Source organism: Salvelinus sp. IW2-2015, linkage group LG19 (assembly GCF_002910315.2).
Source record: "Salvelinus sp. IW2-2015 linkage group LG19, ASM291031v2, whole genome shotgun sequence".
NCBI classification, from domain to species: domain Eukaryota; kingdom Metazoa; phylum Chordata; class Actinopteri; order Salmoniformes; family Salmonidae; genus Salvelinus; species Salvelinus sp. IW2-2015.
Window position 1 is genome coordinate 32,415,293 of NC_036859.1, and position 70,113 is coordinate 32,485,405.

General features: G+C 43.3%; 5 protein-coding genes and 1 non-coding gene across 11 annotated transcripts in view; 2 read left to right on the forward strand and 4 right to left on the reverse strand.

Annotated features, from left to right (window-relative positions):
- Positions 1–13,955: 13,955 nt before the first annotated feature.
- LOC111978883 (zinc finger protein Gfi-1) lies at positions 13,956–20,718 on the forward strand. The gene is made up of 7 exons (XM_024009125.2): positions 13,956–14,899; positions 16,222–16,415; positions 16,657–16,848; positions 17,066–17,472; positions 17,587–17,724; positions 17,891–18,056; positions 18,356–20,718. Exons 1-7 carry the CDS (start codon positions 14,814–14,816, stop codon positions 18,532–18,534), a joined length of 1,362 nt encoding a protein of 453 aa, XP_023864893.1. The 5' UTR covers positions 13,956–14,813; the 3' UTR covers positions 18,535–20,718.
- A 380-nt stretch (positions 20,719–21,098) lies between these two features.
- On the reverse strand, positions 21,099–30,228 carry LOC111978884 (putative RNA polymerase II subunit B1 CTD phosphatase rpap2). 4 transcript variants are annotated; one of them, XR_011481602.1, is made up of 9 exons: positions 30,124–30,228; positions 29,550–29,664; positions 29,191–29,287; positions 29,025–29,090; positions 28,835–28,922; positions 28,647–28,674; positions 26,960–28,413; positions 26,752–26,832; positions 21,099–21,894 (listed from the first exon to the last, which is right to left on the reverse strand). XR_011481602.1 is itself a non-coding variant. In XM_070448978.1 (9 exons), the coding sequence occupies exons 7-9, from the start codon at positions 27,683–27,685 to the stop codon at positions 21,858–21,860; spliced, it is 390 nt and encodes a 129-aa protein (XP_070305079.1). In that variant the 5' UTR covers positions 27,686–28,413; positions 28,647–28,674; positions 28,835–28,922; positions 29,025–29,090; positions 29,191–29,287; positions 29,550–29,664; positions 30,124–30,227; the 3' UTR covers positions 21,099–21,857. The 4 variants fall into 4 exon arrangements, 1 of the variants encoding a protein (XP_070305079.1); XM_070448978.1 differs by having other exon boundaries at positions 27,414–28,413; positions 30,124–30,227; XR_011481604.1 differs by having other exon boundaries at positions 26,752–28,413; positions 28,835–28,911.
- Positions 30,174–39,164, forward strand: glmna (glomulin, FKBP associated protein a). 2 transcript variants are annotated; one of them, XM_024009121.2, is made up of 19 exons: positions 30,174–30,278; positions 30,679–30,769; positions 32,189–32,314; positions 32,722–32,835; positions 33,152–33,260; positions 33,573–33,813; positions 34,132–34,231; positions 34,723–34,904; positions 35,080–35,133; positions 35,284–35,314; positions 35,415–35,504; positions 35,646–35,687; positions 35,803–35,876; positions 35,977–36,061; positions 36,216–36,325; positions 36,487–36,550; positions 36,718–36,856; positions 38,445–38,530; positions 38,664–39,164. In XM_024009121.2, the coding sequence occupies exons 2-19, from the start codon at positions 30,731–30,733 to the stop codon at positions 38,751–38,753; spliced, it is 1,776 nt and encodes a 591-aa protein (XP_023864889.1). In that variant the 5' UTR covers positions 30,174–30,278; positions 30,679–30,730; the 3' UTR covers positions 38,754–39,164. The 2 variants fall into 2 exon arrangements, with proteins under 2 accessions (XP_023864889.1, XP_023864890.1); XM_024009122.2 differs by having other exon boundaries at positions 38,448–38,530.
- Positions 39,165–39,184: 20 nt separating this feature from the next.
- Positions 39,185–47,140, reverse strand: cdc7 (cell division cycle 7 homolog (S. cerevisiae)). Of its 2 annotated transcripts, none has more exons than XM_024009123.2 (11): positions 46,959–47,140; positions 45,466–45,561; positions 45,276–45,362; positions 45,011–45,146; positions 44,492–44,585; positions 44,252–44,394; positions 43,684–43,978; positions 43,305–43,406; positions 42,730–43,003; positions 42,416–42,565; positions 39,185–39,720 (listed from the first exon to the last, which is right to left on the reverse strand). In XM_024009123.2, exons 2-11 carry the CDS (start codon positions 45,554–45,556, stop codon positions 39,356–39,358), a joined length of 1,737 nt encoding a protein of 578 aa, XP_023864891.1. In that variant the 5' UTR covers positions 45,557–45,561; positions 46,959–47,140; the 3' UTR covers positions 39,185–39,355. The 2 variants fall into 2 exon arrangements, with proteins under 2 accessions (XP_023864891.1, XP_070305078.1); XM_070448977.1 differs by lacking the exon at positions 46,959–47,140 and adding an exon at positions 46,536–46,554.
- A 6,372-nt stretch (positions 47,141–53,512) lies between these two features.
- Positions 53,513–70,113, reverse strand: part of LOC111979074 (helicase for meiosis 1) — a 24,536-nt gene continuing 7,935 nt past the window's right edge. Inside the window, exons 15-39 of the mRNA XM_070448980.1 lie at positions 66,668–66,813; positions 64,590–64,684; positions 63,363–63,496; positions 62,925–62,972; positions 62,724–62,804; positions 62,411–62,502; positions 62,133–62,239; positions 61,996–62,043; positions 61,753–61,850; positions 61,495–61,629; positions 61,021–61,106; positions 60,708–60,791; positions 60,341–60,498; positions 57,795–57,898; positions 57,404–57,610; positions 57,214–57,276; positions 56,968–57,092; positions 56,633–56,715; positions 56,411–56,517; positions 56,193–56,282; positions 55,395–55,988; positions 55,213–55,285; positions 54,886–54,991; positions 53,942–54,081; positions 53,513–53,816 (exon numbers count right to left, since the gene is read on the reverse strand). Coding sequence (XP_070305081.1) covers positions 53,750–53,816; positions 53,942–54,081; positions 54,886–54,991; positions 55,213–55,285; positions 55,395–55,988; positions 56,193–56,282; positions 56,411–56,517; positions 56,633–56,715; positions 56,968–57,092; positions 57,214–57,276; positions 57,404–57,610; positions 57,795–57,898; positions 60,341–60,498; positions 60,708–60,791; positions 61,021–61,106; positions 61,495–61,629; positions 61,753–61,850; positions 61,996–62,043; positions 62,133–62,239; positions 62,411–62,502; positions 62,724–62,804; positions 62,925–62,972; positions 63,363–63,496; positions 64,590–64,684; positions 66,668–66,813 — 3,071 coding nt within the window. The 3' untranslated portion in view covers positions 53,513–53,749. The remainder of the gene's footprint in view (positions 53,817–53,941; positions 54,082–54,885; positions 54,992–55,212; positions 55,286–55,394; positions 55,989–56,192; positions 56,283–56,410; positions 56,518–56,632; positions 56,716–56,967; positions 57,093–57,213; positions 57,277–57,403; positions 57,611–57,794; positions 57,899–60,340; positions 60,499–60,707; positions 60,792–61,020; positions 61,107–61,494; positions 61,630–61,752; positions 61,851–61,995; positions 62,044–62,132; positions 62,240–62,410; positions 62,503–62,723; positions 62,805–62,924; positions 62,973–63,362; positions 63,497–64,589; positions 64,685–66,667; positions 66,814–70,113) is intronic.
- trnat-ugu (transfer RNA threonine (anticodon UGU)) lies at positions 61,243–61,318 on the reverse strand. The gene has a single exon. It is a non-coding gene; the product is annotated as a tRNA-Thr (tRNA).

A 70,113-nucleotide genomic window follows, 5' to 3' on the forward strand; every position in this document is an offset into this window, starting at 1 on the left:
TGCCTGAGTGCCATCCAGTACAGTCAGTCATCTTGTAGTGCCTGTATAGGCCTAGGTGGTTGAGTGAGAAGCCACCCATGGTTGAACTGGTGCCTGCAGCAGAACAAAAATCTTGCATAGGATGACTGTGGATGCAGAACGTCAATTCAGTGGAGTACGGTATCTGCTCTGTCTGGAGAGGCGATGGCAGGGACGGCCACGGTATCTGCTCTGCTGTCCTGGAGGCGCGATGGCAGGGACAGCCACGGTATCTGCTCTGCTGTCCTGGAGCGATGGCAGGGACGCCACGGTATCTGCTCTGCTGTCCTGGAGCGGCGATGGCAGGGACAGTCACGGTATCTGCTCTGCTGTCCTGGAGAGCGATGAGAGGGACAGTCACGGTATCTGCTCTGCTGTCTTGGAGAGGCGATGGCAGGGACAGTCACGGTATCTGCTCTGCTGTCCTGGAGAGCGCTGGCAGGGACAGCCGGTATCGCTCTGCTGTCTGGAGAGCGATGGCAGGGACAGTCACGGTATCAGCTCTGCTGTCCTGGAGAGCGATGGCAGGGACAGCCACACCCAGTTAAGTTAGCAAGGGTAAATTCTAACTGTATAAGAAATTAGTTAAGGTTTGCCAATTGGTTACCTATTGGAATGCAGTTTTAAAAATGGCCACATTGCAATACCCATACTAAGTATACCACTTAGAATCCATGTTCAATACATTGCTTCACACTAAATGGTATGCTAGTGTGAATATATTGGACAGAGTCTCCCTTGACATTGAAGCAGCCACGCCCAGTCTGCTGATCCAGCTCTCCCTGGTAGGACCGGTGGTGATGAGTAGAGACCATTGACCTATATGTGGTAACCTCCCCAATGAGCACTCTGCTTTGATTAATCAGCCTAGTATCATGCAGCAGTCAAGCCTTGGGAAGGTCCTCAGTCACAGGGTCAACTATAGGACAGGATGCTTGAAATGTTTATGTTAAAAATCACTATTGTGTGTGTACCTCACTCACAAGGTAAAATATTGATGACTCTTTGATAATTCAAAACAAATGTTATTACCATAATATTGAAGTTGTCTATCTCATTGTTTATTAAATATGTTAAAATCACATTACCCGTCCGCCTAAAAATGAAACTTTTCCACCTCCTTGTCATGTTTGTGAAACGGTCTTTGAGATAAGATCCAAAAGGTCTACAGTTCATTTGAAGAACATTCAAAACGTTTTAGAATGTTACGGGCATTCTGATTAGCCAAATGATGTTCTCTTTGCACAATTTTGCAAACTTTACAGTGTTTCTCATTTGTAATTATATATATAGACAGAGAGATAACAGTACAGTAGAACATCAATGACGGATAAACTATTAAATAACGTTTCCCAGAGTTTGATATGTCCGTTCAAGTACATAACAAACAACTGCCTAGCCGGTCGACTCAAACCCCGGTCTCACGATATAGAAGATAAAACATTTAGATTTCTTCATCGCACTATGAGTTTGTTAAAATGTAGCCCTATCTGTAGATCACCCAACCCCTAAAAAGGAACCAATGTCTTCTCCTTTTCTGGATAAAATGACCGATAAGATCTTTCACTCTCACTCTCAGTGAGAACATCACTGCTTCATTCAGTCACATTGGGTCTAGTGAACAGTCACTGCCATTCCAAGCTCTGTTCTGCAGAACTGGTTTCGCAAGAGAGAGCAACTGTGAAAGGAGCGCGGACTACCCCATTTGGGCCCCCGGGGACCAACCTTTTTTGGGCGGTGAAAACAGATACTTCATGCATTTCAACAAATTGTGTGTTGAAAAAATGTTTTAGAATGCTATTCTACACATTTTGTCATGAGGCTATGAGAAAATTACAGTTTTAAAGCTAATTTCCTGCAATTCTATACTTTTGGCAATAGGTCAGAGAGAAAGAATGTGCTGTTTTATAGCTGATCTCAAATCAAATCAAATCAAAATATTTATATAGCCCTTCTTACATCAGCTGATATCTCAAAGTGCTGTACAGAAACCCAGCCTAAAACCCCAAACAGCAGCAACTGAGGTGTAGAAGCACGGTGGCTAGGAAAAACTCCCTAGAAAGGCCAAAACCTAGGAAGAAACCTAGAGAGGAACCAGGCTATGAGGGTGGCCAGTCCTCTTCTGGCTGTGCGGTTGGAGATTATAACAGAACATGGCCAAGATGTTCAAATGTTCATAAATTACCAGCATGGTCAAATAATAATAATCACAGTAGTTGTCGAGGGTGCAGCGAGTCAGCACCTCAGGAGTAAATGTCAGTTGGCTTTTCATAGCCGATCATTAAGAGTATCTCTACCGCTCCTGCAGTCTCTAGAGAGTTGAAACAGCAGGTCTGGGACAGGTAGCACGTCCGGTGAACAGGTCAGGTTCCATAGCCGCAGGCAGAACAGTTGAAACTGGAGCAGCAGCACGGCCAGGTGGACTGGGGACAGCAAGGAGTCATCATGTCAGGTCGTCCTGAGGCATGGTCCTAGGGCTCAGGCCTCCGAGAGAGAGAAAGAAAGAGAGAAAGAGAGAATTAGAAGAGAGCATACTTAAATTCACACAGGACACCGGATAAGACAGGAGAAGTACTCCAGATATAAAACTGACCCTAGCCCCCGACACATAAACTACTGCAGCATAAATACTGGAGGCTGAGACAGGAGGGTTCACATTTCCTGCTATTCTACACATTTTTCCATGAGGCTGAGAGATAATGTGTTTTAAAGCTAATTTTCTTGCAATTCTAAAGATTTTGCTATCCTATGGTATCTGGGGTCCCAACCTCAAAATATTTTGGTTGGTAGCCCCTTGAATGTCGGCCCTGAGTGCCCACTCCAGTACAGTCCAGTCATCTTGTAGTGCCTGTAATAGGCCTAGGTGGTTGAGGTGAGAAGCCACCCATGGTTGACTGGTGCTGCAGCAGAACAGACAAATCTTGCATAGGATGACTGTGGATGCAGAACGTCAATTCAGTGGAGTCCAAGTTTTTTCCATTCAACACAAAAGTTGTTTTAAGCCCTAATTACAATAAAGGCCTACATAAAACCACATTTGTGTCAGTACCTACTATGGGCTGTCTGGCTCGGAAAAGGCAAATTTGTCCTAAATTTACTCATTACGATAGATTACCCTACAAGGAATAAGTAAATTACATGCCAAATATATAGCGGAAATAGTGGAGATGGCGCTAAGATCTAGCAACTCCTGTTTGAAAAAGTGTTTTGTTCTCAGTCAGCTATGTGACACTCTGACCAGACTTCTCACACCTTATTTAGAGAAGAAAATCTCTTTGTCAAAACTAGGTCTGCAAAGCTACTGGTAATTTACCAAAGATAACTGAATCTTCTGTAATTTTGGTAATTAGCAGGTAATCTATGGCAATCTATGGTAACTTTGGTAATTTATACTTGAACAACCTTTAAATRTATTCATGTAGAGTATTTTTATATCTGTGTCGACTTTCTGGTGGATAGGGAAAGGGAAAGTGGGATACCTAGTCAGTTGTCCAACTGAATGTATTCAACTGATGTCACAACTTCTGCCGAAGTCGGTCCCTCTTCTTGTTCGGGCGGCGTTCGGCGGTCGACATCACCGGCCTTCTAGCCATCGCCGATCCACTTTTCATTTTCCATTTGTTTTGTCTTTGTTTTACACACCTGGTTTCAATTCCCCAATTACATGTTCATTATTTAACCCTCTGTTTTCCCCATGGTTTTTGTGCGTGATTGTTTTATGTATGTTCGGTCCGTTATTGTGGGCTCGGTATTACGACATGTTATTGGAATATTTTAGTAAAGTTACTTGTGTTACTCATCTCTGCTGTCCTGCGCCTGACTCCTCTGCACCAGCTACACCCAGACCACTCAAAAAAATTGAGTCAGCAGGAGCAGTCAACCCCTCTTTGGCGGCCGAGGAGCGTGTCCAGCACCATGCGACCATGTTGCAACGTCTCGGCACCGCCATGGATTGCGTGCTGCAGACGACGGACCGATGGGAGACAGGAGGAGTTCTTCCAGCGCCTCCACCGGCACCACTACAACAGGCACCACTGTTCACCCCTCCTTCACCCGGTCCCAGTGGGATTCGGCTCGCGCTCCCGAGGGAGTATGATGGGACGGCTGCCGGATGYCAGGGGTTCCTACTGCAGCTGGAACTCTACATGGCGACCGTCCACCCGGCTCCTTCGGGACGTGAGAGCGTGTCCGCCCTTGTCTCCTGTCTCTCAGGGAAAGCCCTGGAATGGGCCAACGCCGTATGGGGGGAAGGAGAAGCGGTGTTGGATCATTAGGTGAACGTCTGTTCCACCTGAGGCAGGGGACGAGGAGCGCACAGGAGTTCGCCTTGGTCTTCCGGACCCTGGCCGCCAGTGCGGGAGGGAACAACAGGGCCCTGATCGATCACTACCGGTGCAGTCTGCATGAGGACRTCCGTCGGGAGTTGGCCTGCAGGGACAYCACTTCCAGYATAAGGCACTCGTAGATTCCTGTTCCTGTGGATATGCCCTTCCCTGTGCACGCCCTAGATAAATGACCATTAGAGTCAGGGTTAATTAGGGAGGCCACCGCACCACTGGGCATGGTTACGCAGGAGGGTCACAAGGAGAGAATTAGTCTTTTCCTTATTGATTCTCCTGTGTTTCCCGTGGTGCTGGGCCTACCCTGGTTGGACTGTCATAACCCCACTATTTCGTGGCAACAGAGGGCTCTCAAGGGGTGGTCACAAGAGTGCTCGGGGAGGTGTTTAGGGGTTTCCGTCGGTGCTACTACGGTGGAAAGTCCAGAACAGGTCTCCACCGTGCGCATCCCCTCTGAATATGCCGATTTGGCTCTCGCCTTCTGTGAGAAGAAGGCGACTCAATTACCACCCCATCGACGGGGGGATTGTGCGATAAATCTCCTGGTAGACGCAGCACTTMCCAGGAGTCACGTGTATCCCCTGTCACAGGAGGAGACGGCGGCTATGGAAACATATGTCTCCGAATCCCTGGGGCAGGGGTACATTCRGCCCTCCACTTCACCTGCCTCCTCGAGTTTATTTTTTGTGAAGAAGAAGGATGGAGGTCTGCGCCTGTGCATTGACTATCGAGCTATCAACCAAATCACTGTGAGGTACAGCTACCCGCTGCCTCTCATAGCCAGTGCAATAGAGTCAATGCACAGGGCACGCCTCTTCACAAAATTGGATCTCAGGAGCGCTTACAACCTGGTGCGTATCCGGGAGGGGGACGAGTGGAAGACGGCATTTAGTACCACCTCAGGGCACTATGAGTACCTTGTCATGCCGTACGGGTCGATGAATGCTCCATCAGTCTTCCAGGCCTTTGTAGACAAGATTTTCCGGGACCTGCACGGGCAGGGTGTAGTGGTGTATATCGACGACATTCTGATATACTCCGCTACACGCGCCGAGCATGTGTCCCTGGTGCGCAGGGTGCTTGGTCGACGGTTGCGAGCATGACCTGTACGTCAAGGCTGAGAAATGTCTGTTCTTCCAACAGTCCGTATCCTTCCTAGGGTACCGCATTTCCACTTCAGGGGTGGAGATGGAGAGTGACCGCATTTCAGCCATGCTAATATGGCCGCACTCCCACCACGGTAAAGGAAGTGCAGCGGTTCTAGGGCTTGCCAACTTCTACCGGAGGTTTATCCGGGGCTTTGGTCAGGTAGCGGCCTCCATTACCTCACTGCTGAAGGGGAGACCGGTGCGACTGCAGTGGTCGGCTGAGGCGGACAGGCTTTTGGTCACCTGAGGCTCTGTTTACCTCGGCTCCCGTGCTGGCTCATCCGGATCCCTCTTTGGCGTTCATAGTGGAGGTGGACGCGTCCGAGGCTGGGATAGGAGCCGTGCTCTCTCAGTGCTCGGGCACGCCACCAAAGCTCCGCCCCTGTGCWTTCTTTTYGAAGAAGCTCAGCCCGGCGGAGYGAAACTATGATGTGGGGGACCGGGAGCTGTTGGCTGTTGTCAARGCTCTGAAGGCGTGGAGACATTGGCTTGAGGGGGCTAAACACCCTTTTCTCATCTGGACTGACCACCGCAATCTGGAGTACATCCGGGCGGCGAGGAGACTGAACCCTCGCCAGGCAAGGTGGGCCATGTTCTTTACCCGTTTTGTTTTCACCCTGTCCGACAGACCAGGTTCCCAGAGYGCTAAGGTAGACGCACTGTCCCGGATGTATGACACAGAGGTCCATAGATCACACTCCCATACTTCTGGCCTCTTGCCTGGTGGCACCGGTGGTGTGGGAGCTGGACGCGGACATCGAGAGGGCGTTACGTACAGAGCCCACTCCCCTCCAGTGTCCAGCTGGGYGTCTGTACGTTCCGTCTGCTGTTCGYGACCGTTTGATTTATTGGGCCCACACGTCACCCTCCTCTGGTCATCCTGGCATCGGCCGGACWGTGCGCTGTCTTAGTGGGAAGTACTGGTGGTCCACCTTGGCCAAGGACATGAGGGTTTATGTTTCCTCCTGATCTGTGTGCGCCCAGTGCAAGGCCCCCAGGCACCTGCTCAGAGGGAAGTTACAGCCCTTACCCGTTCCACAACGGCCGTGGTCGCACCTATCGGGTGAACTTCCTCACCGATCTTCCTCCCTCACAGGGTAACACCACGATCCTGGTCGTTGTGGATCGGTTCTCTAAGTCCTGCCGTCTCCTTCCTTTGCCCGGTCTCCCTACGGCCCTACAGACTGCCGAGGCCCTGTTAACACACGTCTTCCGGCACTACGGGGTGCCTGAGGATATAGTGTCTGATCGAGGTCCCCAGTTCACGTCAAGGGTCTGGAGGGCGTTCATGGAATGTCTGGGGGTCTCGGTCAGCCTTACCTCKGGTTTTCACCCCGAGAGTAACGGGCAGGTGGAGAGAGTAAACCAGGATGTGGGTAGGTTTCTGCGGTCTTATTGCCAGGACCGGCCGGGGGAGTGGGTGGCATTCATCCCCTGGGCAGAGATGGCCCAAAACTCGCTCCGCCTCTCCTCCACTAACCTCTCCCCCTTCCAGTGCGTACTGGGGTATCAGCCGGTTCTGGCACCTTGGCATCAGAGCCAGATCGAGGCTCCTGCGGTGGATGAGTGATTTAAGCGCTCGGAGGAGACCTGGGACGCCGCTCATGTGCACCTGCAACGGGCCGTGAGGCGTCAGAAGACGAGCGCCGACCGCCACCACAGTGAGGCCCCGGTGCGACTGGGTCTGGCTCTCGACCCGAAACCTGCCCCTCCGCCTGCCCTGCTGAAAGCTGGGCCGCGGTTTGTGGGGCCATTCAAAGTCCTGAGGAGACTGAACGAGGTTTGCTACAGGTTACAGTTCGCTTCCCCCCGATTACCGTATTAACCCCTCGTTCCATGTGTCTCTCCTCAGGCTGGTGGTGGCTGGTCCACTCCAGGAGTCTGAGGTGCGGGAGGTTCCTCCGCCCCCTCTGGACATCGAGGGAGCCCGGCGTATGCTGTTAGAGCCATACTGGACTCGAGGCGTCGGGCGAGGGGCCTTAGTACCTCGTGGAGTGGGAGGGTCCGGTCCGGAAAGAGATGCTGGTGCCGGTGGAGGACGTTTTGGACCCTTCGTTGCTGCGGGGTTCCACCGTCTACATCCGGATCGCCCTGCGCCTCGTCCTCCGGTCGTCCCCGAGGTCAGTGTCGATGCGCGGGTCAAGGGGGGGGGGGGGTACTGTCACGACTTCCGCCGAAGTCGGTCCCTCTCCTTGTTCGGGCGGCGTTCGGCGATCGACGTCACGCGCTCTAGCCATCGCCGATCCACTTTTCATTTTCCGTTTTGTTTTGTCTGGTTTCAATTCCCAATTACAGTTCATTATTTAACGCCCCATGGTTTTTGTGCGTGATTGTTTAATGTATGTTCGGTCCGTTATTGTGGGCTCGGTATTACGACATGTTATTGGAATATTTAGTAAAGTTACTTGTGTTACTCATCTCTGCTGTCCTGCGCCTTGATCCCTGCACCAGCTACACCCAGACCACTACAACTGAAATGTGTCTTCCGCATTTAACCCAACCAGTCTGAATCAGGGAGGTGCGGCGCCTGGGGAACAGTCTAACAGGTTAGACTATATGGTTCAGCAGAAAATAGCCTAATTAATGAAAAAATTATCTAATCAACAATGMCATTATTTTCAATTAACTCTGAAACTCTTCCTACTATWAAMWWWTTTTCACAGCTGCCACCAGTTTGGCAGCAAAACATTTGCATCAAAGACATATTGACAAAGTAAAATAAATACAAGTGTGTAAAACATTTTTTAAGGATATTTCATGCTGAAACGCTTATATTAAACATTAGTGGTATTCACTAAGTTGATGGTTTATGCAGTGCCTTAAAGTATTCACACACCTTGACTTTTTCCACATTTTGTTGTGTTACAGCCTGAATTTAAATTGAGATTTTGTGTCACTGGCCTACACACAATACCCCATAATGTCAAAGTGGAAAWATGTTTGTAGAAATTTTTACAAATGAATTAAAAATGAAAAGCTGAAATGACTTGAGTYAATAAGTATTCAACCCTTTTGTTATGGCAAGACTAAATAAGTCATTGTAAATAAGAATTTGTTCTTAACTGACTTGCCTAGTTTAAATAAAGCTTACATTTAAAAAATGTAAAAGTTCAGGAGTAAATATTTGCTTAATTAGTCACACAATAAGTTGCATGGACTCACTGTGTGCATGATTTTTCAATGACTACCTCATCTCTGTACCCCACACATAAGGTCCCTCAGTCGAGTAGTGAGTTTCAAACACAGATTCAACCATAAGACTAGGGCAGTTTTCCAATGCCTCACAAAGAAGGGCACCTATTGGTAGATGGGTAAAAAAAAACGACATTGAATAACCGTTTGAGCATGGTRAAGTTATTAATTACACTTTGGATGGTGTATCAATACACCCAGTCACTACAAAGATACAGGCGTCCTTCCTAACTCAGTTGCCGGAAAGGAAGGAAACCGCTCAGGGGTTTCACAATGAAGCCAATGGTGACTAAAACAGATAAAGACCTTAATGGCTGTGAGGATGGATCAACAACATTAGAGTTACTCCACAATGCTAACTTAAACGACAGTGAAAAAGGTGAAAAGAAGGAAGCCTGTACAAAATACAAAATATTTCAAAACATGCATCCTGTTTGCAATAAGGCACTAAAGTAAAACTACAAAAAATGTGGCAAATAAATCAACTTAATTTCCTGAATACAAAGCGTTATGTTTGGGGCAAATCCTACACAACACATCAGTGAGTACCGCTCTTCATATTTTCTGCATCGTGTTATGGGTATGCTTGTCATCGGCAAGGACTAGGGAGTTTTTTAGGATAAAATAAACGGAATAGAGCTAAGCACAGGCAAAATCCAAGAGGAAAACCTAGTTCAGTCTGCTTTCAAAACAGACACTGGGAAACAAATTCACCTTTCAGAAGGACAATAAGCTAAAACACAACGCCAAATATATACTAGAGTTACTTTCCAAGACTACATTGAATGTTCCTTAGTGGCCTAGTTACAGTTTTGTCTTAAATCGGCTWRAAAATCTATGGAAAGACTTGAAGATCGCTGTCTAGCAATTATCAACAACCAACTTGACAGATCTTGAAGAATTTTTAAAAGAATATTGTACAAATATTGTACAATTCAGGTGTGCAAAGCTCTTAGAGACTTGCCCAGAAAGACTCACAGCAGTAATCGCTGCCAAAGGTGATTCTACAAAGTATTGACTCAGGGGTGTGAATACTTATGTAAATTAGACATTTCTGTATTTCATTTTCAATAAATTTGCWAACATTTCTAAAAACTTTGTCATTATGGGGTCTGTGTCTATTAAATACAATCCCTTTTTAATTCAGGTTGTAACAAAACCAAGTGTGGAATAAGTCAAGGGGTATGAATACTTTCTGAAGGCACTGTATKTCGGATAACATTTTCCAGCTTTGTCATTTTATTTAGATAGTTACAGATGCCTGTGATAATCCGAAATAGCCAAAAAGGCCACTAGATGTTATTTCATAAAATTCCAAAACAACTTTGAAAGTTATCAAAATCTGGTAGTTTACTGGTAAACTGAGACATTTTCCAATATTATACCCTCCTTTTGCAATCCTAGTCAAAACACCGATTAAAGTACATCAGTGGGGTCATTACTATTTGTGTGTGTGTGTGTGTGTGTGTGTGCATGCATGCGTGCGTGCGTGCGTGCGTGCGTGCGTGCGTGCGTGCGTGTGTGCGTGTGTGCGTGCGTGCATATGGGTTGAAGTAGAAAAAGGGGTCTATTTTGTCCAAACAAGTCAAACATCTTATCAATATCAACAATGAGCTCTGAAGCAGTCCTGTTATGAATATTTAACAAGGGAGATTAAAACTACCAATGTACTGAGAAGACAGTAACCAGTGGCTACCAGGAAGACTTCAATGTTACTATGAATCATAGCTCTTTAACACAGAGCTGTAAATCAATAACCTATCAATAAGCTCTTTGCACTGACCGCTGTCAAGTGTATCAGAAAATCACACAACACGGAGAGCGAGGTTGTGAACCCTGACCTCTCAGCAACAAACTCCAACATGCTCCTGAAGAGGGGCACAATAACCAGGAAGCTCTGAGTAGATTTGCACACGTCTGTTTCCATGAGATTCCTAGTATTTGCCCACTTTGGATGATTTACAACCAGAAATTGGCCTGGCGGCTTGCTAACAAGGGGTCTTGTTGATCAGATTGATGAGGTGCTCCTGTTCTGAGGAGGTGATTTGTAACCTGTTTATAGCATCCAGCAAGTCTAGGAGAGAGTGTTTTCAAGAACTTCATTATTGACAAAATCATGCCAAAATATAGCCAAATAGGCCAGTAGCTGTATATCGTTTAGCTTTCTGTGCAGTCTAAGGAAAATGTACATTCAAGTTGCTGTTTGGTCCACTTTCTTGACTTTCGTAATTCATAATCTTATATAACATACAATACAGGGGGACCCAAACAAAAGAAGCATGCATGACTGATTGATGGAGAAACTGTAAAGATACACACTGATTTGAAGAAGAAATCTTATGATCATACACTCTTAGAAAAAAAGGTGCTACCTGGAACATAAAAAGGCTATTTGGCTGTCCCCATAGGAGAAACCTTTGAGGAACCATTTYTGGTTCCAGGTAGAACGCAATCCACAGAGGGTTCAACATGGAAACCAAAAGGGGTTCTCCTATGGGTACAGCCGAAGAAGTGTAGGACAGTTGGAAAAGAAATGAGACACAGTGTGGACAGAAGGGGACTATAGGGTTTTCTTCCTCATAACCACTGATTTACTAGTTCAGATGACAAGATTTGAAGGGAGAACAAGATGCTATCCCTCTGAGAGAAGAACTGTCTTGTGGTTTTGTTTCGACTGCGACACAGTAAATCATGCATTGTGTTCTCGATTGCAGCCCTATCTGGAGGGAGCAGTTGGCAGCTGGGGGTTCGGTCAGATTTGGCTTGTTGTTCCCATTGGGCTGTGGTTGAATAGGGGAGGCAGTGGTGAAGTTAAAGTAAGGTTTGTGTGTTTGTGTGTGTGTGTGGTGTGGTGTGTGTGTGTGTTGGTGTGTGTGTGTGTGTGTGTGGTGTTGTTGGTGGTGGTGTGTTTGGGTTGTTGTGTGGTGTGTGTTTCCTTAGCGCTTCACGTTTGTGTGGTTTGCGTGAGTGGGCCAGAGGAACTTGTGAGGTGATTAGATAGCGGTGTGGTTTTTATAGAGATGTCTCAACACTGATGGAGGCTCCACAACAGACTCCACTCTTACTGGATTCCAACCCCCATGATCTGCCTCTGACTGCTTGATGTACATAGGGGAGACTATTTTGATACACTGTGTAGCTTAATATTCTATGGTAAATTTGACAAGAATCCAAACATGCTTGAGTCACATGAGCTACATAATGGACTGTGGAGGCTCACAGTCCACTGAGCTGTTGATAATGTCTGAGAAAACCTGCTCGGCTTTATAAAAGCCACAGATACATAAGATTAGTCTATCAGTGGTATGCTTATTTTGGTACCTTTATTTAACGAGGCAAGTCCGTTAAGAACAAATTCTTATTTACAATGACGGCCTACMCTAACCTGGACCAGACTGGGCCAATTGTGCGCAGCCTTATAGGACTCCTAATCAAGGTCGGTTGTGATACAGCCTGGAATCTAACCTGGGTCTGTAGTGACGCCTCTAGCACTGAGATGCAGTTCCTTAGACTGCTGCGCCACTCAAGAGCTTATCAGACCTTACTTTAAAGTCATTTGCCTTGTTGCAAAAGGTGACCCATCACTTTAGAGTGGAATGCAGTCAAGAAGATTCAGTTTAAACTTTCAGGGCTGGTTTCCCAGACCTAGTTTAAGCCTAGTCCTGGATTTAATAGCACTTTCAATGGAGAATCTCCATTTAGCACAATTTTTTAAGTCCAGGAGTAGCAGACTTAATCGGGGTCTGGAAAGCAACCCTCAAATAACTAACATATTGCACAGCCATGTTTTTTGAACTGCTGAGTTGTCTTCTGAAAGATTCACAGGGACTTTGTGGTGTTTAAGCGACAGCATTGCACAGGTAAAATACTATATATACTTTCCAGGAACAGCAGTCACATACTTTCTCTCTGCGCACATATGGTTTCAAGAACATTAGCTTGAGCTGCAGATATAGACTGGTGGTTCAGAGACAGCAAGTCAAAGCCCACGTTTATTTCTATAGCATGTTTGAGAAAGTTGAAAGAAAAAAACCACAAGCTGTTATCACAGCGACTCTTTGCAGCTATTTCAATCACATATTTGGCTGAGAGACTGTAGCGTTTACCACCAGGGTCTCTGGATGGTGAGAAAAGGAGAGAGAGAAAAAAAGCATGACTGACGAGATGATGACCTGCCGCAGCATTGATAGCGCCTGCTCTGCACTGTGTTTGGTTTCCTGTTCTGGCTCTGAGTTTACACTCTCCAATTCCTTCAGCTCTGCTCAGATAGATATCACTCTGCAATACTGCACAAGGTCAGTCTGCTTTGCCTTTACCTAAATGCAGTGTGATTGTGATTGACTGCTCAAAAGGATGCAAAGATATTTGCACCCCTTTTCATTTTTTTAATAGCTTATACGGTCRTTATTATAGACAAGACAGAGTGTTGGGCTTGATGCACTTGATGCTCTTAGTCTGCTTGATGCTCTTAGTGCCTCAGACACCATATTAAGTCTGTACAGTACTGTGCATGTCAAGCTATTTGTCTAATCAGTCTCATTCTCAAGACCCTAAAGGGCACATAAAGGTGCATCCTCCACTGAGGTCCCATGGAAATGGGATTTTTCCCTCCAGATATCTTGATGCAGATCAAAACTTCAGGGAACAAAAACTCAAAAGATTATACAGATTTCACAGACCCAGGTTCAAATAGTATTTGATTTGTTATCTTTCAAATCCTCTGAGTGTTTGATTGAGTCTGTCTGATGGAGTCCCAGATGGGAGAGGTTTGCACTTGGGTCTATTGCATTGGTTCAATTTTACCAGGCAAGCTCAATCAAGCCAACTCAATTATTTGAACCCAGATCTGATATCAAATCCATAAAGAGAAACAATGAAGGCCACTATGCCCTGCCCTGTGTGTAAGAGTAGGCATGTGTGCATCAAGTGACAGTACGTCTGGCTTTCAGGTTGGAGGCCTTCTATTCCAGTGAACTCCATCCAGTGACAGTCTGTCTGGTTTTAAGGGTGGAGGCCCTCTATTCCAGTGAATGGAAGATAGCCTAGTGGTTAAAGCGTTGGGCCAGTCACCAAAAAGATACTGGATCGAATCTTCGAGCTGACAAGGTAAAAATCTGTTGTTCTGCCCCTGAACAAGGSAGTTAACCCACGGTTCACCGGCTGTCATTGTAAATAATAATTTGTTATTTACTGACTTGCCTAGTTAAATAAAGGTTACATTTAAACAATAAATGAAAAACCCCATCCAGTGACAGTCTGTCTGACTTTCAGGGTGGAGGCCCTCTATTCCAGTGAACTCCATCCAGTGACAGTCCATCTGACTTTCAGGGTGGAGGCCCTCTATTCCAGTGAACTCCATCCAGTGACAGTCCRTCTGGCTTTAAGGGTGGAGGCCCTCTATTCCAGTGAACTCCATCCAGTGACAGTCCGTCTGGCTTTAAGGGTGGAGGCCCTCTATTCCAGTGAACTCCATCCAGTGACAGTCCGTCTGGCTTTAAGGGTGGAGGCCCTCTATTCCAGYGAACTTCCACCTGCAGGAAAGTGAAAACCAGGAGAGAAGACAACAATGGGCTATTCATGTCAGTCAAGATGCCTGGTCAGTTCAATACACAAATAGTTCAGATAATGAATGGTTACGAGATCCATTTAAAGGAATGTTTAGGATCTTTCTGAAATTACACAGCTTCTGTGTGGGCATTGGCACTGTCACGACTAAGGATAAGTCTAGCTAGCCCATAACCCATAGGTCTAATATTGGAAACATCATTACAAACTCACAGCCCTACCTTGAGCTGTAAATAGACAGAGTAAAATTGGGATATGAAAAAGCTGCTTTGGAACATGAGTTGTCTGTGGGATTTTTTTTGTTATGATTCATTGGGTGTTGTGTTATTAATGTTTGAGGAGGTATAACTTTGTTATAACATCAAATCAAATTGGTTGAAGTCATTTCATATGACTTGATTGTCAAACAAGGTAGAACAATTGAAATAGGCGTACAAATGATAAGAATAGCCCTTTATGTCATTAGCGATCAGGCCTAATCACTGTCTATTTACTGAAAGTTGTGCAAAAAAAATCTGAAGTTCAGGAAGTTGTCAGCTGTTTAAAGGTCATGACAGCCGCACAGCCGCTGTGTTCAGATGAGAGAGGAGGGACGCTGCAAGTTGCGCCTATTACGCATGTGGACACCGTGTACGGGTAGGTCTCAATGCATTAGACTGAAATAACAAAAATTKTAACTGAAACAGTTTTGTTTCTTGACAATTTTAATAATGTAGACTAAATGTTAATGCTTCTATGTGTGGTTGATAGAGTGTCAAATGTTTTAAGGTAAAGAATTAAATACTTTTTTGGGGGGGGAAATACTTCAGATGTCAAGTGATTTATCAATTACTTACAGTTGCAATGTGTTGGAGGTGTTAGTTGTTAATCAAAAGGCTCTGTAAAAAAATAATAAGCACGGGTAAGCAACTTTGGCTATGAGTATCGAGCATGTGTTCCAACTTTGCTTATCTCAAGTTGTACTTGCAGGTTCAACTAACAACGTTCTTTCCCACACCATCCAGAAATCGATATCACTTTGCTTTCAGACAACTTCGAACACCAACCTTGAACACGAAAATCCTCGCAATGATTTAATTTGAAGCTTAGTGATTTCTGGAATAGGCTAAATGACAGCATCTCAGTTCACTCCAACTTTTTTAAATCAAAGGCGAGCCTACCCCTGGGCACAGACGTCTATTCGACGTCTATTCAACGTTGGTTCAACGTAATTTCATTGAAATGACCTGGAAACAAGGTTGATTAAACCAGTGTGCCCAGTGGGTACTGATACAATAATAGAGCCTTGACATGCTTTTGCATTACGCATTTGGATAAGATAYATTTGGAAGAAGTTATTGGGTCTATACGGGTGAATTAGCCAGCATGTTAACTGACGGCGGGTCAGTAAGGGATACCTCAGGTCCGCACTTGGAGACGGTTGCATGGAGAGGGCTAGTCACCTTGCCGTGCATGCGTCATTAATGGGATATCATTGCCGGTGGGTGAGCTCTGAGAAGGTACCGCAGGATCCGTTTACATTGACATGGGCCTAGTTGCATAAGCCATTAATGAAGGGAGGGTTACGACTTTAAATCGACAAATATTCTAAAGACTCCACATCATAATCAAAGAAATTCCAATAAGATTATGTCCATTTAAACCCAATGCACACACGTTAAAACCAATCACTGTAACAAATTATATTCTGTCATCTGATTCTGAACAAACTCAAAYATTACCTGTCATGAAAGGAAACAACTACTATGGCCTCTTAATGACCTTTTTGAAATATGATAAGTTGTGGTATTCAATCACACACTCCGTAGACCGTGGAGGGCAGTAGTTCCTCTGGCCACCTGTCTCACAACACCTGGTGAACGCGCAGGTGCCTTTGGGCAATGCGCATGCTTCATCTCCTGCCAAAAAATCCCTATGCTGGATGAACCTGTCAACCAATGGTATTCAAATCTTTCCAGAGATAAAATAGGTCCGTGTGGACGAAGAGGATTTCATCACAAGTGMCCAGGGATCTTGACAGTCACACAGCAGAGAATAACCATGCCGAGGTCATTTTTGGTGAAGAGTAAACGAGCACATAGCTACCACCAACCACGATACCTGGATGAYGACTACATTAGAATGGATACTATTTTAGCCCATATATGCGCAGGTATGTCTATATGTGATACTGGTCTCAATGTATGTCATGCCTAGGCCTGGACTTAATTGTAATACATTATGCACGTTACACACAAGTCTGTTTGGATATGGATACGATTCAAATTTCTCTAAATACGCGTGGAATGTTTTATGTTTACTTTTTAGAATTCACAAATAAAATATAAAACTGTGACGAATATTATGAGCTTGAATTAAGTGCCAGTCCTTGCTCTCTTTCTCTATGGCTATAGAAAGCAAATTGCAGGWTGAGTTTGAGGGGAACTGTGACGCGCAGGTTGCTCCTAACCTCTCCCCCGAATCCCGTCTGGTGCACACGGCTGACCACTCCCCCATCTACCCGCTGAGCTGCGAGGGCAGCGTGTGCGACCGCTTCTCGGACTATGACGACTACTGGCGCCCTCCATCTCCATCTGCATCACCAGGTTTGTGTTTATAGTTTGTTGTGATGTCATCATTACGCATATGCGCACTGCATCTCCAAACATGGTTATTTGAGGCTGTCCCTYTGCTTTTCATATTTTAGCACTTTTATCCTTCAATATAGGCTACCAGAATATTAAAGGGTGTATTATTTACTATTACCTATTTTTGTAAATAGTATTTGGAAACGTGACGACTCATAGTCCAAATGTTTTCCAGATTCGGAACAATGTTTCACTCCGTCAGCAGACGACGCTCACCCTTTCGCCATTCCATTTCGCCCTTACCCATGGATTACCTACTCTGGCTCCGAGCTCAGGCACCTTGTGCAGCGAACATATCAACACAATCTCCCCACAACCCTGGAGCCCGACATACAGATGGGCCTCTATGGATCCRAGGATGGTGCCACCAACTCCCTCATTTACGCACAGAGGGGCCCACACACTGGATTTTACAGGGACTTTGGGTCTACGGTGTTCCCTACCTATAGAATGCGGGACGCCGACCAGTTATATTCGGACCTCAAGCTGAAGACCAAGGCCTCTGAAATCAAGTCTGAATCCGATCTCATCTGTTCCCGTCTAGAACCAAGTGGATCGTACAAGTGCATCAAGTGTTGCAAGGTGGGCCACACTCCTCTATCACAACGTATGGCAACGATAAACAATTGTTCGGTTTCAATTGGGTGATTGTCACTTATTAACACATAATAACATCTCTTTCATCCTTTCCTAAAGGTATTCTCGACGCCGCAYGGGTTAGAGGTTCACGTTCGTCGGTCGCATAGCGGAACTCGCCCCTTTGCCTGTGGATTGTGTGGGAAAACGTTTGGGCACGCAGTGAGCCTCGAACAACACAAGGGCGTTCACTCACAGGTAAGGCCCAAATGCCTATGTCACTTAATATTTGGACCTTTAGGCCTACTTTCTCCTATGCCTATTGGGATTCAATACCACGTGTTATGCATGCGTAAACGACAAACGCAATGGATTAAATAAAAAGGTGCATGTCACATGCACTCACATCTTACCTGGTTCACAGGAGAGGAGCTTCAACTGTAAAATATGTGACAAAAGCTTCAAGCGCTCATCCACGCTGTCCACGCACTTGCTTATCCACTCCGACACGCGGCCCTACCCTTGTCAGTACTGCGGGAAGAGATTCCATCAGAAGTCCGACATGAAGAAACACACCTTTATCCACACAGGTGAGAGATCCCGCATCCACCACAAAAGATAAGTTAATGATTTTAAAATATTATATAAAATATTTTACAAACGCCTGTTATTTRAAAGTGTCAACCAAACAAAAATAAACTTTTCCCTCTGGGTCAGTTCAATTAAATTACGTTAAACCAACGTGGAATAGACCTTGAATTGACGTCGGTGCCCAGTGGGTATGCATATTATGCTTCTAAAAGTCAGACAATTAGGCACGAGAACAATCACAGCAGATATGGAGAGCTCAAAATGACACTTTCATAATGCAACTTGTTTACATTATCAGGTGAGAAGCCGCACAAGTGCCAGGTATGCGGGAAGGCCTTCAGTCAGAGCTCCAACCTCATCACGCACAGCCGCAAGCACACAGGCTTCAAACCGTTCGGCTGCGACCTCTGCGGCAAAGGATTCCAAAGGAAAGTGGATCTGAGGAGGCACAAGGAAACACAACATGGATTGAAATGAAAAACTGTCAACACCGAAAAACTGTGCTGGAGAATTGTATTATTTTAATACATGTAGCGTAAATATGTCCCTTTCAAAATACGTTTATGTTATTCTATCATTGCTTGGCTATATGCCTAATTGTTTTCATTCTTGAATTCTTGTTTTGAAAATTAAACATGTATTTATTAAATAGGCCTATAGATTTTCATTAGCTACAGGCCAAATTCTGAATATCATTTCACACAACACAAAAATACAGGATTTAAAAGTTTTGGTTGTGATCCACAAGGATTGTATTTGCGCATAATTCGTTTTAGCCTAGCCTATTTGTTTTCTTCTCGAGAAGAAACCGGCTAGTTAACTTCTATATGCTATAGCTTAGTAGTCTATTTATCGGAACATTTTAATATTAATGCCTGTTTAATTAATTAACGCCTTTAATTATCCAACACGGTCGCTTTATAATCTGCTGTGTATACAGAATCCATGGTGAGGAAAGGAGAATTTATGCTCCTTTGTCTGAATATGCATTTTAAATGTTCCCTTGTCTTTTGTAAAAAACAATGATAGGCTAATAAGTGAAGACATCTAAACCAAACATGTTCAAATATATATATATATAATAATAGTCCTTCATCCAAAATTGTTGTCAGTGAATTTAATTGTTGTCAGTGAAGTGAGTGAATTGATACAGTAGGTTGAATTCGGAATGGGAAGAGTAATCGGGCAAACTTCAGTTTCCTGTAACCTCTTCAGACATCTCTCCAAAATGTTTCATAATCACGCACAAACACACATTTTATCACARAAGGCAGCACACCCATTTGTGYACACTGAGTCAAAACCCTATTTTCAGTTCTCATTTGGTAGACAGCAGGTTAGATAAACTGGGACACCATTATTACAGTCCTACTTGTACCCAAAAAACAATTCAATTCAATGTTGTGTGACTAGGAAACATCTGAGAATTTCAGAAATGTATCATGTGTTGTATATGTTGGATAGATAAAAAGTGTAATTTTTTTCTGAATTCATTCAAATAACAGTACTAATAACAGTAAAAATAACAGTACTAATAACAATACTACAAGAAAAAATGAACAAGGTATAGTACTAGAAGAACCAGAACCGTGCCTAACCTAAGTACAGGTGTTCCCTAATGTAAACTGGATCTTTCCTCCATTGGAAAAGCCTAGAAGAMTGTCCTACTTTAGCTAGCTRTGTTTAGTAAAGCGGGACAACAAAAAAGTGCTGAATTACAAAATGTAAACATAATTTTGGCAACTTTTTTAAATTTTTATTTTGATGCACCAGTAGTATGCACATTTACATCACAACTTGACACTGTTCATTATGAGTTGTATGACCTTAACAGAAAAAAGCTATATGTCACTGATATTACTGTGCATTGCAAGGTGAACTTCCTGTTTGAAGCTTGCTCTTGGTGCTTTCAAGACAACTGGGAACTCAGAGAAAAAACGARGTCAAATCACGACGTCCAGATCGGATATCTAGAAAGAGGTGTGATTTCCYGACTTGGAATTCCGAGTTGAATCACTGTTCAAAACGATTTTCCCAACTCAGAGCAAGTTTTCTTTCGGGAGTTCCCAGTTGATGTGAATTCACTGAAGTCGGAGATTTCGGCCTAGTACCCAGTTGTTTTGAACGTGGCATCTGGCCCCTCTGTGATGTCACACCAACGAAATKATGTGATTTTTRTCATGTGGTTGGTYTCTCTGCAAGGGCATTTGTTTACGGTTACAAACTGTCTTTCTACTTGTGCAACTAAACTAATCGGAACTAGGAAACTCAGAAATGTCCGCTTTACTAACTAGTTGAACATGGCTCGTGCATAACTACAACCATGTTGGCAAGTGTGACATTTCCGAGTTTCCTAGTAACATGTGAACGTGGCATTAGTGTTGGTGCTTTCAAGACAACTGGGAACTAAGAAAAAAACGAGGCATCAGTGATCTTCAGGTCGAAAGTCAGAGCTCTAGAAATATGCCAGAGTCTCTGACTTGGAATTCCGGGTTGGATGACCCTTCAAAACGTTTTTTCCCAAGTTCCCAGTTGTCTTGAACGCACWGATGTCGGAGATTTCCGAGTTCCAAGTTGTTTTGAACGTGGCATAACAATAATTTAGATTTTCTCTTGTCAGACCAATAAATATATGCTTCAGGATTAAGCTGCCCCAGTTTATATGATGTTCTACTTTCTGAATTCACCCTATAGGCTTTTACAATTTCGACACAATTCCATTGCACAATATTTTAATTCCACAAATGTTTAAATGAACAAGGAAAAAATGAAAACTCGCACCAACAAAAAATGTTATTGGCTTCAAGCGAAAAGCTTTAGAAATAATATACTAAGGTTATATCTGTAACCRTATCATCCTAAAATGTTTGAATAATAAAATACACAATATATACATAAATCCCGATAAAATATTTCTATCCCCTCCAAAATGCTCCTCAGATAATGTTTCTAGTCGCGCGAGCCACCTGGTCCAAAACAAATATTTTCAGACATAACTTTCTTGTCACACTTGGAACAAATGAGATTACAACACCATAAACTTCCTGTGAAGGAAGCTGGGATAAACAGCGACACATTTATTGCACCATTCTCTTCCAGTATGGCAATATAGTCGATCACATGACATTTTTATACACAGTGGAAAACCTGAGTGTGATTTATTTGGTTGTATAGAAGCATGGGRTTAAACATTGGAGGCTTGTAACTTTGAAGATTTGATTTAGACATTTACAGTATCATCAGATTCAGTATATCAGTGTTTGTTTGAAAATTAGGAGAGGCATAATAAGACTATACATTTCCACCATGAAGCTGCCAGAATGTGTGTAAACTATGCACCTGTTCAACAATTCCTGTGTAATAACAAGCCTATTCGATGATACAGTATGTCTGCACAATTTTCTTGGAAATTTCAGTCTTCATTTCAGAGCACTAAAGCCTCAACAAGCACTGTCCATATCCTGAGAGAAGATGAAAAGTAATTTCTCTTAATTCTCAATAGTTGTATCAATAAAACTGAAAAAYCAACCAAACCAAAGTAATACAAAAAAAGGCAAGGCAAGGTTCTCCAATATTGATTTCAAATAAAAGTCAATCAATGATGTATCTATCAGAAGAGCGATACCTCCAGCCCTTGCCGTTCTGATAGGAAACATGTAAAGATTTGGCTGTAACAGTAAAGAAAGTAGTATATAGTAGAGGAGACTGGATGGTTTTGAGTAGCTAGACTAGGCTCTGTAGGTCCTGAAGTGACAGCTGCTGCATCAGAATAGAGAGGTATTTGACTGAGGTCGGGCTCTTCAGGGCCTCCTGTACACCGGGGACACCTCTGATAACCTGCAACACACAAACACAACATGGTCAGGAAAAACCAAGGGTTGGGTTATCCTACAAAGCAGGTTTGAGGAGTTAGCGAGGTAACTTTGGTCAACTCTTGAGTTCAACTCGGGATAACCGGTCATTCAAAAGTGGCTCACCTTTTAGCCTGGTAAATTTATATGATAAACGAATCCATCAGAACTATAACMTGCTCTGGGGAAGAGCAACTCACGGCTAATGCCACWTACCCTGAATTAAATGACTGAGCCACGAGTTGAGGACCAATGAAATCAGATTCCCTCCTTCATTTGAGGAAGACAACTGATTAAATATTTTATTAAAATGTCTGTGTTAAAAAATAMTAATGTTAAAATATATCACATTACCCATTTAGTAATGACAGAAAGCATTTTAAACTTCACGCACAGTAACACTTTTGTATGACCAGAGTGGGGGAAAGGTGTTTGTGCATTGATAAGCAMACCAAAGCAAACCAAAGTCGGCATTAACAATAATAAAATACAGAAGGCACTTCGAAAATACTATTTCACGCCAAAGCTTGCTGAATTTGCAAGAGAAGGATTCTTTAATTTTGATTTCAGCACAAATGAAAATGTGGCACTGACTCGCCCATATATTGACGTTTCAGTATTAAGTCACTGAAGAGTTTGTCGTCCGACTAGCCATGTGCTACATGCACGCGCAGTTACAAGCCTGMTAGAGTTAGCAGCAGGCGGACGAGCAATATCCACCGTCATAGTACGGACGAAGCCAGATGAAATGCGAAGCWAACTGAAGCTGATTAGCTTTAGAAAACCCTGAGTAGATCTAGCTTGCGTCATAGGATTCCYCTCTGGATTCTATCAGATCGCACCTTGTCGGCTATGCACCCTTTGGGCTCCCGAGTGGCGCAGCGGTCTAAGTTTCAACTGAATCTTCTTGACTGCAATCCACTCTAAAGTGATGGGTCACCTTTTGCAACAAGGCAAATTACTTTAAAGTAAGGTCTGATAAGCTCTCGAGTGGCGCAGCGGTCTAGAGCCGTCACTACAGACCGTGGTTCGAGTCCAGGCTGTATCACAACTGGCCGTGATTGGGAGTCCCATAGGGCGGCACACAATTGGCCCAGCGTCGTCCGGGTTAGGGTTTGGCCGGGGTAGGCCGTCATTGTAAATAATAATTTGTTCTTAACCGACTTGCCTAGTTAAATAAATGTTAAATAATAAAAACATTAAAGGCAATGTTCCCACGTTTGCTGAGACCGCATTCCATAAATGATACATCTGTCGGCTCAATAGTAAATTACCTTTGGTGCTAGCAAGCAGACTAGATAGTGCTAGGTATCAACAGACAATCCAGAAGGGGCTGGAAACTAGTGAGCTTCGATTGGCCAACAGTAACGAGATGTCGCGGAGTATTTGCATAAAGTTCCACATTCCCCAACTTTGGTCCCGCCCTTTTCAAGTCCCTCGCCCACGTTCTTATTGCCCAACGGTACCCGAGCCCACTTCGCTTCTGTCATTGAAAATGAACGTGCTTCTGTTGTTTCATCGCCCCCAACGTGACATGTAGATCTCCTCAGGCATCTATAGTAAATATGTATATGATTTCTGGGTGGCAATATGACTAATCTCCTCAGCAGCACAATGCACATGTTTGTAAAGACTACAAAGCTGTGTGTTTAAGGGCACACTTTATTTTGTTTAGTCAGTAGGGATGAGTAAGGCATTCCAGATTATATATGTGCCTTTGGTGATGGGAAAAGTATCTCGGAAATAGGCTAACCAGAGGGCTGGTAAATATGTTTTAGGGATACAGGAGCACAGTGTGTATATGTCTCCTGGAGCGAAGCTGCTACCTGGGTCTAGTGTTGCATGWGGCCCATCCATTATTCACACGATTCACCTAACCACAACAACAGAGGCCYGACTAATTACACAGCTGCCATGCAGTAGGTAGGCCTCAACTGCAAATGATTCATGAGATGGATAGTTGGATAGTTGAMTGAAATGCTAATGGCTTGGTACTGTTCTATGGTCCTGCAGATATATTGTTAGTAAGTATAAAAATAATGGATAACACTTCRGATAAGTATGTATGCTTTATGATGTGCTTATAATGCAATGTAAGACTTGTCATAAGACTCATTTATCATTTCTTATAATAAACATCATTATGAGCCTGACTAAATACGAGACATTTTGAKTTAGTTGAAACCATACTGCAGCCAACAGCCAGGTACAACTTTCAATTATTTGTTGAGCACCTCACTCAATAAGGCATGTTCTTTACTATCTACTTATCAGATTGGATGAAGACAACATCTGTAGCCTAGATAAGGTGRTATCAACTCAAGAAAGCGTCATCTCCCATTTATTTAGACAGCTATAAATCAGAGCTGAAGTTATGTCCCTGGTCTCYTCTCTGGGGTGGTGTACACAGTGGATCAGTTAGGGACCGAATGGAATGTTTCCCAGGGCGTGTGTGTGTCGYCCCTGGCTGCTGCATCACGGATCTACAGAGGGTTAGGGTTGGGGGGGTAATCAGGTGGAGGAGATAAGGCCGAGAGGCGTCTGTGTGTACACAGACGGGAGCAGCACGGAACTGTCCCACACAGCGCCTGCTAGGCTCACGCCCTGCCACCGACCTGCCTGGGGAAGTAGTGCGCACACACACCACACACGCCATCTGGCACAGGTCAAACAATGCAAGGGCAAGCACACAATGCAGATTGGAGATGCCACACACACACACACCACACTGTATATTTCACAGGGCAACATAAAACACAAGGAAACCTTTGAATTRCTGAGCCTGTGGTTATGTGTATGCGTTTTTCATAATAATGAATATACAAATTMTAATTCTATGCATATCTTAATGAAATCATGAGTTTTAACAGGTTGGTATTCACTTTTGTGATGTTTAAAATGTACCAAAGAGAGCATCCAAAAGAACACACACACTGCAGTGCACCCTGGATACACACAAGTAGAGATAAATCACTAGGTTAAGTTTGTTGAGAGGGTGTTCCCCCAGGTAAAACAATGCTCCCTGATTTCCTCTGCTGATCCCTGACGGATCCTACTGAGGCACAGGCTCTCCAGCTGTTCCTGCAACAGCACATGACACACACACACACACACACACACACACACAGATAGAGGAGCACCATAACGATCATGGTCCCCTCTGGGCCTTTGTGAATGATGTTGGTGTTTGTGAACCTGCCATGGAAAAAAAAAGACTGTATAGTAAAAAAATGGCACAGGTCTTGAGAAGCTGAGACAAATTAGTACCGACATCGCACTGCCACCAGGCCTGACATCACACTGCCACCAGGCCTGACATCACACTGCCACCAGGCCTGACATCACACTGCCACCAGGCCTGACATCACACTGCACCCAGGCCTGACATCACACTGCCACCAGGCCTGACATCCACACTGCCACCAGGCCTGACAATCACACTGCCACCAGGCCTGACATCACACTGCCACCAGGCCTGACATCCACACTGCCAACCAGGCCTGACATCACACTGCCACCAGGCCTGACATCACACTGCCACCAGGCCTGACATCACACTCCACCAGGCCTGACCATCACACCTGCCAACCAGCCTGACATTCACCACTGCCACCAGGCCTGACATCACACTGCCACCAGGCCTGACATCACACTGCCACCAGGCCTGACATCACACTGCCACCAGGCCTGACATCACTGATTTTCCATGAAAGAAAAAACACAACAGTCTCTGTCCTTTACTTCAACTTGGCACTGAAAATCTCAAAATCATATTAGCCTAATGTCCAACCATATCAGAGACACCTCATCATATAGATTCAACAATTATAGGTGTTTATTTGACAGTTTGCAGTGTAAGCTCTGGGTGCTGTTCCAGCAGGCCTTAGTAGTAGCAGAGAATTCCTGGAAACAGGCCTCTCGCTGAAGGTGTGACTCAAGTGCCTCGCTATTAAATCAGAGCTACAGGAAGTCAATAGCACTCTGCCAATCACTACTTCCTGTTGACTGCACCTCAATCAGCCAATCACAGCCCAGCTAGTGCCCATGACAGGAACAGAGTTCACCTCTGGCAGTTTGGGGCTACCCTGAAAAGTTCACTCAGTTCGTTGAAGCCTTGTCGCCACATAACTTCTCCATAAATACCAGAGCATGTATTCATAGTGTCTCAGAGTAGTAGTTCTGATCTACGATCATGTGTGTCCTCGTCTCCCGTCCATGTAATCTTATTCACTATGATCAAAAAGCCAATACTGATTCTAGATCAGCACTTCAGATAAGACGGTTTATAACTACGGGACCATATAAATACTGACTGAAATAAGAGTGTAAAATTTCCAATTTCTCTCCCAGACACAGTATTGGATGTTTTTGTAGGAAATGGTGTGTTAAAACAGCAATCTGCAGTGTAATAGATCMATTTTTGGACTTATAAATTAACCATACATACCCATTGATTCTTGAAGAATATAACTTATAAATTGCATTATTAGCTTAGTTTAAATGTCATACCCCATCAGAACCCAAAATATAAGCTTGTTTCACTCCAATGTTAGTAAACAAGCATTTAGCTACACCCTCAGTAGCATCTGCTAAATATGTGTATGCGACCAATAAAATTTGATTTCAAATATAAACAAACACTGTATTGCCTCAAAACATGCTTGAAACTCTAGTCTAGGACACTCAGTCCTTGCATCCATAGTTCTGTCTATGAATTTGAGAAGAGTTACATTTCTCCAGGCCCATCCTTCAGCTTTTGACCAAAACAGAGGYGGGGAGGYATTTTTTATTGTTTCAATTAAGGATTGGCCCTTTAACTCTCAGAGTTGACATTGGCACTGACCTGAAGGTCCTGACCAGGTTGTTGAGGTCACTGGAGATGTCAGTCATGGTGAGACGCAGGGAGCCCACGATGTTTCTCAGGCTTCACACCACCAAGATGAGGAAAACCGGACATATAAATGCACACACATATACACAGAACTTGGTTTCATTTCTTAAGTTGCTGAGATGCGAAGTTCAACAAGCTATAAGACCGAGCTAGTACTTACCAATGCTTCTGCAATATTGCTGGTTGTCAACTATCAGCACATCAGTGACCACATTTTCATTGCATAAAACATTTTTTTGAACTTTGAAAACCGTAGCAGCATTTTCATACAGACACACACACACACCCTCTAGTGAGCTTCTCAACCGTTATGTGTTTCTGTATGAGGTGCTGGGCATGGGGGGGGTGGGGGTGGAGAGAGAGCGTGAGAGAAAGTGTGTGAAAGCAGGAGAAAGAGCGTGAAAGCAAGAGAGAGAGCGTAGATGGGAAAGGAGAGGAGACAAAGAGTGAGGGAAAGAAGTGAGATGAGACATAAAAAAAACATCTTCATGGTAAAAGCCAAACTCAAAAACAAGACCATCGTCATCATCACGCTTAACATCTCCAATGCTTATACATAGTGCCCCCATCTGGACACTGACGGTTACTACACCACACTTTTATCCCCCACTCACCTCTGAGTCTCAGGGCCCGTTTCCCTGACCCCTTTGTAGAACTCCCTTACACTCAGCCCCAGCTCCTCTGTATCCCTGCGTATTGTGTCGTAGTCTGGGGATGGAGCAGAGGGTCTCCATGGACCCCCTGGGGACCCGCCGTCCCCTCCATCCCCAACCCCTTCTACAACATCCTCCAGGTTATCTTCATCCAGTTCTTCTTCTTCCTCCTCCTTCTTCTTCGTTTCTACTGTTGTTTTATTAAAGTGGTCTGGGCCATATAGGAACTTCATAGTCTCCTCAGTCCACCATTCGTCGAAGGTCCTCCATAGGCCTTCAAGAAAGTTCAGTCAGACCGAGMCAGGTTTTGGAGTAGTTTTGTGGCCCTTGAGGAGCCCCTGGGCCCCCCTCCTGCTCATGCCCACCTGGCTGATCCTGAGGCCCGGCTGGGTAGGCTGTGCTGGGGTTGAGTCCCACTGAGGGTTGGGGGTTGGATCTTGATTCTGTACACTGCATTGTGCTGAGGGTTGTTAGTACAGAAGATGTAACCGTGACTGGATCTCTATCCTGCATTGTGACTTGGCTCAGTAGTGCTGCGGCATCCTCCATAGACCGGCCCTCTGGTGAGCCTCTCTCTTCCAGGAAAGGCTGCTGCTCACTGGGGTGGTTTGTATCTGTTGTGTGTTGTTGGGGTCCATCTATGTCATTGATTGTCTTTGTTGGTTCTTTCTGTGATTCTTCTGTATTCTCCTCCTTCTTGTCTTCAGCCTTGTTTGTTTGTTTTGGCATCTTTGTGTCCTTCCCTCCCGACCTTCTCTCCCTCTCCTCGTTCCCTCCCCTCCCCTTAGTTGGTGTGCTTGAGCAGACTTCCCCAGCGCACCCTGGGTCCCTGTTGCTGGGAGACCACGCTGGAAACAAAGTGCTGTTCTGTGTCGCTGTGACCGGCTGTGCAGGATCGTCTGGGGTTCTCTGGCGCCACAGAGTACAGAGGTTCCTCACATCCTCCTCTCCAGTGCTACCGCTACAGACAGACAGAGGGAATCAGGTGGAAGTCAGTCAGTCAAGCCACCAATCAATCAATAAATCAATGGATCTATAATTTAATTTGATGTATACAGTCTGTGAATTATTTAATTATTATGCCGTAATGATTGATGAATGGATTCGATAAATGGACAGTTGAATGACAGCTACACATCTTATCAATTAATCGAGACTGTATGAAATTGTAAAATAAAAAACGAATGTACATACCAATCTCCTTTATTCATTAAGTTTACATCTGGGGGGTTGCAAACAAAAAGAGGAAAACATGGTCATAAGAGGAGGAGAGTCAACATTTAGGTCATATCTGGACCTAAAGGAAAATGGCGGCCTACCTGTGCACGGCTATATCTGTGGTTAACCATGACTCATTGTAAAGTGAAACGGAACATAATTGCCTCTCGTGCTGCCTCAACCATTGAAGGCTCTTTGATATCTGCAGCTCAAAGGACTTGGAGGCTTTGTAGAAGAATTACTGCAGAAGGACTGGGTCAGTAAGGAAAAGRGCATTGTTTCAGTCTTATATCAGTCACGTTCTTCAATGGTGCTGGTCATAACACAACAGAATATCTGATTCTGTACACTTACCTTGCGTTCTGTAATGTCATTGACTTTATTGGTGTTGGTGGAAATGTTTAACTGTTGAGTGGGGACCTATGAAAATAAATATCAGAATAAGTTGGTTTTGACAAAACACTATTTACTCAAAGGCAAGTAAAAAAGGGAGGCCTTTCATAAATAAATGAAACGTTACCTAGCCCAGTTTATTTGAACAGACAGGATAGCCACACAGCTTCACAATAGATCTCTCCTCAACTGTCTTTGTAATTGGCAGAAGTGATCAAGCTTTCCTGCAAATCAAGGACAACATCATGAATACATGACAGATACCGCACACTACCTGAAATAGCGATGTGGTGCTCCTCGATCAACTGATATCTATTGACAGTAACTGTAAAATCTTTCCATGAGGTCATAGATCCTCTTCTAATACTCAAAAGTGGAACCGTTCCAAATCCGCATGTCACCATCTCAGCCACCAACCACAGATAAAAAGAGCAATCTTGTATTTGGATCAGTGTATTTGTAGACCTCAATCTCTATGGTACTCACACAGTCAACCAGGAAGTCCTCCACTACGCTATCCTCCAAGAGACACTCCACCACCTGCACAGGTCTCTTCTCCAGGTCCAGTTTCTCTCTCAGGGTCTCCCTCACTGCCTCTCTCCTGGGTGGCAGGGTTATACACACATAAGTACCAGAAAAACACTAGCCACAAACGTGAGACTAACAACATTGGTAAGAAAATTCATCCAAATATCAGAACGTTTTCAACCTCCACATATGGGGAACATTGATGCAAGCAGGGGGGTGAAAATAACTTCTTGCTTCCTCTGCAGAGGTCTGTGCTTTGACACTTTCCMCATCTGTCAAATAAGTGAAATTAGGTGTCCGTGCTCATGACAGAACGTAATAAGGAAGTTAGCTGTAACCTATACTGTAATTAAATATTAAAGGCTAACGTTCTATGGTTAGCTATGAAACATGTTGGCTAACTATATGTAAACACAACTGTAGCTGCAAGAATGATATCTCCGTTTTCATTACTTTTTGAGGACCTACAGAGACCCAACAATATCCAAACACAATGTTAATACTGGTCTGATGATGTCTTATAAAAACAAACCCTTTTTCATTGCTCCTTCTTCATGCTGGTCCAATGTTTTGTGCTAATTTCAACTTTGACCTGTGACGTATTAGATCTACGGCAATTCATCAGGGTCAACGCAGCCGAAACACTTCCGAATCCACGCGACTGACAGTGTCTCCGATAATTGACATGTAAGTAGCAATTCTTCTCATTAATTAAACCGATTAATACTTTAACTATGCCCTTATATTCTTATCCTATGTAGCTTTATGAAACGATTACACTTAGGATCTATTGTTGCCTCGATTTCTTGCCTCAAGGCAAGGCAGCCACAATAATGAAGTGATTTGATCATCATTATCAAATCACTAATGATGGAGTAAAACCAAGATACATTTCTGACATTACATCCATTATGTGTGCCACTCACTCACAGCAAATCAGCTGATGCTTACTAAATAGTCCTACTTTGCCTTGACTCTCTGTTTTGTGTGCCACGGTTTCATACATAAAACAAAACTGTGATGACTGCATTCGAAACGTGTTGTTTAATAACCCGTATTACTGAACACACATTTTTTTCCCTCACAGGAGTGTTTAGTGAAGAGATACCCTCTGTTGGAGTATAGCCGAGACAACGAGGATGGCTCTAGAACAACTGAGTGATATCGTCCAGAGATGTGTAAGTCATAAGAGTCCACATAAGGCAGGGGTGTAAAATTCCATTTAGGGCTTAGTGTCTGCTGGTTTTTGTTTTTTCCTTTCAATTAAGACCTAGACAACCAGGTGAGGAGAGTACCAAATTAATTAGTGACCTTAATGTATCAATCAAGTACAAGGGAGGAGCAAAAACACACAGACRCTCAGCCCTGCATGGAATGAGTTTGACACGTGTCCTATGGCAACTGAGTTCACCAGAGCATTGTGTTATGGCTGGTCTCGCTCACCAGACGTCCTCCCCAAGCTGGTCTCGCTCACCCAGACGTCCTCCCCAAGCTGGTCTCGCTCACCCAGACGTCCTCCCCAAGCTGGTCTCGCTCACCAGACGTCCTCCCCAAGCTGGTCTCGCTCACCAGACGTCCTCCCCAAGCTGGTCTCTGCTCATCCAGACTACGCCTCCCTCAAGCTGGTCCGCTCACTCAGTAGTCCTCGCCCAAGCTGGTCTCGTCACCCAGACTGCTCCTCCCTAAGCTGGTCTCGCTCACCAGACGTCCTCCCCAAGCTGGGTCTCGCGCTCACCAGACGTCTCTCCCCAAGCTGGTTCTCCTCAGACTCAGTCTCCTAGACGTTCCCGCTCCCTCCCAATGCGGTCTCGCTCACTGCCTCAGCCGACGCCCTCCCAAGCTGGTCTCCGCTCACCCAGACTCCTCTCCCAGCTGGTCTCCGCTCACCAGACGTCCTCCCCAAGCTGGTCTCGCTCACCCCAGACGCCCTCCCAAGCTGGTCTCCGCTCACCAGACGTCCTCCCCAAAGCTGGTCTCGCTCACTCAGACGCCTCCTCCCCAGATGCTCTGCTCACCAGACCTTCCCTCCCAAAGCTGGTCCCGGCTCCCAGACGTCCTCCCAACTGGTCTCGTCACCCAGACGCCTCCCAAGCTCTCCTCCTCACCAGACTTCCAAACTGTCTCTCCGCTCACCTCAGACGTCCCCGCCGAACTCCCGCCACCAGACAGTCCCCAAAGCTGGTTCGCCACCCGAGCGCCCTCCCCAAGCTGGTCCTCCGCTCACCAGACGCCTCCCCAAGCTGGTCTCGCTCACCCAGACGTCCTCCCCAAGCTGGTCCTCGCTCACCCAGACGCCCTCCCAAGCTGGTCTCACTCACCCGACGCCCTCCCCAAGCTGGTCTCGCTCACCCAGTCCGGCCCTCCCCAAGCCTGGTCTCCGCTCACCCAGACGTCCTCCCCAAGCTGTCTTCCGCTCACTACCTCAAGACTTCCTCCCAAAGCTGGGTCTCCGCTCACCCAGACGTCCTCCCAAAGCTCAGATGCTTCGTATAGCTTGTGCGCAGTAGCTTGGGGACGAGGTTAGTAAAGGACAGACCTACCAACCCCCCTTTCCATCTCCCTCTCTCTCTCTTTTTCTCTACCCCTTTCTCATGCAGCAAGCCATCCAGGATGACAACTATACGACTGAGGATTATTCCGTGTTCCAGATAGCTGGACGTACCTGTATAGAGGATGGAGAGAGTGCTCAGGTTCTGAGTATCGTCGTAGATGAGGAAAATAAGGTGAACTAAAGATTGAACCAGACATCTATACCAACTGTTTAGTAAAAAATAAATACAAGTTGTATTATCACATACACTGGATAGGTGCAGTGAAATGTGTTGAAAAAGAGTCGCTCGCTGTGCTGTTTTACAGGGTCAGTCAAAGTAGTACGGCGCCCCTGGAGCAAATTAGGGTGAAGTGCCTTGGACATCAACAGATGGTCATTTGGATGTGGTGTGCTGCTTCTCAGCTGAAAGGCTCTCTCTCTTAAAGTAGCCTATATATATACTTTATAGGGATGTATGGTTGGAACCTGAGGTTTTCCGAACCACATGATCTGACCAGGAAAACCTCTGGGTCATAATTATGGCATATGTTAGTTATTACATAGTGAAGTAATACTACTTCTCCCCCTGTTTTTCTGTAGAACATAGTGAGATGTATGGGCTGGAACCTGCTGGGTCCTCTGGTTCAGATTCTGCTGAAGAAGGAGGAAAATAATCTTCCTCACTGCCTCGCCATCCTCACACACCTGCTKGAGGTCTGTTTACATGTTCTAATTATTATACGTTATTACAAAGGTCTAATACTCTGCGTTTTGACCAATCATATCAGAACTTTACACATAAGCCCTTCTTCCGAGCTGATCTGATTGAAATGGGCTGCCTGTCTAAACGCAGCCATATTGCTGCTTTGGTTATAAAATGTAAATGTTTGCTAGTCTGGCCCCAGATCACCATAGGAGTTGGCAAGATATTACAAACAGATCTGAGATTAGGCTACATGTTTGCATGTCCAGACACGGAAGTGCATTGACACAGAAAAAAAACAAAAAAAACTTGTGTGTGATTGGTCAGGTTTGCAGTCCCAAGGAGCTACTGGTTGGCTTGCTGGAGCAGGTTGAGGAGGCCCACCCTGACTCTATCGCAGAGACCGTCATCCTCCTGCTGCAGCCACTACAGAAAGGTGAGGAACACCTTTCTGTAGTGGCTGAATGGAAAACCTTCAATATTGTTTGACATTCTTGACGAATAAGAAGTTTCTGTATCCTGTCCCTTTCCAATGCCTTAATGCCTACTCTCTGCTACCACTCTCTCAATCTACACATCCCTTATCACCTATCCACTCTCTTACCGCCTTCCCACCCACTTCCTCTACTGTCTCTCTCACTCACCCTAATGCCCTTTGCCCCTACTCACATTTCCCTGTCTACTCCCACCCTTTTCCCCACACTGACCCTCTCCCTTACTGTCCCCACCTCTCCACCCTCCCCCTCAGTGTTGTTGCGGCTGGGTGGCCGGAAGGCCTCCTCGGTGGGCATGGCTCTTTCCACTCTGCTGGGCCAGGTGGCCAGGCTGCCCGTGCCCCAGACCAAGGAGCAGGAGGAGGACGACGTGTTCTGCCTGTGCCGCTGCTGCTCGGCCCTGCTGGTCTTTGTCAGGCCCTTCGTGGAGGAGGCCAAGCAGAGCAGGACGCCCACGCCCAAAGAGGATGAGCTGAGGACTGAGCTGCTCAAGTTGTAGGTCTACATGTTTTATTGGGGAGCTATTGGGTTAAGTGAATGGGGGAAGCTTTGTTAACATGTGGATTGTTTTATTTGTATTTTTKTTTTTACATGGGGACAGATACAATACATCATCATACTGTAGCTTAGCAGATGAGCATTGGATTCTGATTGTTTAATAGTCACATGTACAGGGTTGCAGGTGTGATTGCAGGGTACAGTGAAATTCTTCGGCTCCGAGCTCCAACGTGAAAGTACGGTGCATTAAGTGTCTAGGTGCATGAACAGAGTGTGTCTATAGAGTGTGTGTGTGTGTGTGTGTTGTCACCCTAGCTGTATGAAGAGTCTTTGTGAGCCTCTTCTGGAGGTGCAGCTGAAGGATCCTGAAACCCTAGCAGAATCTCCCCTCAGGAACTTTGCCACAGAGATTCTGGTAAGATGCCGGCTCAGATTGTGACCATTGCTCCTCTCATAGCCTGGTTCCAGATCTGTTTGTGATGTATATCTAAATCCTATGGTCATTGACCAGACTATAGGAGACTGTTAGTTGTGGCTATATAGCACAAACAGCTCTGGAAACAGGCTAGCTCTTTTTATACTATTCATGAAGATTACATTTGACTTCCATTTAAGTGTTTACATTAGTCATTTTGCAGACGCTCTGGACTTACAGGAGCAATTAGAGTTAAGTGCCTTGCTCAAGGTCACATCAACATATTTTTTTACCTAGTCGGCTTGGGGATTCGATCCAGCGACCTTTCGGTTACTGACTCAACGCTCTTAACCGCTAGGGCTACCTGAGTTCTCATACAACTAGGTGAAACTTCATCCTGTATAGSGGTAACTAACTAATAAAGGGCTAACCCTCTCTATACTTTGGTTAACTCTGCTCCTCCTGTGTGAGTGTTTTTTTTTTTTTTGCAGGGCATCCTGTCGGACATCGGGGAGTCCCTCCCTGACCTACTGTCTCACAGCCTGCTGAGGAGGAGAGAGGTGCCTGGGTTCCTGGAGGAAGAGGTGTGCTACCCCAAAGAGTCTCTGGCCARCCTGGCCTACCTGCTGTTCGTCCAGCACATTGCCATGGATACTTTCCCCACAGTCTTTAGGTAGGGAAGAAAGACTGTGTTTTCAGTTCACATTACTCTGAAAGTACTGTTGCACCTGGCTAAGAAGTTTTTTATTCAATTTGTATTGTATGCCTCGGTGGTACTGGGGTTGGTTGGCTCTTAATGTAAGTGCTAAAACAGTGTTGATTGTCCTAACACTCTTTTCTTCTTTCAGCTCAGTGTTTGTTCTTCAGTGTAATATGGAATACATCAACCTCTTCTTGAGCAGGTACATATTCATTTACTTTTGACTTTCTTTTCCAATTTATGTAAATGACAAAGTATAGCATTTTATAGACTTCTGTAAAGTCTTGAAAATTGGTTTTGATTGTGTCTAAATCCAAACAATATATTTTGTGCTCTCTTTTTTCCCCCCCAGAACGGAAGAATCCAGGCTGCAGAAAGGACTGGTAAGGATCCTCTGTTTAAAAGTCGGAAGCAATTATGTACAAGTAACACTTTCTCATTGACCTTCTACGACTCTTAATTGCTTGTTTGTCCTTTACTAAGGACCTGTATGAAAAGAGCCTGGTTAGGGTTGAGGACAACAGTCTCCCAGTCCAGCTAATGGAGCTCAAATCCTTCTTCAGTGTCCCTCAGGTAAAACAAAACGTCCTATATTGATGTAATGCCGCAAATACTTGGGATAGCTTGTGTTTAATCAATCAGTAGAGAGGAATTGCTTCATCCCATCTCGCTGTGTGAATCACGATGACATTTTATCCTTCCTTTACATTTTAGAACTTGGTGAAAGTCATGACATTGTGTCCAATTCAACATTTGGTAAGTAACCTGTATACATATGTTTACTATGACTACTTTGTCCTTTGGAGGTTGGATTTATAACACACATATATATTACTAACATTAGCGGTCAAATGTTATTTTCTGTTCACAGAGGATTAAAGGACTAAAAGTGCTGCAATTGAGCATCGATAAATTTGACACGGAAGCCAAATACAAATTCTTCCAGTTAAGTTCACACCTGTAGAACAATATGGCCGCTCTCTTGTTCTGACACTTTTCTGTAAGATGCTCAGTCTTTTTCTGATAACTTTTCATATCATTTTAGGTGCATGCTGAAGACAAGTCACCATGCAGGAGTAGAGGGCTACATCATCAAGAACATCAAAAACCAGATCGACTTTGCCTTAAAGGTATGGCGCTCATGGTTTTGCGCCTTTTCAGATTTACATGGCTAGCAAATGTAAATTATTTGACATTTTTGGGCTAAAACTTCAAAAAAGTGAACTATACCTTTACCAATGGTGCTATATTACCTATGTAAATGTACATATCTCTCCTCGTCAGCCGGACAAGGGTAACGAGTGGTTCATGGGGGCACACCTGTTCCCTCTCCTGCGTCAGGTGCTGTGTCTCCCCCAGGGTCCTGAGACCGACCTCCTACAGAACCTGGACAGGTCAGTCCACTCCACCCCAACTACCAGTAGTTGACAGATGCAATGTTTTCCACCCACCATCCAGGCAATATTCACTACAATAATTGATCGATTCAAACAAGTTTTTCCCAGTGATCAGTAGTAGGGTGTAGTGAGACTAAACGCCTTTGTCTTTCTAACAGGGTGATGGAGTCTCTGAACCTGCTGCGCTATTTACTCATCAGAGACAAAGCGTGGAGGAACCAGGTAGCTACTCCCTTCTGCAATATCCATATTGCAGAAGGGATGCATGCAATGTTTATGAACACAAAAAGTGTAATTTTGATAGTGAGGATGACTGATGATGTTTACACTATTGCCTGGTCTTCTTTGGATTACTTGAATGCACACACTAATCATTCTCTGGTGTCCAGACGGGGATCTGGACTGAGCTGTATAAGATTGAGGACTACTACATGAAGCCACTACGCATGGGGTTGAACATGTCCAAAGCCCACTACGAGGCTGAGCTCCAGAACACCAAAGACAACAGCAAGAAGACCAATGCTAAAGGTGAGACACAACCACTTAGTCTCGTCTAGTGCCAGCTGGTATTCTTCCTAACCTCAGCAAAAAAAGAAACGTCCCTTTTTCAGGACCATGTCTTTCAAAGATAATTCGTAAAAATCCAAATAACTTCACAGATCTTCATTGTAAAGGGTTTACACTGTTTCCCATGCTTGTTCAATGAACCATAAACAATTAATGAACATGCACCTGTGGAACGGTCGTTAAGACACTAACAGCTTACAGACGGTAGGCAATTAAGGTCACAGTTATGAAAACTTAGGACACTAAGGAGGCCTTTCTACTGACTCTGAAAAACACCAAAAGAAAGATGCCCAGGGTCCCTGCTCATCTGCGTGAACGTGCCTTAGGCATGCTGCAAGGAGGCATGAGGACTGCAGATGTGGCCAGGGCAATAAATTGCCATGTCCGTACTGTGAGACGCCTAAGACAGCGCTACAGGAAAACAGGACGGACAGCTGATCGTCCTCGCAGTGGCAGACCACGTGTAACAACACCTGCACAGGATCGGTACATTCGGACATCACACCTGCGGGACAGGTACAGGATGGCAACAACTGCCCGGGTTACACCAGGAATGCACAATCCCTCCATCAGTGCTCAGACTGTCCGCAATAGGCTGAGAGAGGCTGGACTGAGGGCTTGTAGGCCTGTTGTAAGGCAGGTCCTCACCTGACATCACCAGCAACAACTTCGCCTACGGGCACAAACCCACCGTAGCTAGACCAGGCAGGACTGGCAAAAAGTGCTCTTCACTGACAAGTCATGGTTTGTCTCACCGGGGGTGATGGTCGGATTCGCATTTATCGTCAAAGGAAGGAGCGTTACACCGAGGCCTGTACTCTGGAGCGGGATCGATTTGGAGGTGGAGGGTCCGTCATGGCCTGGGGCGGTTTGTCACAGCATCATCGCAGGCAATCTCAAAGCTGTACGTTACAGGAAAGACATCCTCTTCCCTCATGTGGTACCCTTCCTGCAGGCTCATCCTGACATGACCCTCCAGCATGACAATGCCACCAGCCATATTGCTCGTTCTGTGCGTGATTTCCTGCAAGACAGGAATGTCAGTGTTCTGCCATGGCCAGCGAAGAGCCCGGATCTCAATCCCATTGAGCACATCTGGGACCTGTTGGATCGGAGGGTGAGGGCTAGGSCMATTCCCCCCCAAGAAATGTCTGGGGACTTGCAGGTACCTTGGTGGAAGAGTGAGGTAACATCTCACAGCAAGAACTGGCAAATCTGGTGCAGTCCATGAGGAGATGCACTGCAGTATTTAATGCAGCTGGTGGCCACACCAGATACTGTTACTTTTGATTTTGACCCCCCCTTTGTTCAGGGACACATTATTCAATTTCTGTTAGTCATGGCTGTGGAACTTGTTCAGTTAACTTATGTTCTTACAAATATTTACACGTTAAGTTTGCTGAAAATAAACGCAGTTGAGTGAGAGGACAGTTCTTTTTTTGCCGAGTTTACTTCTGTGGTGTCTATTTTGGCTCCCTGGCGTCTTAGGGAATGAATTGGCTTTAGATCCATGTTTTCTTCATGTGATAGTAACTTCTGTTTGTCTTAGCAGAGTCCCAGATCCAGGAGTCAGTGTGCTCTTTGACAGTAGGGAACGAGAAGATGCCAAACATGACGCCAGAGATGCAGCTTCAGGTAAAACATTTCGATACATCTGTATACAAATATTGTTTGTTGGGTAATTTGAGAATTAGCATGATTTATACATTTCTGCCTACTTTGTATATAAATGTATTTTTAATATCATGCTTGCCATTTGTCATTGTAGGTTCTGCACTCGGCACTGCACACGTTTGACATGATGGAGAGCGTCTTGGCGAGAATAGAGGAAATCATCGAAGTGAAAGAGAAACCCTGAGCAGCAGTAGAACCGGGTTACAATTTCACTGTTGTATTGAGGCCTCATAATTGAACTCCCTCCCTGTTGCCTAGATAAGGGAACAGGTGATCGATAGAAAAGCGAATTGGGTCATTAAGCGGATCACTTGTTTCTGGTGAACTTTCTTTGGATTCTGACAATGTGTTTTTTTTTTTTTTTTGGCATCGTTACCTAAATATGTCAGGTTCAGGCATAATGACACCAAGACCAGCTTCTTGAATAGCTGTAATAAGAAAGCATGTTGAGTCTTCAACTCTACCAGACTAAATGCTCAATGCAGTTATTTAAAATGATTGTCTGCCATTTATTTAGTTTACTCAAATGCCACTAAGTTAGATCATGTTGATGGATCTTTGTTAGACAGTTAATAAACTCAAGCCTTTCTAACCATGCTGTGCAAATGGTCTTCATCAGTTCCCAAGAGTGCTTTAATACATTTTATTCTGAGAATGTAAGTACAATTTTATATTTAACAAGTCAATCATAAATTAAATGGTAACAAGGAACAATTCAAGTAAACAGCACATCTACACATTTGAAATTCATACACTCCTTGGCAAAGACGAATGAAAACCGTAATCTCAGAGGTCAGTAAAAAGTGGATGCTGCAGTGCCTGTGTAGCTGTGATGCGTTTGGCTGGATTCAGGTCCAGCAGTCTATCCAGCAGGTCGTAGGCCTCGTCAGGCACCCTGTCCCATCCCCTCTCATCCTGGGCCTCAGGCTCTGCTAGGGTCTGGTCCTCCTCTGGGTGGTGCTGTCTGGAGGGCTCCCCAGGGGGATGAGTGGAGATGGGGGAGTCATGGGTGTGGTGGTGGCGTGTGGTAGTGTCTCTGTGGGGATGTGGTGTGGCCTCATCGTCCGGGGATGGTCTCCTTCCTCTGAGGGTTTCACACAAGGTCCTCAGGTCCTGCCGGGGGAGCTCGCGGCTGCACACCACTGATTTACCTATGGTTGAATAATGGTCATGTTATGGTCAGACTGCTGTACTTTACTCTGGGCTTACTGTTTTTAATATTACCAGTGGCATCCTGCCCWTACTCTTGTAATTCGACTCAATTAAAGCATTTTAAATAGTTTAGCTTTTTTTGTAAATGGCTTTTTATAAAGTTATGAACTAAGCTACATTATTAATTGGAGCCTCTTATTGCTGTTTTTTAAGTGACATGACTAAGAGGAAATTAGATTATCCAAACAATTACATTGATATCAGTAACAGGTCTTAGGTAGGCCCATTATGACATCATCAAGATACGGGACTTTCCTTCTATGACGTAGGTGAAGTGATGTCACAGTGACAACTTTGCAAATACAATGGCTTGTGACTCAATCTGGTGCTCAGTGTTGCTTCAACAAGCAACAACCAAGATGTATTTGTGGCCTCCAAGCATCCTAGTGCACAGAAGAGTCTGAAGAGCAACAACAAAAATACCATGGAGGAAGGAGAGGAAATGATATGACAGACAAAAAGGTCTGTACGAAGATTGAAGAGCAGTTGAGGGTCCAAGGAGATGTGAGAGACTTCGTCTGAGTTGGTTGGGGGCACCTGGGGTGTGGCCTTGCAGAAAAGGGGGCAGAGTGGTAGAGTTGACCACACCCTCGTCCCCTCCAGGGAGGACATGAAAAAGAAAATCAATAATCCGACAGACCACTTCTTCTAGATGGATGGGAGGCTTCCCGGCCCTGGGGCTACCTGCACTCTTTCATCCAGCATGAACTGACACTGTTTCTCTGGCTCTTCAGATGCAGTGTCTCCTTCCTGCTGGGGAAGACCCTATTGGCTGTCCACATGGCAGCATTGTAAATGTTTTTATGCATGATATTTAGCATCGAAATCACAGTGCAACTTGGGTAATTTCCCTAGCAACGTTCCGACATTGCTATGTTTCACCTTGGTTACTTTAGCTGTACACCGGTACAGATAACCATTTGTAGTAGTTGTGGTCAGTATAGTCTGCCTGGCACTAAATCAGAAAAAAAAACAATGGCTGACTGGGTTGGGAAAGAAACATCTGCAGTTCTTCGGTTTCAGGACGAATTATAAAGGTGAGCCAGCAGACCYGATCGAAGTCACTTGCAGAATATGCGATAATCAGGGCAAAGGATGGACAGACTACAAACATCAACATTTACAAGTTCGCTAAGCTGAGTTTCCAATTGCATCTTATTTGAAAGACACAGGCTAAAATATTTCCGTACTAATTTTGTTAGGCTACTTTTAGATTTTGTAACGTGTAGGGCTACATTTAGTACAGTTACATATCCCTTTTTCCTATTTGTTTTTAGCCTAAGCCAATGTTTATTCATTTTTAAGTGTTAAATAATACATTGGTTATCTGATTGTATATTTAGGATTTTTACAGTTCGATAGGCAAAAGGCTTAGCCTAAGCCAATGTTCATTAAAGTGTTAAAGAATGTTATAAACTGGATGGGTCGAGCCCTGAATGCTAATTGGCTGACAGCCGTGGTATATTAGAGCGAATACCACGGGTATGACAAAACATGTATTTTTACTGCTCCAATTACATTGGTAACCAGTTTATAATAGCAATAAGGCTCCTCGTTGCGTCATGCCGAAGAACAACCCGTAGCGTGGTATGTTGGCCATATACCACACCCCCCCCCCCGGGGCTTATTGCTTAATTATAGGCTAAATAATACATTTGTTTTATCTGATTGTTGTTGACTTTTATATGTACAATTTGTAAGCTATTCAAAATAAAGTTGTTTGCGAGACAATTCTGACAGATTCATCATTAAATTAATTTTTTGTTCCCATTTATTGAAAATGCTGCTGGGGGAGCTATGCCCGATTGCCCAATTCAAGGACATGAATAAACACTGGCAATATTATAAAATGTTAGTTTATAAGTTTAACTTGTCAAAGTAACATTTACTGCAACTTTTATTGACAGTACCCTAGTGTAGGCCTATATTATTGGCTGTTTGTTTTACAAGGAGGGATTTTCCGACGGCACAATTTATTTTGCCAACACTTTGGTAAAGTAAAACAAAAACGAAATGTGGACTTCCTGTTCTGGACTTCCTGTTCGATTAGTCGACTTCCTATTTGATTAGTATATCTTGCAATTGTTTGTTCTCTCTCTCATTATTACTATACTATGTTTTTATTCAGGCTATTCTGAGATGGAACTCTGTTAGGACTATAGATTCCTTCCATGTTTGATCAAAAAAATAATAGGATATGCCTAGGTCAAAAAGTCATTCAAATCAAAAGGGAATTGGGGAGAAAAACAGACAAATATATTTAAAAAGGGAAGATTTTAAAACAACAAGCCAGACAACGACAACAAGACCCATGATCATCAGACGGAGGAGGAAAACACGTTGGACCCCATGTGACATGTTCAGCTGCTTTGGTGCTCTCCTCTCTTTCTACAACCCACATTGTTCACTTGCATTATGTTAATAGTCAAACTACCACATACGTATTAAACATTTAGGCTATGGGGAATAGGGCATTTGGCATGTTGCCCTGCTTTGTGCTCACTGAGCTGTCATGCGTTGCCAGATTCCAGCGGTAAAGTCAAGTTCAACTATGCTAAACCATCGTTTGTGACATCAAGATGTCGTCACCACCGACAATGGCTGTCAAACATGGTCGAKAAGACGAATACACACCGAACGTCTTGGCAGCCTGGATGGTTTCTCTGGAGCCTCGGATGGTCATGATCTGTGTGAGGGCGATGAGGTCGTCACTGGCTTTGAAGAAGGGGTACCTGCCACTCAGCAGGGAGAGCAGGATCACACCAGCTGACCAAATGTCTATGGCTGCAGGGAGACAGGAGTGAAAAATAAACAAGTTGACATGTACTGTGAAATATGATTRAGAACACATTCTTATTTACAATGCAGAGAGCAATATTGCAGTGGAGAGGAGTATTAGTAGAGATGCGAGGTGTAGTACTGCTGAGGATGGTGTCTGTTAGTCTTACCTGTTCCCTGGTTGGGACACTTGGTCAGGACCTCTGGTGCTCTGAAGCCAGGGGTTCCGGCCCTGGGGGCCACCTGCTGTTTCCTGGACATACAGATGTTACAGACTCTGTCGGTGGAGTAGCAGCTGCAGGTGAAGCCCAGGTTGACCGCAGCAGGGGTCATCCTCTGGTTGGGTCTCTGGTTGCTGACAGGGGTCCTGACAGGTACTGGGCGCCGGTGGGCAGAGACAAACTTGCGTGTGGCAGGGTTGTCTGTTTTGGTGAGCTTCACCAGCTGCCCCAACATAGACGCAAAGGATTGTTATGATCGGAAGAAAGTCTTTCCAAAGAAAATCTACAGTTCATCGTCTGGTTAGTTACTGCTGGAGTGCAGTCTAATTGAATATCCAGAAACATGTATTTGTTGGTGACAACTCCAAAAGACTAAAACAGAGTTACTGCTAGATAAGAGAGAACTGAAAAGTACACCAAACTTGTGCGGCAATATGTCTGTCAATCAAATGTGTTCAATACACACTGGACAACAGAGTAGCTATGGATTGAATGTAAGAGGAGAGAAGGCAAGCATTTCCTACCTCCATCTTGGGGTCAGTGGTTTTGGTGGGGACGGGGGTAAAGCTATTCAGGTTCCTCTCTCCAAACACGGCCCGCGGTGCTTTACACAGACCTGAGAACTCCTGGTTTAAATTTAAAATAAATAAATAAACGAAGTCACATCATGTCACTAACGAACGCCGCAGACAAAGTACATACAGCAAATATACTACATGCCACCGTATACATTATAACATCCCTGAAGTGTGTTTTCAGCTCAAAACGTCTTCAGAGTATCACAACACTGTATGGTCCAATAACTACAAGGTCAATGAGTTAATAAAAACTAAGCCTATAGACAAATACCATAACACCACTGTAACCAAATGAAGTGCTAGAGATAGATCCAGTGMAGACAACCTTGGTGTGTTTAGAGCGGGTGGTGGAGGTGAATGTGGAGATCGAGACCCTCTTATCTGGTGGTTTTGAGGAAGTGGAAGAAGAGGTRGAGGAGGAAGAGTGAGGCGCTAAGGTCCTGGGGTGTGAAAGTGAATGTAGAGGTGGGGCTAGGGAGGTTGGTGCCCGTTTCCCCTGTGATGTCTCCGGTTTCCCCGTGGAGCCCCCACTCTTTTGGGTCTTCTGCTTCACCACCTTCAACAGCTCGATCTGGGTGTCGGTCGTGCCCTGTGCCAGCCCAAAGTCCACCAGGGCAAACCTGCAAACCACCATGAAAACAATATATGGTAGGAATACGCACACCCCTACAAAATGTGGGGRAGTTGCAGGTAGCAAAGATTTAAGSGGTTTATAAATGCTTGAATTTTGGAATAGAGACCATTCAAGACAGGAGATTAATCATCTCAGTCCAAAATGTGGACGTCAGACCAGAAGACAGGATCTCTGGACCTGACTAACTGAGTCAAGTATTCCAGAGTGTCATATAGAGCTGAAGGTTAGCTCCAGTGATACAGAGGTATTCCGTACTCACATCTTCTCCTGGCGGTTGTAAAGGAAGTTGGTGGGCTTGATGTCACGGTGGATGATGCCAAACTGGTGGATGTGTCGGAGGGCTTTCAGCAGGTGGTAGATATACTGACGCACCTCCTCGAAACTCAGCAGGCCAATGATATCCTGATAGGAGAAAGATTTCCATCACTTTGCTAGTGTTATGCCACAAACAAGGTATAAACACACAAACCAGGCAACCAACTACACAGTATTGACTCACCACAAAGGTTTGATGCTCCATATAAGGCATAACAATCACACAGTGATCATCCTTTCTGAAGCAGTAGGTCACGCCCATGACGTTTTCTTTTCCACTTAAAGAGGGAAGAAAAACATTGAGAACAWTGTGTTGTCTAAACCTGGGGTCTCCAACTTTTTCTAGCATGAGAGATACTTTTAAAAACTCAAACATGTCGCAAGCTCCTTTTTCTAGCTTTCAAATAGTCMCATTCTTCTCCTCTCCCCCAGGAACATTAGTGTATAAGAGAAAGTAGTGCACTGTTTTTACTGCCAATATACCTGGTAAAATAATGGTTAATAAACAACTAAGGGGGGCCCTATAAAATCTGTGCAATCGAMTTGTTGGAGACTCCTGTTCTAAACTGTAAACTAATGCAGTGCAATCCTTTCATGCATCTGTTGAGAGAATGTTCCTCTACAAGTGGATCAGTCAATGAAAATATTAGTGCTTGTGGTAATATTGTTCCTACACCCAGAGCATGTAAAGTGTGAGACTTACCCAGCCACAGTGAGGCACTGGAGCTCTGCAGCGATCCTCACAGGGTGACTGGTAGGGATGAGGTGCTTCAGGGCAAACTTCTCTTTCGTCCCATTGGCCATCAGAGCCTCACCCAGGTACACTGAACTGAAAGTACCTACATAAAACAAAGTATTTTGTTGTTWTGCCATCAACAACAGATATAGGATAACCCTTTAATTGTTAATTGCCAAACTGTGGCTAACCTGCAGTTGTCTGCATATGAAGACAGAGTACTACTACATACCTTCACCAATTTTGTCTAAAATGTGGAAAACTGTGGAGAGCTGAGGAACAGCTTCGTAGAGGTACTCAATGTCATTCTCCACATCCACTGGAGAAAAATAGAGAGTTACCATACAGAAGGCATAACATAATTGGTAAAGACAATATCACCGAAACAATGCCCCTACTTCCTGTTGGACGATCAAACTCACTTGATAGTTTTCTCCTTCCAAAGTGCTTGTCGGCTTTGACTTGACTTTCTCTGCTGTTGCCGTCATCGCAGACAGAGGGAATGACTTCCATTTTTTCTGAGGATCYAGAAATACAGATGAGCATTTAAACCAGTAAAAATTGACACATGATGAATGTGATGAAATTATAACATGTAATTGGGAAATTTAAGTTGACTAAAGTTAATATTTAGTTTAGAGTGATCAACATAATGTTTAGCATATGTCGAGTTTCTGTAATACACATCTTCCTGTGTTCTGTTTGTGACTGTCAAGATGCGGGTTGACTAGAGGCACAATGACCAAGTACACACGGATTATTCTGCAGAGCAACTGTCAGCTAACCAAGTTACTGTGCATGGGATAGCTGGCAAGTTAGCTGACTTTTAGCAATCTGCTAACTCTGGTTTGACAAGCTAACTATGTTGAAACAAGGTTTTTAATAAGGAAACAAGCAGATACAAAAAAAGGTACTTTATGCTGATATTACTCAATTGTATACTATTCAAACAACACAGAACAACTAGCTACAAGCTCAACTAGCTAGCTTCTAGTTTGGAGAATGTACACTGAACAAAAATATAACCGGGACATGTAAAGTGCTGGTCCCATGTTTCATGAGCTAAAAKAAAAGATCCCAGAACTTTTCCATACACACAAAAAGCTTATTTCTCGCAAATGTTTTGCMCAAATTTGTTTACATCCCTTAGTGAGCATTTTATCCTTTGTCAAGATAATCCATCCACCTGACAGGTGTGGCTAATCAAGAAGCTGATTAAACAGCATGATCATTGCACAGGTGCACCTTGCGCTGTGGACAATAAAAGGCCACTAAAATGTGCAATTCTGTCACGMAACACAATGCCACAAATGTCTCAAGTTGAGAGAGCGTGCAATTGGCATGCTGACTGCAGGAMTGTCCACCAGAGCTGTTTCCTGAGAATTTTTGGATAATAAGCTGGCTCCAATGTTATTTTAGAGAATTTGGCAGTACGTCCAACTGGCCTCACTACCGCAGACCATGTATAACCACGCCAGCCAAGGCCCTTCACCTGCAGGTTCGTCAGAGGGGGAAGGYGGGTGCTGGAGTGTATTTCAGCCTGTAATAAAGCGAGGAAAAACTCGTTGGCTGGGCCTGGCTCCCAAATGAGTGGGCCGATGCCCTCCCTGGCCCTACCATGTACGTGCCACTGCCCAGTCATGTGAAATCCATAGATTAGGGCCAAATTAATTTATTTCAATTGACCAATTTCCTCATGAACTGTAAATCAGAAAAATCTTTGAAATTGTTGCGTTTATATTTTTGTTCAGTATATATTATAAGACAAATTTGAACTACCAAGCTACTTGCTGATTAGCTAACTTAGTTGACGTCTAGGTTCAAAATATATCCCATCGTCAACCTAGGCTAACGAGCTGAGCTAGCCAGCAAAGTTCTTTGCAAATCGAATTGACGTTACAAAACTTTAATTTACCTTTATCGTACAAATCACTTGTAAAGGATAGCCGATGAGACTAATTGAATACTCTCTGAGACAAATGAAATAAAAAAATTAAAAAAAGATATCCTGGAATATTACAAAGCAGAACTTTATAAAAGACAAGCAAATCCAGAAGTGCTCTCCCCTCTCCTTTTCCGCAAACAACAAACTCCGCGCTAAAAATGTACGTCAAATGACGTTTGACGTGGTACGCACACACGTTTTTCAGGTTTTATATATTTTTCTAGTAATGGCGTCTTTTTTTGTATGCACTAACTGCGCTATGGTTCTTTGAACAAAGCCTATGGAAATGTATGGAGTTCTTGTAAAGTGTTTTGATAAACGCCGAAAATAAGGTCTGTGGTAAACACAGGCTTAGGAGATCTCATACTTTTTGTTCTATGATATAATCGCAATCAGCTAACGTCACTTTTTGTGAATTATGTAATAAATAAAACAAACGCACATAAAGGCTTCATAATTCATAAAGGTCATGCTAACTGACTGTTCTATAGAACAAAACGTATTAGATCTCATAAACCTGTGTTAACCTCAGACCTTATGTTCGTCATTTATTTCAAAACCCTATTCTTTCCCCATTAATTTTGCCCATAGAAATGGTTGAAAGAAAATGGGGATACCTAGTCAGTTGTACAACTGAATGCCTTCAATTGAAATGTGTCTTCCGCATTTAACCCAACAATCAATCAGAGAGGTACGGGGGGCTGCTTTAATCGAAATCCACGTCTTCGGCGCCCGGGGACACTGAACATACCAGAATATTGTATAGCTCTACGTACTGTCAGGAATCCACAGATATGTTTTTTGACTCACTGAATAATGTTCACTCTATCAGTGATATAGAATCTAAACAGTGTGATGGACCCATCAAAGTTGAGGAGATTATAGAGTCTATCAAACATCTAAAGAACAATAAATCACCAGGTGTTGATGGAATTACATCAGAATTTTACAGATTATTTTCTGAACAAGTAGCTCCCTTCCTATTTGAAGTCTTTTTAGAGAATATTAAAAACAATGTTCTCCCTCCTACAATGAGTCAGGGGTTAATAACACTGATACCTAAGCCTAAAAAAKAAGTGCTGCTAATCGATAACTGGCGTCCAATTTGTCTTCTTAATAATGACTATAAGATATTAGCTTTACTACTTGCAAAAATAATTAAAGAAGTCCTGGATGCAATCATTGATGAAACACAGTCTGGCTTTATGAGGAACAGACATATTTCTAACAATATCAGACTAGTATTAGACATACTTAACTACTCAGACCTAATAACCGAGGATAGCTTCATATTATTTTTAGATTTTTATAAAGCATTTGACACAGTAGAGCATCAGTTCCTCTTCCACTCCCTTGAGAGACTTGGCTTTGGGGATTTTTTCTGTAAGGCTATTAAGACTCTCTATGCAAATGGTAACAGCTCTATCAAATTGAAATATGGCACCTCACCTAGATTTGAGTTAAAGAGGAATTAGGCAAGGTTGTCCTATCTCTCCGTACCTGTTTTTATAAATCACCCAACTTCTTACAAATTCTTTAAATAATAGTCCTGTACAAGGTATTTCCATAGCTGGTAAAGAAATTATTATAAACCAGCTGGCTGACGATACTACACTTTTTCTGAAAGATGCTAACCAAATTCCCATATCGATCAATGTGATACAATCCTTTCCCAAAGCGTCTGGTCTATATCTTAACATTAATAAATGTGAACTCGTGGCTGTCAAAGATTGTGTGACACCTTCATATTATGGTATTCCAGTAAAAGAAGAACTTACATATTTAGGCATAACCATTACAAAGGATCAGAAGTCTAGAGGCTTACTAAATTTTAACCCTCTTATTAAAAACCCCCAGAAGAAGCYAAATCAATGGCTACAGAGGGACTTATCTTTAAAAGGTAGAGTCCTAATAACCAAGGCTGAAGGTCTAGACTAACATATGGCGCTCTATCTTTATATCTTGACAGTAAAATAAGCAAGGAGATAGACCAGATGCTTTTCAACTTTCTGTGGAGAAACCGTACCCATTACATTAGGAAAACTGTTGTAATGAACACTTATGAGAMTGGTGGGCTGAATTTYCTGGACTTTACTACCTTAAATAATACTTTTAAGATCAATTGGATAAAACAATTYCTAAGAAGACCCACTTCTMTCTGGRATTKTATTCCTCATCATGTCTTCTCTACTTTTGGTGGCCTTAACTTCATGTTGTTTTGCTATTATAATATTGACAAAGTTCCAGTGAAACTTTCTGCTTTTCATCGGCAGGTTTTCTTGTCATGGTCCTTAATTTATAAACACAATTTTTCTCCACACAGATATTATATATGGAATAATCGGGATATATTGTATAAAAATAATTATTTGTTTTTAGAATATTGGTTGCGAAATAATATCCTATTGGTGAGCCAACTAGTAAATGCAGAGGGTCTTTTACTCAGTTATAAGGAATTCTTATCACTTTACAAGGTCCCTGTAACACCTAAAGATTTTGCAATTGTTTTAGATGCCATTCCCTCAGATGTTGCTCTATTATTCAGGAACGTGTCAAGACCTGMSCCTCAGAGCCTACCTTCTATTGACCCTGTTGACTCATCAGTAGGAAAGATTTGTTTCKCTTTTGGTCCATTCAACAACAGAGCGATACAAACCTTGTTTCAGCAGGATGTTGTATCTATCTATACCTTATGTCATGCCTTATTGGAATGGATTTATTGATAATATCTGTTGGAAAAAAGTTTGGATGTTGCCACACACATACCTACTTGTTAACAAAATTAAGGAAGTTTCCTTTAAAATGATTCATAAATATTATCCTGCCAACCACTATATGAAGAAGTTTAAGGAAAACATCAACTCAAATTGCTCCTTTTGTAATGACCACCCAGAAACAGTGTTGCATCTTTTTTGGCATTGTATTCTTGTAATAAAACTGTGGCAAGACATCAGTAGATTTATATTTGAACACATTTATGAACACACTTACACTATTGTGGAGAGATGTACTGCTTGGATTCTTTACCTACCTACGGTAGAAATAAGCTGAAACATTTTTATGTAATTAATTTCATAAATGTTTTGGCCAAATTTCATATTCACAAATGTAAATTTACAAACAAAAAAACACATTTTCTTACCTTACAAAAAGAAATTGAAGCTCAATTGTCCATTGTATATTATTCATATATACTTGTTCCCACATGTACTTCCTGTATTGATTTGTTGTTAATAAAAAAAACAAAGGTAAATCATTTCCGTTTTTTAGGACTACAAGCTGACGAGCTCGCCAGCTTGTAGTTCTAAAACCCAGAAATGAGTTAGCTTTACGAATTATGAAGCCTTTGTGCTTTTTTTGATTACATACATGCTTCACAAAAAGTGATGATAGCTGATGAAGGTTATCTCCTAAACCTGTGTTTACCACAGGCCTTATTTTGGAGTTTATCCCCAAAAAACATTCATTTTCCCATAGTCTTTTTCCAACGAACCATGCCGGAGTTAGTGCCTACAAAAAGACGCCATTTGTGCTGTCCTCACTAAAGCTTTACTCCCTTTAAGCGTTTTTTTTTTTATAGCTACACAGTCGTCTTAATCATTAAGTCTTCCATGTTTCCGCCTGGAGACACAGTATCTTTAGTTGATTTAATTCAGAAGTGTAAAACTGCAACACGAGCACACAGGATAGATACAAAAGGTAAGTAGAGGTTCATATCTTAACACATAGGGTACATGGACAGCTGAATAACCTATGACAGTGACAAAACAACATTGTGTGGGTCAATTACAGGTTTGATGAATAATTAAAAAAAATCTGATATAAACATATATTTGCTGGGCCTCCCGAGTGGCGCAGTGGTCTAAGGCACTGCTTCGCAATGCTAGCTGTGCCACTAGAGATTCTAGGTTCGAGTCCAGGCGGTGCGTCTTCCGGGTTAGGGGAGGGTTTGACCGGCAGGGATGGCCTTGTCCCATCGCGCACTAGCGACTCCTGTGGCAGGCCGGGCGCAGTGAAAGCTGACACAGTCGCCAGGTGTACGGTGTTTCCTCCTACACATTGGTACGGCTGGCTTCTGGGTTAAGTGGGCATTGTGTCAAGAAGCAGTGCGGCTTGGTTGGGTTGTGTTTCGGAGGACGCACAGCTCTCGACCTTCGCTTCTCCCGAGTTCGTACGGGAGTTGCAGCGATGAGACAAGACTGTAACTACCAATTGGATACTACAAATTTGGGGAGAAAAAGGGGTAAAAAAAACATTCAAAAAACAAACATATATTTGCATACAAAGTAGCTAGAATTAGGAAAATAGTAGCTACGAACAGTGCCTTCGGAAAGTATTCAGACCCCTTGACTTTTTCCATAATTTGTTACGTTACAGCCTCATTCTAAAATGGATGAAATAAAAAAAATCCTCGTCATTCTACACACCCCATAATGACAACATGAAAACAGGTTTTTAGAAATGTTTTAAAATGTTTTACAAATAAACAGAAATACCTTCATTTACATARGTATTCAGACCCTATGCTATGATAATCGAAATTGAGCTTAGGTGCATCCTGTTTCCATTGATCATCCTTGATGTTTCTACAATTTGATTGGAGTCCACCTGTCGTAAAGTCAATTGATTGGACATGATTTTGAAAGGCACACACCTGTCTATATAAGATCCCACAGTTGACAGTGTATGTCAGAGCAAAAACCAAGCCATGAGGTTGAAGGAATTGTCTGTAGAGCTCCGAGACAGGATGGTGTCGAGGCATAGATCTGGGGAAGGGTACCAAAAGATGTCTGCAGCATTGAAAGTCCCCAAGAACACAGTGGCCTCCATCATTCTTAAATGGAAGAAGTTTGGAATCACCAAGTCTCTTCCTAGAGCTGGCCGCCCGACCAAACTGAGCAATCGAGGGAGAAGGGCCTTGGTCAGGGAGGCCACTCGGACAGAGCTCGAGAGTTCCTCTGTGGAGATGGGATAACCTTCCAGAAGGACAACCATCTCTGCAGCACTCCACCAATCAGGCCTGGTAGTGGAAGCCACTCCTCAGTAAAAGGCACATGACAGCCCACTTGGAGTTTGCCAAAAGGCACCTAAAGACTCTCAGACCATGAGAAACAAGATTCTCTGGTCTGATGAAACCAAGATTGAACTCTTTGGCCTGAATGCCAAGCGTCATGTCTGGAGGAAACCTGGCACCATCCCTACAGTGAAGCATGGTGGTGGAAGCATTATGCTGTGGGGATGTTTTTCAGCGGCAGGGACTGGGAGACTAGTCAGGATCGAGGGAAAGATGAACGGAGCAAAATACAGAGATCCTAGATAAAAACCTGCTCAGGACCTCAGACTGGKGCGAAGGTTCACCATCCAACAGGAAAACGACCCTAAGCACACAGCCAAACAACGCAGGAGTGGTTTCAGGACAATTCTCTGAATGTCCTTGAGTGGCCCAGCCAGAGCCCGGACTTGAACCCGATCGAACATCTCTGGAGAGAACTAAAAATAGCTGTGCAGCAACGCTCCCCATCCAACCTTACAGAGCTTGAGAGGATCTGCAGAGAAGAATGGGAGAAACTCCCCAAATACAGGTGTGCCAAGCTTGTAGTGTCATACCCAAGAAGACTCGAGGCTGTAATCGCTGCCAAATGTGCTTCAACAAAGTACTGAGTCAAGGGTCTGAATACTTATGCAAATGTKATATTTCAGTTTWAAAAAAWTATTCTTCTAAAAACCTGGTTTTGCTTTGTCATTATGGGRTATTGTGTGTAGATTGATGAAGKAAAAAAAGCAATTTAATCAATTTTAGAATAAGAATGTAACGTAACAAAATGTGGAAAAAGTCAAGGGGTCTAAATACTTTACGAATGCACTGTACATTTGAATGGGGCTAGCGAACAGCTGGGCTAAACATTACATCTCTATGGCAATGGCTAATGGTTGACCGCTATCGGTTAGGACTGTTTGGCTAGCTATTTGATGAGACAAAAAGTAGGAAATTACTTAATAACATGTAAGCATATAAAAACATACAGGAATGTAAATACTTACAGATGGTGCCAGCATAAGGGCTATCAAATACAGGATGAAGGTATGAACATTTTACATATAGGAATGGTGAACTTTTAGGTAACAACAACCAACTGCTTTCTGGATTCTTCATCTTCTCCCATCGCAAGCACAGGAAGTGCAGCAGGATGCTGGATGTTACTGTGAGGCGGATTCAACTCTGAGCCGGATCCTGGATGTAACTGTGAGCCGGATGCTGGATGTAACTGTGAGCTTGATGTAACTCTGATTCGGATACTGGATGTAACTAAAGCTGGTTGCTGGATGTAACTCTGAGCTGGATGCTATACTGTATGTTACATCCAGCTCAGAGTTACATCCCCTACTGTCTTCTCCCATAGTGAGCACAGGAAGTGCAGCTACAAGCTGCAATTTAAAGACAATCCACTAAAGGGAATAAAACGTCATTAAATGGTGCATGACACCATTACTATTGCTCTCTACACCCTCAGACTTCCTCTGAATAAATATTGTGTTAATTTAATGAAGTACATAGAAATATACATTTTTTGGAATCCTGCTAATGTTGAAAGTTCATACTCCTAGATAAACATTTTCAAATAGGACCAACAGTAAATCTAACAGTGAATCTCAAACAACAAACAGTATAAATAACAGTTAAAAAAAAATACATACACAATAACATGACAAATCACCATGAAACATTATCATGGAACCAGTCCATAAAACTATAAACACTACTAAAATAGTCCATCAAATATCCCCATGAATGCCTCCACTTCCTTGCTGTAATCCTCTCCCTGGAGCCTGCAATGATGAAGATTAATGCTGTCTGTCAATGATATAAAGTTAATTCATAATCAGGATTTCAATTAGTATGTATGAAAAAAGTTAAGAAAATGAAGTATGTTTTCTCTTTAGTCCCTCCTTACCTTTTGCCAGTCACATTGTCATTGTTAGGGGTAGTCGTCTTTGAGAAGAAATCAAACCGTTCTCCCAGGGTGGGCAAGCTAGTGTCWGTCTGTTTTGGGAAGGAGGGTGGTGCCTTCATGGGGGGTTCACTGAATGTCCTCTGCAGAGGGCAAAGATGTATGTTTCAGACTACTTTTCAAATGTGTACTGAAACAAATGGGCTGCTAAACCTAAAACATAACATTGCTATCTTTGATTTCAAAGCATGTGAATTGTGTGATAAAAGGTAACTTTTCATTCGACACTCAGTGGCCAGTTTATTAGGTACACCCATCTAGTACTGGGTCGGACCCCTCTTTTACTCCAGAACAGACTRAATTCTTTRGGRCATGGATTCTACAAGGTATTGCRTTCAAACTTCGCTCAATTGGTATCAAGGGACTGAAGGTGTGCCAGGAAAACATTCCCCGCACTATTACACCATTGRGCAGGATGGGTCCATGGACTCATGCTGCTTACGCCAAATCCTGACTYTGCCATYAGCACGACGCAACAAGAACCAGGATTCGTCGGACCAGGCAATGTTTTTCCACTCGTCAATTGTCCAGTGTTGGTGATCATGTGCCCACTTGAGCCGCTTCTTCTTATTTTTAGCTGATAGGAGTGTGACCCGGTGTGGTTGTCTGCTGCAATAGCCCATCTGTGACAAGTAGGGCCGAGTTATGTGTTCCAAGATGCCGTTCTGCACACCACTGTTGTACTACGCCGTTATTTGCTGATTCTTGCCATTCTCCTTCGACCTCTCATAAACAATTTTTGTGAACAGGGTGGTGTACCTAATAAACTGGACACTGACTGTATATAAGAACAGAAGCCTTGGCTTTGTCTGCTGTCAGTTTCATGTTGACCTCAGATCCAGCATTGAGATCAAGTCAACTGATACTATGGGTAGATAGTAACTCACTGTGGCCTTGTTGTCAGAGTGGCTCCAGCTAGCATTAGCCTGGGGGTTGTGTGGTCTGACAGGGAGAGTARTAACTGGTATCTGAGAAACAACTGGGGAGGTCGACCTGAGACACACAAATCATTACATAACATTGATAATCAATTGCTCAGGGTCACATTTATCAAGTATTTGCAACAGTACCAAGTTCCTTCCTACTGACGTCTCTTCAACCAGAAMCCAGTTTTGCCCGCTGGGATAGACTATAGATATTTCATTCAGTGAAATGAYAGGGGTTTGACAGCTTGTGGAACTGTGAAGTCCTAGTTTGTTACGAGCTGAGCTCACCTGAGTGGGGAATTGGATGTAGTGAAGCGGGGTTTGGGAGGTAAACAAGTGGATGGTAGTGGTGTGAAGTTTCCTGAAACATCAATACATTTAACTATTAAATCATTTGCCCCACTGAAAAAGCATGAACAAAAAAATTATGTTATGTTAATATGTTAAAAAATGGCTCCCTCTTAGAATACCTTTTGGCCTATCACAGTCCAGGTCCACCCTTTTAGTTTTAGCAACAGTGGTGCATGGCTTCTCGTTGGCGTGCACCAAGTTGTCGTCCTCAAAATCGTCCCACTCGTCTCCCAGGTCAAAGGTCACGCTGGGGGTGATTGACGATGAGAAAAAACCACTGTCGTCGGTCAAGTCTACAATGGAACTCTGAGAAAAAGACCTGCTCTGGGTTTGGGCGGTGCTTTGACTCGGAGGGTAACTCCTGCTTTGGGGGGTGCTGTGGCTCTGAGGGTAACCCCTGCTCTGGCTCTGAGGGTAACCCCTGCTCTGGCTCTGGGGGGTGCTGTGGCTCTGAGGGTAACCCCTGCTCTGGTGGGTGCTGTGGCTCTGAGGGTAACCCCTGCTCTGGCTCTGGGGGGTGCTGTGGCTCTGAGGGTAACTCCTGCTCTGGCTCTGGGGGGTGCTGTGGCTCTGAGGGTAACCCCTGCTCTGGCTCTGGGGGGTGCTGTGGCTCTGAGGGTAACTCCTGCTCTTGGTTTGCGGGGTGCTTTGGGGGGTGCTGTGGCTGAGGGATCTTCCAATGTAGGCATTGGGCTTCCTCCACATTGAAGTGCCTTAAAACAAAAATATGGATGGGTTATGACTGTGAGAACACGTTATTGTCTGTTTGCAGTAAATTCGAAGGAAGTAGTCTACTAGAAAATAATCTGTGTGTAAATTTGATTGAATCTACAATAGGTCTATTTCACGGAATTGTGGGATATAACAGTTTAAAAAACAACAAGACATAGGATTTTTTTGTAACTGAGACGTCCTACTTTGTGACTCCGTAAGGGTTTGAAGTTGAACAGGTRGTGGTTCCAAATCTCCCGTTGTCTGAGATATGTCTTCCAGGTAGTCATTATACTCTGTAGAGACACACATATGTTCAGTTACTCCTCTCAAGTGTCCATTTAGCACCATTTCACTACCACACTGCTGTRTTGAAGGTGAATGGAGTTAGAAGCCTCTAGAAGCATTTCGATACTAAACATACCATGGCCATAGGTCACAACATGAGCCATCTCTTGGGGTGTTGCAAAGTCCTCAGCTGAATCTACACTCTGTGGTCTTGCCAAAGCGCCATACTGGTTACCTTCATACCTTCAAAACAAGTTAAGAAAAGATTTGGAATGTGTCATATACAGTTTGAATTAGTAATCAATTTACTCCAAGCTAATTAACTGCGTCTATGTTTTGGGTAAAGGAGGGTACGTACCTGGAAGAAGCAGGTAGGATTGGCTTAGGCGAATAAGAGAACTGCTGCATGTTCGCAGCTCCCATCCCGCCATTCATTTTCATCTAAAGGAACCAGCAACAGGCAGATGAAACATTAATTCGGGTAAAAGTTCCTCGTTCAGTTAGTCGATGACAAATCAGCTAATGATCATGAAACACGTGTCACTTGTCCTTTAACTTCAATGCATGATTTATGTGACAGTATGAATAAGTATTTTGTTTTAAGCCTCTCACTCTCTCTCTCAAATTAGAATTTTAGCCCAAAGGGGTTATATTTTAAACAACTGCTGCAGCTGTTGTCAGTTGTTCTCCCACCTTGAGGCGTTTGACTGGAGTCTCCGTCAGTGTGTCACTCCTGGTCTTCAGGTCTTGGAGGTAGGAGGTGAAACTCGAATGCTGATTCATCTGCCTTTTCAGAATCCCCAGCCCTCCATTTTTACCTGGGAAATGGATAGGAGGAAATTGAAAAAAACAATGTAATCATTTGTGAATAAAGAATTTGAATGATTCTAAGTGTCAATTGAGCAATGGAGAGTTTGAGGACAAAAAAACTTGACTCACAGCAGTCGTGGCCACATTGATCCTTGTTTTTGCATAAGTGGTTACATTGTCTTTTGCCTGGATCTGATTGTGAGGAAAAAAAGATAACGGAAGTTGGGTTAAAAAAACAATAACAGTCCTTGTGAGTCCGCAAGTACAACTTAGCAATAGCTCAAAGTATACAAATGTAAGGTATTGAATATAAGTCTACCCTTTTCTGTGGCACATGTGGATGTGGAGTTTCTCTTCTGTGTTTGCTGAGCTGTTGGCTGTGTTCTCTGTGTTGCACCCTGTGATCTCTGAGCATTAGCCTGTGCTTGCTGCACAGTGTTATGTTGCTCAGGTGTGAGTGATTCAGCTCCGTACCTCTTCGGTCCAGAGAAGAAGGGACTAAACTTCTGTTGAATGTCCAACCCCACTGAAGAGAGGAAGATCTCAATGTAGTTAATAGAATATATTCTTACTTTTCATAAATCTCAATTAAAYAATTCCACTCTACTTAAACTGCCTTTTACAAGTTTGAAGCAGTTTGTAGAAATGTATTTGAACACAAATCTATAATAAAAGTGAGAGAARAATGTCCTGATAGTTAGCTGCCTGACCGTATTCTGAGCTGACCAGATTCACATTGATCTCCTCTCCTTTGGAGGCTTTCGCCACTTCGATCTTCTTTGACCAGCTTCCCGACTTCAACAGCATCAAGTCTCTGGACGAACACACAACACAGTCACTCTCCATTTCATCACTCTTTCCCCTTTCTTGGTCTTGCTCTCTTTCTTTCACTGTTTTCCCTGTCTGAGTGTATGACGGTAACACTTTACCTAAAGCCTGCAGGCAGGAATCATCAACTAGATTCAGCCGCGGGACGATTTTCTTTCTCTAGCGGATGGTCAAGGGTCCGGAACATAATTAAGCAATAAGGCCCAAAGGGGGTGTGGTATATGGCCAATATACCGCGGCAACGCAGAGTGCCTGGATACAGCCCTTTGCCGTGGTATATTGAYCATATACCACAAACCTCTGAGGTGCCTTGTTGCTATTATAACCTGGTTACCAACAAAATTAGCAGTAAAAATAACTGTTTTGTCATACCCGTGGTATACGGTCTGATATACCACGGCTGTCAGCCAATCAGCATTCAGGCAGGCCTCRAACCACCCAGTTTATAATTACAAATAATTTTTAGACCGCAAATTGACTGCAAGAATCCCAAACAGATATGTTTGATTAAAACATAATMATTTCAAACCTTGTTTACATTTGTATAAGATCACGTGTCTCACTATTATGGGTGGGAATACCTGGAAAGGATTTCTTAAATTAAAACCACTTGTAGCTATTTCTTGGTGTTTTTACAGTGAAAACTCACAACAAAATTAACAGATATTAATATACAGTACCAGTCAAAAGTTTGGACACACCTACTCATTCAAGGGTTTTTCTTATTTTTTAAAAAACTATTTTCTACTTTGTAGAATAATAGTGAAGACATCAAAACTATGAAATAACACATATGAAATCATTTAGTAACCAAAAAAGTATTAAACAAATCAAAATGTATTTTATATTTGAGATTCTTCAAAGTAACCAACCTTTGCCTTGATGACAGCTTTGCACACTTTCTCTCAACCAGCTTCACCTGGAATGCTTTTCCAACAGCCTTGAAGGAGTTCCTACATACGCTGAGCACTTGTTGGCTGCTTTTCCTTCACTCTGTGGTCCAACTCATCCCAAACCATATCAATTGGGTTGAGGTCAGGTGATTGTGGAGGCCAGGTCATCTGATGCAGCACTCCCTCACTCTTCTTCTTGGTCAAATAGCCCTTACACAGCCTGGAGGTGTGTTGGGTCATTGTCCTGTTGAAAAACTAATGATAGTCCCACTAAGCACAAACCAGATGGGATGGCGTATCGCTGCAGAATGCTGTGGTAGCCATGCTGGTTAAGTGTGCYTTGAATTCTAAATAAACCATAGACAGTGTCACTAGCAAAGCACCATGACACCATCTCCTCCATGCTTCACGGTGGGAACCACACATGCAGAGATCATCCATTTACCTACTCTGCATCTCACAAAGACACGGCGGTTGGAACCAAAAATCTAAAATTTGGACTCCTCAGACCAAAGGACAGATTTCCACCGGTCTCTCTTCTTGTTATTGGTGTCCTTTAGTAGTGGTTTCTTTTCAGCAATTCGACCATGAAGGCCTGATTCACGCAGTCTCCTCTGAACAGTTGATGTTGAGATGTGTCTGTTACTTGAACTCTGTGAAGCATTTATTTGGGCAGCAATTTCTGAGGCTGGTAACTCTAATGAACTTATCCTCTGCAGCAGAGGTACCTCTGGGTCTTCCTTTTCTGTGGCGGTCCTCATGAGAGCCAGTTTCATCATAGCGCTTGATGGTTTTTGCGACTGCACTTGAAGAAACTTTCAAAGTTCTTGACATTTTCCGGATTGACTGACCTTCATGTCTTAAAGTAATGATGGACTGTCGTTTCTCTTTGCTTATTTCAGCTGTTCTTGCCATAATATGGACTTGGCCTTTTACCAAATAGGGCCATCTTCTGTATACCACCCCTACCTTGTCACAACACAACAGACTGGCTCAAACACATCAAGAAGGAAATAAATTCAACTATTTAACAAGGCACACCTGTTAATTGAAATGCATTCCAGGTGACTACCTCATGAAGCTGGTTGAGAGAATGCCAAAAGTGTGCAAAGCTGTCATCAAGGCAAAAGGTGGCTACTTTGAAGAATCTCAAATATAAAATATATTTTGATTTGTTTAACACTTTTTTGGTTACTGCATGATTCCATATGTGTTAWTTCATAGTTTTGATGTCTTCACCATTATTCTACAATGTAGAAAATAGTAAAAATAAAGAAAAACCCTTGAATGAATATTAGTATTTTTTTTATATAAATAAAACACCCCACGGGCCAATTTCGGCCCGTTGGGGAACCCTGCCTGCAGGTATAATGCTTTATAACTTGTTATCATGTATGAACCTTTAAAACATCTTACAATACGCTTTTAACAAGTTGTCTCTACCGGCAAGCTTTAGATAAAGTGTGTCTCTATGCATGTATCAGTCTGTGTGTGTGTCTGTGTGTGACTCGAAATGTCAGTCCTCCTTATCTTACGTGAGTTTTTGCAGGAAGACCACGTTGTTGTCACAGTCCCCGATAATCATGGTGACATAGTGGTGGTCAGGAGCAGTTCTCTTTGATAGCAGCTGTTCGTGGTTCTTCATGTTCACAGTCACGACAATCTCTGCGGTGGCGACGTTGTACCTTGGAAGCTAAAACGTGAGAAATAAAAAATGAAATCAAAGGTTGTTGGGGAGATGTATTAATTGATCAGTAATTGAAAAGATACTCAGCCGTAATATTAAATGATATAAGTGTGGAAAGAATTCTGTTATGWCCCGATACCAAATATCGCTACAATGATTAATCTTGATCACCTTTTCCGTTCTAACAAAAATTCAACCAAAGCAAAGGTTTTTACCTGCTCCAAACAAACTTCATACTTGGGTAGATTTATGATAGCCTCTCTGATTTGGTTTCCGAATGGAGGATGTCTGTTGACGATCTAGACAGCAAATATGTGCATTTATTGTATGTGAAAGCACTTTGTGATGACTCTTGACGTAGAAAGGGGCTTTATGAATAACATTTGACAGACTGATTTAATTGAATGCCATGAAACKGCATTTTTGTTTCAGTGGGTATGTCAATAAACCATGGAGAAATTGAAACAACAGGGTGTTTAAATGAATTACTTTGTTTGTTATAGTCATCTATAGAGGCTGAATGCTCACCAGCTCCAGTTCCCTGGCRTTGGTCTTCTCTATCTTATTGAAGGTGGTGAGCCCAGCGTTCACCATGGCGGCTGAAAGAGTCAACCCTGGAACAGATAGTCATTTGTGCCGTTACAGACAAATATAATTATATTATAAATAGAATCTCATAATTTTAAAATCAGCCTCATTATTACAWTTCTAATTTAGCAGACTTWGTAGTGAGTGCATACATTTTCATACTGGTCCCCMRCGGGAATTGAACCYACAACCTTGGCGTTACAAGCACCATGCTCKACCAACTGAGCCACACGGGACCACTATATTTATATGCTCACAGCAACTGTACAACTTTAATTTGTCTAGGAATAAATCAGTTGGCCAATGAATTTCTTAAAAAGGGTATCTGAACACAGTAACAGCATAGTAACCATTAACTACACATTTTCAACAAGCATTGACAGTATTTTTTGACATGTTTCAATGTCTTCCTACCTATTTTCTCCAGCTGCTTTGAGACGTAAGGAGAGTTCTCCCACAGCTTGGCACTGAAGCACTTGGCCAGTATCAGGGAGTTGAGCAGAGCAGAGAAGCCTGTCTTGGAGCGCTGGTTTAGAAACTCTGCCAAACCTGGTTCGTAATCAAAACACATCTTGGATCAAAGAGTGTTTTTTCAAAGGAAGCTTGCTTATCAGACAAGGCTCAATGCAAATCATCTTCTACTATCAAAATTTTAAGTGATTGATGACTTACATCTGCTGATTCGGACTCCATTCCGGAAGATTCTACCGGTGTCTTGTGTGAGTCCAAACTCTTGGATTGGAATGGAGCCAAACTGGGCCTGAATCAAGCTGAGGTGGAAGACGGGTATAGTGGGAAAGAGATGAAGTTCAAGAAAATACTTTTGAGATTCACCCAAAGAGAATACATGGTGGCGTCAATGTCATCCTCCATCTTCTCATGTTGGTACACTGTACGGGCCACTGCTTGACTTACCAGTTCACCTTCATCTCATTGTTTTTAATCTTTCCCTCCATGGGATACCTGGAGAAAAAAGCCCAGATATGAGCATTTAMATTTTTTGTATGTCACTTCACCTCTTCTTACAATGTATCATTGGATTGTACTCTAACCTGATGGTGATCCTGTTCTTGTCCTTGTTCAACGTGTTCAGGGTTCTCTTCTCGTTGACTCTCAGCTGCACGTCAGTGAACTCTCTGCCCTTCGCCATCAATTCTATCTGTGTGAAGAAGAGCCAGCTTCCATCTCAGTGGGATTCTCAATACAAAATCTACTCAACTCATCTATTCTAATTTCCTATGTAACAAACAACACAATACAGAAACTCAATAAAAACAGTGCATGTGCATATGAGACATGCTACAGTGTTACCCTATTACTGTATACCTACCAGCTCAGGTAAGGTCTCAGTGCCAGTCACCTTGCTGAACTGCGTCATGGTGTCAAACGCCACACAGTACCTGGCCATCAACCTGCCTCCCTCTGTAGGGGATGAGCACAATTACACATGTCAAGAAGAGAACAGACTTGAGTACAACGGCTTTTCGATGCTGGAAAGCAAATGTAGGAGATATCTGTATTGAATAACACCAAACATGTACAGGGTTTGTTAGTTGTTGTACACTTCTGATTATAACKAATGAAACAAACAGTAAAAGGCCATAGTAGCCACGCAAAAACCAAAATGGGTTGCCTCTCTCAACCTGTAGCTTTGATGTTGACATCCTCATCCATGGAGACCAGACCAATGGAGGCCAGGGAGTTCAGGTTCTTCAGACAGAGCTCTGGAGCAGAGAGTATGGAGAGACATAATACAGTTAGTTACTCACAAACACATGATAGAGATGTTCTGTGTTTTCAGATACGAAGTCCATATTAACAAAGAAAACACAGGAATGCCACACCTTGCAATTTGGCTTCGATCCCACATCGGTCCAAGTCGGTGGAAAAACCTTCAACAAAAAGTATGGACAGTTGTTTTCTCACGTATGATGTGCCAATGTATGTCTGTGACATTTATGACATTTGAGAAAGTGTTGTAAGGATGTAGTGAGATATTCTAAGTACATGCTATTAACTGTACTATAATAAGCTAGCATCCATGTTAACAATCTAACTGCTGACTACTGCTGAAATATATTGTTAGCATGGGTGCTAGGCTAACTGGTTAATATTGAAATAGATTGTTAGCATGGGTGCTAGGCTAACTCGTTCATACTGAAATAGCCGAGCATCCATGCTAACGATGTAGCTGACTGGTGCAGAAATAGACTAGCATCCATGCTAACGATGCTGGCTAATTCTAATAATGACTGGGTGATGTCCAGTCTGTGTGTACTTACCGTAGTGTTTGGGGTTCTTCAGTGCTCTGATGTAGAGGAAGGTGGAGCGGATCCAGTCCAGGGCCATGTTGACGTCTGAGATGGTGTGGAGGACGATCTCAGCGTTCAGGTGCTCCACAAGGTGGGTGTGCAGGCTGAGGAGGAGGACAAAAATACTTCAACCTCAATGTGAACCACAAAGTGTATGAAATCAAACAGAGATTTAAAGAAAKGTACCGGTCTATGTAGTCAAACAATCATCATCACAATATACTGTATCATACAAATKAATGTAAAACCAAATCATATAAGCTACACTCTGAAACAAGAGTTGAGGAACTTTGATTGACRCTGTACAGTCGTGGCCAAAAGTTTTGAGAATGACACAAATATTAATTTCCACAAAGTTTGCTGCTTCMGTGTCTTTAGATATTTTTGTCAGATGTTACTATGGAATACTAAAGTAWAATTACAAGCATTTCATAAGTGTCAAAGGCTTTTATTGACAATTACATGAAGTTGATGCAAAGAGTCAATATTTGCAGTGTTGACCCTTCTTTTTCAAGACCTCTGCAATCCGCATTGGCATGCTGTCAATTAACTTCTGGGCCACATCCTGACTGATGGCAGCCCATTCTTGCATAATCAATGCTTGGAGTTTGTCAGAATTTGTGGGTTTTTGGTTGTCCACCTGCCTCTTGAGGATTGACCACAAGTTCTCAATGGGATTAAGGTCTGGGGAGTTTCCTGGCCATGGACCCAAAATATCGATGTTTTGTTCCCCGAGCCACTTAGTTATCACTTTTGCCTTATGGCAAGGTGCTCCATCATGCTGGAAAAGGCATTGTTCGTCACCAAACTGTTCCTGGATGGCTGGGAGAAGTTGCTCTCGGAGGATGTGTTGGTACCATTCTTTATTCATGGCTGTGTTCTTAGGCAAAATTGTGAGTGATCCCACTCCCTTGGCTGAGAAGCAACCCCACACATGAATGGTCTCAGGATGCTTTACTGTTGGCATGACACAGGACTGATGGTAGCGCTCACCTTGTCTTCTCCGCTTTTTTCCAGATGCCCTAAACAACGGTAAAGGGGATTCATCAGAGAAAATGACTTTACCCCAGTCCTCAGCAGTCCAATCCCTATACCTTTTGCAGAATATCAGTCTGTCCCTGATGATTTGTGAAAATGTATATTTGTGTCATTCTCAAAACTTTTGGCCACGACTGTAGAAGTAACCCATCACTATACCTGCTCTCAATAATTTCTGCCCCATTCATGAACTGCATGTACTTGTCTTTGGTGTGAGTCTTGGTCATGATCACTGCGGTTGCTGACGTATCAAACTGGAGAGGAAAATAATTCMGAGTCAAAGCCTTACATCAAATCAATGGACCGTCCACTTTCAGTGACACTGCTGCCATGGATACAGTGCCTTGCAAAAGTATTYAGACCCCTTGGTTACAAAGTGGGATTAAAATCGATTTAATTGTCATTTTTGTCAACAATCTACACAAAATACTCTGTAATGTAAAAGTGGAAGAAAACATTTACACTACTGTTCAAAATGTTTGGGTCACTTAGAAATGTCCTTGTTTTTGAAAGAAAAGCTATTTTTATTGTCCATTAAAATAACATCAAATTGATCAGAAATACAGTGCAGACGTTGTTAATGATGTAAATGACTATTGTAGCTGGAAACGGCTGATTTTTAATGGAATATCTACATTAGTTTATCATTTTCAAAGGCTAATTGATCATTAGAAAACCCTTTTGCAATTATGTTAACACAGCTGAAAACTGTTGTTCAGATTAAAGAAGCAATAAAACTGGCCTTCTTTAGACTAGTTGAGTATCTGGAGCATCAGCATTTGTGGGTTCGATTACAGGCTCAAAATGGCCAGAAACAAATACCTTTCTTCTGAAACTCATCAGTCTATTCTTGTTCTGATTAATGAAGACTATTCCATGTGAGAAATTGTCAAGAAACTGAAGATCTCATACAACGCTGTGTACTACTCCCTTCACAGAACAACGCAAACTGGCTCTAACCAGAATAGAAAGAGGAGTGGGAGGCCCCGGTGCACAACTGAGCAAGAGGACAAGCACATTAATTAGAGTGTCTAGTTTGAGAAACAGACGCCTCACAAGTTCTCAACTGGCAGCTTCATTAAATAGTACCCACAAAACACCAGTCTCAACGTCAACAGTGAAGAGTTCCTCTGTCCAGTGTCTGTGTTCTTTTGCCCATATTAATCTTTTATTTTTATTGGCCAGTCTGAGATATGGCTTTTTCTTTGCAACTCTGTCTAGAAGGCCAGCGTCCCGGAGTCGCCTCTTCACTGTTGACGTTGAGACTGGTGTTTTGCTTTACACCAGAAACTGGGAGAGGAATTCACCTTTCAGCAGGACAATAACCTACAACATAAGGCCAAATCTACACGGGAGTTRCTTATCAAGAAGACAGTGAATGTTTTTGAGTGGCCAAGTTAAAGTTTTTACTTAAATCTGCTTGAAAATGTATGGCAAAACTTGCTKTCTAGCCATGATCCCCCAACACCTTGACAGAGCTTGAAGAATTTTAAAAGAATAACGGGCAAATATTGCACAATCCAGGTGTGCAAAGCTCTTAGAGACTTAGCCATGAAGACTCACAGCTGTAATCGATGCCAAATGTGTTTCTAATGTGTATAGACTCAGGGAGCTGAATACTTATGCAACGGCTATATTGTAGTTATACATTTTTCTTCCACTTTGACAGTGTATTTTGTGTAGATTGTTGACAAAAAAATGACAACTMAATTTTAATCCCACTTTGTAACAMAATAAAATGTGAAGAAATCCAAGTGGTCTGAATACTTTTGCAAGGCACTGTATATTGTGAAAAAACTATGGCTCATTTTCTTATCCAATGCATTCAGATTTGAAAACACAGAATGGGCACTGGCTACAAATCAGGCAAAACTAGTGGAAACGTCATAATGAATAGAACACTTTGTAATTACCTAATTTCAACTCGTTTTCCCCGCTGCATAGCGGGCAACAAATTTTGCCCGCTGGGGCGGCAGGTAGCCTAGTGGTTAGAGCATTGGCYAGTAACCGAAAGGTTGCTAGATCGAGCTGACAAGGTAAACATTTGTCGTTCTACCCCTGAACAAGGCAGTTAACCCACTGTTCGTAGGCCATCATTGTAAATAAGAATTTGTTCTTAACTGACTTGCCTAGTTAAATAAAGGTAAAATATAAAAATAGGRGCTGGTTTTGGACTATGATTTGTACCCTGTGGTGCTAAGGATGCTGGGACTAGAGGGCGTGTCTGTAATCTGTACCTGTGGCCGGCCTGCTCGGCCAATCATCTGCAGCATGTCGGCGTCGCTGTACTCCTTGCAGGCGCCCCCGATGTAGTGCATGGTGGACTTGATCACCACCAGGTGGGCTGGCAGGTTCACCCCCATCGCCAGAGTACTGGTTGTAACTAAGAAACCACATACACTGCCTTCAGAAAGTATTCATATCCCTTGACAGCCTGAATTCAAAATTATTTTAAAATTATTTTTAAATCCCCTCTCACACATCTACACACAATACCCCATAATGACAAGTAAAAACACGTTTATTTGTGCACATTTATTGAAAATGAAATACAGAAATATCTCATTTACATAAGTGTTCACACCCCCAAGTCAATACTTTGTAGAAGCACCTTTGGTGGCGATTACAGCTTTGAGTGGTAGTGGGTATGTCTGTATCAGCTTTGCACATTCTTCCTTGCAGACTTTCTCAAGCTCTGTTAAGTTAGATGGGGAGCGGCGGTGAACAGAAACATTCAAGTCTTTGCACAGATTTTCAAATGGGATTCAAGTCTGGGCATTGGCTGGGCCACTCAAGTACTTTCACATTCTTGTTCTGAAGCCATTCCAGCATTCCTTTGGCTGTATGCTTGGGGTCATTGTCCCTYTTGGAACGTAAATATGTGCCCCAGTCCATGGTCGTTTGCACTCTGATACAGGTTCTCATCAAGGATTTGCCTGTATTTGGCTCCATTCATTGTTCCCTCTATCCTTACCAGTCTCCCTGTCCCTGCCGCTGAAAAGCATCCCCATAGCATGATGCTGCCACCACCACCATGCTTCACGGTAGGGATGGTGTTAGACGGGTGATGAGCTGTGCCTGGGGCAGGTTGAATAAAAATAAACAATACATTGGAAAATTTGTGAATCTATTATTCTTGTGCAATTTATATAGGTTACATTGAGGTTTGTCTTTCATTATTTTAGGCTACCAGGTATTAGTACATAAGCTTTAGGGCCTAACTGTACACGCGCTAAATAGCCTACACAGCCAAATAATGCTTTTGGGAACGAGCAGAAAAAGTTAACTTCAATCCACAGAGGCAAAAACAAAATGAAAAAACTAAATGAAGCACTAAATGTAGGCAAAATGTGAAGAAATATGATTAATTTATTTCTGCATCTTGAGAGAATGCAATGCTCAGATACCATCTGTAGAGGTGCTCTCTTCATCATAAAAGTTGATGGTATTTCAACCATATTAAATATGCATCGAAGCCGAAACTGAAATCTTATCARAAACACCTTGGGTTGTTTTCACAGCATTATTTCCCCTTACAACCGGTCAAACTGATGTAATTTGGACATTTTKCACATTAAATCTTTCCCGTGTTTTTTTGTTGTTGCGTTAATGTATTTTCTCCACAGTCCCTAAACGTCTTTGCTCTGCGAAAGATGACAGAAAACTTTACCGATGTCAGCTAGATTGAAGCATTCATTCTATCGATCTATGACATTATTCTGTTGAGCAAGGSTTTATTTAGTCTTCTAGGGCAACATATAATGACAGAAGAGAAGCTGCATGTATCTAATTATAGCCAAGTTGACTAACAAATAGCCTTACAAAATGTCGGCAATTATAAGCAGAAACATATCTAAATCAGGCAACAACAAAAAATCATCCATCCTGTCCAAAAATGTGTTCTGCAGTCTTTGGCTGTAGCCTATAGGGCCTCAGATTTTCACTTTACCACATATACACTATATGTGGACATACAGTCGTGGCCAAAAGTTTTGAGAATGACAAATATACATTTTCAAAGTCTGCTGCCTCAGTTTGTATGATGGCAATTTGCATATACTCCAGAATGTTATGAARAGTGATCAGATGAATTGCAAAGTCCCTCTTTGCCATGCAAATGAACTGAATCCCCCAAAAACATTTCCACTGCATTTCAGCCCTGCCACAAAAGGACCAGCTGTGTGAGTGTTGACGAGTGTTGACGAGGACAAGGCTGGAGATCACTCTGTCATGCTGATTGAGTTTGAATAACAGACTGGAAGCTTCAAAAGGAGGGTGGTGCTTGGAATCATTGAATCATTGTTCTTCATTGTTCTCCTCTGTCAGTCATGGTTACCTGCAAGGAAACACGTGCCGTCATCATTGCTTTTCACAAAAAGGGTTTCACAGGCAAGGATATTGCTGCCAGTAAGATTGCACCTAAATCAACCATTTATCGGATCATCAAGAACTTCAAGGAGCGCGGTTCAATTGTTGTGAAGAAAGCTTCAAGGGCGCCCAAGAAAGTCCAGCAAGCGCCAGGACCGTCTCCTAAAGTTGATTCAGCTGTGGGATCGGGGCACCACCAGTACAGAGCTTGCTCAGGAATGGCAACAGGCAGGTGTGAGTGCATCTGCACGCACAGTGAGGCAAAGACTCACTGGGACAGACTGATATTCTGCAAAAGGTATAGGGATTGAACTGCTGAGGACTGGGGTAAAGTCATTTTCTCTGATGAATCCCCTTTCCCATTGTTTAGGGMATCTGGAAAAAAGCTTGTCCGGAGAAGACAAGATGAGCGCGACCATCAGTCCTGTGTCATGCCAACAGTAAAGCATCCTGAGACCATGCATGTGTGGGGTTGCTTCTCAGCCAAGGGAGTGGGATCACTCACAATTTTGCCTAAGAACACAGCCATGAATAAAGAATRGTACCAACACATCCTCCGAGAGCAACTCTACCAACCATCCAGRAACAGTTTGGTGACAAACAATGCGTTTTCCAGCATGATGGAGCACCTTGCCATAAGGCAAAAGTGATAACTAAGTGGCTCGGGGAACAAAACATCGATATTTTGGGTCCATGGCCAGGAAACTCCCCAGACCTTAATCCCATTGAGAACTCGCTTCAAGAGGTGAGTGGACAAACAAAAMCCCCAAAATTCTGACAAACTCCAAGCATTGATTATGCAGGAATGGGCTGCCATCAGTCAGGATGTGGCCCAGAAGTTAATTGACTGCATGCCAGTGAGGATTGCAGAGGTCTTGAAAAAGAAGGGTCAACACTGCAAATATTGACTCTTTGCATCAACTTCATGTAATTGTCAATAAAAGCCTTTGACCCTTATGAAATGCTTGTAATTATACTTCAGTATTCCATAGTAACATCTGACAAAAATATCTAAAGACACTGAAGCAGCAAACTTTGTGGAAATTAATATTTGTGTCATTCTCAAAACTTTTGGCCACGACTGTACATACTTTTTGTATATATAGTGTATATGTATGTGGACACCCCTTCAAMTTAGGGGATACGGCTATTTCAGCCACACCCGTTGCTGACAGGTGTATAAAATCGAGCACACAGCCATGCAATCTCCATAAACAAACATTGGCAGAATGGCCTTACTGAAGAGCTCTGACATTCAATGTGGCACCGTCATAGGATGCCCCCGTTCCAACAAGTCAGTTCCTCAAATTTCTGC

What these genes read in the sequence shown, in the direction of transcription:
- LOC111978884 (XM_070448978.1), bottom strand. Translation starts at nt 27,685, where the DNA reads ATGAAGTTCCTATATGGCCCAGACCACTTTAATAAAACAACAGTAGAA. An exon ending in ACGGGCCCTGAGACTCAGAG is followed by an intron (nt 26,833 to 27,413) that starts GTGAGTGGGGGA and finishes GGTGGTGTGAAG; the next exon opens with CCTGAGAAACATCGTGGGCT. An exon ending in AACCTGGTCAGGACCTTCAG is followed by an intron (nt 21,895 to 26,751) that starts GTCAGTGCCAAT and finishes TGTGTGTTGCAG; the next exon opens with GTTATCAGAGGTGTCCCCGG.